At 36.5% G+C, this 72,089-nt stretch overlaps 6 protein-coding genes across 6 annotated transcripts; 4 read left to right on the top strand and 2 right to left on the bottom strand.

Moving 5' to 3' along the window:
- The first annotated feature begins 1,599 nt into the window (after positions 1-1,599).
- Positions 1,600-3,422, top strand: LOC133336704 (epsilon-sarcoglycan). The gene is made up of 5 exons (XM_061544985.1): positions 1,600-2,177; positions 2,243-2,689; positions 2,856-2,969; positions 3,065-3,205; positions 3,281-3,422. The coding sequence occupies exons 1-5, from the start codon at positions 1,600-1,602 to the stop codon at positions 3,387-3,389; spliced, it is 1,389 nt and encodes a 462-aa protein (XP_061400969.1). The 3' UTR covers positions 3,390-3,422.
- A 23,264-nt stretch (positions 3,423-26,686) lies between these two features.
- Positions 26,687-27,825, top strand: LOC133336703 (polyprenol reductase). The gene is made up of 3 exons (XM_061544983.1): positions 26,687-27,254; positions 27,339-27,640; positions 27,733-27,825. Exons 1-3 carry the CDS (start codon positions 26,687-26,689, stop codon positions 27,823-27,825), a joined length of 963 nt encoding a protein of 320 aa, XP_061400967.1.
- Positions 27,826-33,367: 5,542 nt separating this feature from the next.
- On the bottom strand, positions 33,368-34,726 carry LOC133336706 (tumor suppressor candidate 3). The gene is made up of 4 exons (XM_061544987.1): positions 34,609-34,726; positions 33,729-34,455; positions 33,504-33,666; positions 33,368-33,440 (listed from the first exon to the last, which is right to left on the bottom strand). Exons 1-4 carry the CDS (start codon positions 34,696-34,698, stop codon positions 33,425-33,427), a joined length of 996 nt encoding a protein of 331 aa, XP_061400971.1. The 5' UTR covers positions 34,699-34,726; the 3' UTR covers positions 33,368-33,424.
- Positions 34,727-40,333: 5,607 nt separating this feature from the next.
- Positions 40,334-41,714, top strand: LOC133336701 (N6-adenosine-methyltransferase non-catalytic subunit). Its single transcript, XM_061544981.1, has 3 exons — positions 40,334-40,412; positions 40,481-41,042; positions 41,101-41,714. The coding sequence occupies exons 1-3, from the start codon at positions 40,347-40,349 to the stop codon at positions 41,712-41,714; spliced, it is 1,242 nt and encodes a 413-aa protein (XP_061400965.1). The 5' UTR covers positions 40,334-40,346.
- Positions 41,715-42,610: 896 nt separating this feature from the next.
- Positions 42,611-43,100, bottom strand: LOC133336702 (guanine nucleotide exchange factor MSS4 homolog). The gene is made up of 2 exons (XM_061544982.1): positions 42,975-43,100; positions 42,611-42,892 (listed from the first exon to the last, which is right to left on the bottom strand). The coding sequence occupies exons 1-2, from the start codon at positions 43,098-43,100 to the stop codon at positions 42,617-42,619; spliced, it is 402 nt and encodes a 133-aa protein (XP_061400966.1). The 3' UTR covers positions 42,611-42,616.
- Positions 43,101-45,083: 1,983 nt separating this feature from the next.
- Positions 45,084-55,096, top strand: LOC133336699 (hepatocyte growth factor-regulated tyrosine kinase substrate). Its single transcript, XM_061544980.1, has 7 exons — positions 45,084-45,196; positions 45,534-45,618; positions 45,692-45,956; positions 48,799-49,035; positions 49,099-49,224; positions 49,334-49,450; positions 53,408-55,096. Exons 1-7 carry the CDS (start codon positions 45,166-45,168, stop codon positions 55,094-55,096), a joined length of 2,550 nt encoding a protein of 849 aa, XP_061400964.1. The 5' UTR covers positions 45,084-45,165.
- The last annotated feature ends 16,993 nt before the right edge of the window (positions 55,097-72,089 follow it).

Raw genomic sequence — 72,089 nt, 5'->3', positions numbered from 1 at the left:
TTATGGCAGTACCAAGGTACATAAAATCGTTTAATACATCGAAGCTGTAGTCTTAAATTTCCACAGTTGGTCCGAGTCTACTGGTCGTCTTACTCTTCTACATTCGCTCCTCGTATCGATCGAACGTGTAAAACACTAGACGATTGCCGTCCGTCTATCACAACATGATCGATTTGATTTCTCGTTGTTTGATCGGGAGAAATCCAGGTGGCCTTGTGTATATCGAGATGCTTGAATCTGGTGCTGCCAACTACCATGTTTTTTGCTGTCGTGAAGTCAATCATCCTCATGCCGTTTTCGGATTTTATTTCATGGAGACTGAATTTTCTGACGGTTAGGCCAGAGATATTTTCCCTTTCGATTTTACCATTAAAATTTCCTATCAGAATTTTAATGTCATGGGCAGGGCAGCGCTCATATGCTGTTTCTAGGCGCGTGTAAAATATGTCTTTGGTCTGTTTATCTTTGTCTTCGGTGGAGCATGGTCTCAAATGAGACAGATGTAGAAGAACTTCGCTTTTATACGGATTATAACAATTCGCTCGTCTACTGGAGTGTATCCAGAGACGAGGTCTTTTATTCTCCTGTTAACCATAAATCGGCAGCCATATTCATGTCTCGTTTTATGGCAGCTATAATACAGGGTGTAATTTACTTACGCCTGTCCCTTTCCATCGCATTTCCTGTAATGCAATAATATAGGCTTTGTACATTTTGAGTACATCCGCAAATGAGAAATCTGCGCCTGTTCTGTACAACGTGCGCACATTCCAAATGCAGATTCGCTGATCGTGGTTATCTATACGGGGGTCGCTAACATTAGAGGGGTTTGGTTTTCTTTTTCGTAGCTTTTTCTTAGTAAGAAGGGGTTTCCGAGTGTGGAACCCGACGCCTTAACTCATTTTTTATAGTTCTTATGAGTGAACACGCGGAACATATTAGCTTACTATTTCAATGGATGATGAAAATAGTTACTCCAGGTGACACCGCGGGGAGGTCAGTGTCCACAATTGAGATGAGAGGGACCAAGATAAGCCTGGGCTTCGCCATGTTAAAGCCAATCAGAGCCGTTGCATGGTATCTATCTATGGTAGATGGTCGAGACAAAAAACAAAGGTTTTTGTTTTGATACATCACCATTTTTCTTTATTAAATCATCTCCTTCCCGGCTAAGATACATCACCTTATTAACATGATTAAATCTAAATTATTACCGTTATTATATTATCGATTATTACACGTTATCGATTACTGATTTTCCTAAATGTGGCAACGCTCTCTTCCCTGAACTTGTTGTAACCGTTATGAATGTTCTCTGTTTATGTCTCTCAGTTGGCAAATTCGTGTAAACAAACTCTCGTATCCCCACGATTCAGCTCCCAATTTCGGCAGTTTTCGCCTGCCACCCACAAAAAATTAGTTTAGATACACAGCTAACATCATTTTTCGTGCTGTCCGTCAGATTTTAGAATTTTGCAAAAATAATATTTTTTTAATAATAAAGTAAATAAAACAATTAAATTTTTATTAAATTGTTTTAAAAGGATGTCTTCAAATTAATAAAAAATAGAAACTAGAAAAAATATGTGGAAATTAAAAATGTTATTATCGCGTCATCCAACGACGACCTTGCTTTTATCATTATTATGTTGCTTGTATGCGACCTCGAACGGTCAAATTGTGGGTCAAGCATCGGTCGGCGAACTGTATACATTTAAAATTGAACCATCGATGTTCAATTGGACCCATCAGGTGATTAATGAACAATTCCGCTATACACCATCGTTGAAATCATATCCCGATTTACCATCATGGATGCGTTATATGTATAGTCATGAACATCATGCCGGTTTCTTGTACGGGACACCACCAGCCCGTTTGGCTGGTAAGAAAATTACGCTGGAAATTGTGGCATTGAATAAACAAAATTATGAGACAAGAAATGCCCAACTGGACATAGCGATTGCTTCGAAGTTCCATGCTCCCAATGTTGTACAAATGAAAATTGACAACTTGAATTGGGTACATTTAATGGACCCTGGAAGGGTTGAGAATTTACGTAATATTTTCCGTAAAGATCTATGGCCGGAGAGTGAGGCAGATTTGAGTTTGGTTTTCATGGAATCGGCAGTGAATATGGGTGGACGTTTGCCGTTGAGGCCTCAACAGCATGAGGGGTAAAGTGTGGATAACTTTTGATAAAAAATAATTATTTAATAATTCTATTTTCTTTCCTTTTTAGGGTTATTGTCCACCTGGGTAGTTTTGCCAAATTCTCGGAACGCCTAAATCAGTTGCAGGAAGAAGTGAGACCCCTCTATAAACTGCCCTCGTGTACTTATAAACGTACCTCGGTACAGAAAATCTTTGAAAATGTTGGTTTCAAGCTGGATTGGTGTGCCTTTAAAATGGTAGGCACTGATTCGGCACCCGAAGTTCTACATCACAATCATGATTCGGCGGCTGCTAATGGCAATAACAATAATAATAACAACAATAGAGTTATTGGTCACAGTGAAATGTTAAATTTGAAAAGGCGTACAGATCGTTGGCATGGTATGGCTCGTGAGGATGTTCCCATACGAAATTATATTGATGAATTCGCTTTTGCCTTTGCCATACCGACAGTGCTCTTTGGACTGCTATGTGGTATACTAACGGCCACGTTGTGCTTCAGACATCAGAAATTGTGAGTATTGGTACTAACATTATATATATATATATATTTGTTTAAATCCACGCCTCTGTTGTTTAGTTGAAAAAATATTCTTTAAAAAGTCCCTTTTATTTATATTTTTTAATTTAAGCTTTATTATTTTTGTTTTATTTTAATTTTATTGTAATTTTCGTTTTAGACACGATCCAAAATCGGAATTCTTTTTTGATAATATTTTTCATATATGTGAAGAAGAGTGTTTAGAATCGTCACATGGTTCTGATACAGATTCTAAGCAAGAAGATCAAGAAAGGTGAATTTTTTATTTTGTTATCCTTAATTAACAATAATGATATATAGTAAATACATATTAAAATATAATAAAAAAAATTCTCCCTATATTTCCAGCTACAAGGAAACTTATCCCACAACATCATCCACGGTACAAATGGTACAGTATTCCGATACAAATTCTCAACCGGTTACCACTTTGAAAAGTCTTAAGGATCCCAATTGTCTGTTGGATAATACCAGTGTTCGCTCACAAAGGTATGTATGTTATATACAGCTATTCGGACTTTTGAATATTTTTGGGAATACAATTTTAAAATTGATTCTTTTCAGTCCCACCAGTTTCTATCAAACTGAGAGTCCATCTAATACATACCTAAGGCCAAAGCCACCACCATATAAGGGCGGCACTCTAACACGTAGCGGTGGTGTGGATATATGACAACCAACTTCGACTAGTCCACGTATTTTGTACTGTTAAAAGTGGGCAATTTCAAAAAAAAAAACAAAGAAGTCAACAAATAATAAAGAATTATCATAATCACATTTTCTATCAATAATATTTAAAATATATTACAATTATATCCCAGCATATCTACTATATGGATCATATATATACATATTTATTGTAGATGTTAACATGTAGAGATTATTGAGGTTATTATTATACTTATTAATAATTTTATAGATATCAATAATAATAAAAAATTGCTTAAAAAATTAGAAGAGGACTTATTTTATAAAGAATGTTTTTTGCAACTAACCAACAGAGGCTGGGATTTTATAAAGAATATTTTTTTTTGCAACTAACCAACAGAGTCGTGAATTTTATAAATAATATTTTTGTAACTAACCAACAGAGGTGTGATTTTTTTTAATTTCCATTTAAAAGACCTACAATTAGTTCTTTTGATAATGCACTAAAATGAACTAAATATGTTATTTTAGTTTTCTTGGGAAATGTTGTGACATCTGCTTGTTAAAAAAAAACACTGGTATCCTTAGTGAATTCAGGTAATTTCTTACATGCTAGCATACACATACATACATAGAAATCCTATACATACGAATAATGAAAGAAAAAAGGAAACAAAAGAATACTTGGTTTCTCTACCTAAAAGTATTTTTTTTTGTAATCACGGCATGTGGGATTCCTTATCTGTAAGTAGGATTAAGGATTTTCCAATTTTTTACACAGCAACAATAATACACTGAAATACATACACCTAAGTCTGTTTTTACACGGTCTTTTTGTACACGGTTTTGATATAACACGGTTTGAAAATTAAATATTTTTAATTTTTTTAGACGATTTTGTTCCATTCACGATTCAAAATGTTATGTACTTTAATTTTTTTTGTCAAATTTAATTTTTGCGAAGTATGTTCATATCACAAAAAAGTATTTATGAAAGTTTGAAACCATCGATAGTATCGATAGTTTGCGAACACTAGCTTAAAGATTTATGTGAATTCCCCTGTAGCACGTACAAAAAATTTTTACTGGTCTCTTTATGTATAAGATCAATTTCTTTTTTTACACGGCTTGTATCCTCCACGATACTGTGAAGTATGTTTTAATATATTCAATTCAATGAGGATTGATCTATTATAAGTTAATTAAATTATCTTAGCCATGTTCGTCTGTTCAAAACGCGATAGAACTCATAATTGTCATATTAGTTAATCGTCTTTTCGTACATGTATTGATTTTGTTTATATTTTGGTATAATCTCATAGTAAGTTACCGGCGATTTCGAAACTTAGTATTACTTTGTCATAATCACAAAGATTGCCCATGATTGGGTACTTGGCTCCCTATTACGACTATTGAAATGCCTCCTAATTTTTTGGAAATTAAATGAGCACCCGTACAGCATCGTACTGCAAGATTCTACTATTTTTTACTACGATAACAAATGTCCCTTTAAGAAATCGGAAAAATAGTAAATTCTAGCAGTACGAGAAGAGACTAATAATATATAGCAACCTAGATTTGCGTTCCCGAACTTTTCAAATTATTTTGTATTCTGAGAGCGATTTTGGAATATTTCCCTTTTAATAGCTTTACTATTAAAAAAAGTACTGGAACAGACCATTTTACATCATTTACATTCAACAAACCACTTACATTCAATTGAGCTGCATCTCCCCCTTTTTTTAACTCAATAACATAATTATAACGAATAGGGGAAGAATAAAGTATTTTAACCTGCATCCTACTTGTAATAAAAATATGGAGGAAGCGCAGTGAAATATGTTATGAATAAAAACAATTATTATAGATTGAGTCGTTTATTTTGGTTTATTTATTTAAATCCGCTTTTTCTTATTTTGAGAATTTTAAAGATTTGGTTTTAATTTTTAAGTGATATTAATTTTGTATGTAGCATTATGGCCTTAAACGTGATAAAATATATATCGTTTAGTAAACTTTTCTAGAAAGCCAAGATATGTATCAGAATCTAAAATGGGCTTAAACCACTTTCAAAATAAACGACTCGATAAACGATTGATGTTTCCTTTTTCTCGTGGCATAATTATACAAGGAGTGTCCAATTTTTTCATAAATTTGCCTTTGAATATATCTTCCTTCGAAATGTTGGCATAACATGTGTTCAGTGGCATAAATTGTTAAATAATTTATATTTATAACTATAAAAATTATAAATATAAGAGGCAACAACCATGGTCAAATATTGAGAGCAATGTTCAGCTTTAGAAAATATGTTTTGTTTAATTTATTGAAAATATTGAATAAGGTGTGGATGAGAACCACAAGAATATTGTAGTAATCTAATTGTTTTCGATATTCTCCTTAAAAATGTTCACGACTTTTTTGAATACGAAAATAGACCAAGATATTTTTTAAAATATATTTTATTATCGTAGTAATACAACGAATTCTTAAATGATAATTGAAGACCACAATGTACTTAATGGTATTTCAAATCTGATATTTTTATAACCCGCACCTCTAGTTCATTAACATACTAATATTTTTAAGATAATCTCCTCCATTTCCCAAATATCATGCACCCAAATTAAAATACAAATATATTAATTGTTCATATCCGCTAATTGCGGAACTAATATCTACATTTTATTCTAATACATCTTAGACTAAAGAATCGACAAAAGTTTTTGTTTAACATATGAATAAACATATCCAACATATTATTATAACTGCATTTAATCAAATACCTAAATTAGTTAAATCATATTTTCATTGTCTTCCTAAGTTACTCCAAGGTGTTCGTTTTCTTTTCAAGTCGTCTCAGCAAAAGAGGTTATTTTCTTTTCCCTTCACTGGATTGTACTTCGTTTGCACTGATAGGCACCAAATGGTTTAAATCTGAAAGGATTATGAAGAGCAGGGAGAGGGATTCTACATTTTTTTTTATTACTGAAACATTAAATTATAAATTACCTCGTTGAATCTAATAAGTCCTTTGTATTAAATAGAATTGAATTAGTTTTCTTCCAGAGAATTGCCACAGCTTCACACAGTAGAATACAAACACGGAATGTGATGCTGGAAGATGCTATTGCTTGAAACTCAAATTGCTGAAAATGCAGTCAGTGGTTGTACAGCTGATAAATGGCAGGTTACTCAAATACGTAACGTATGTATTAATTAAGTAACGTACATATTGGTATAAGATGTTCGCTTAAATTTTAAATACTGTGTTTACAAGGGACACAACTGAAATGTTATGGGAAGTAATGAATACGGTTTATTATAGTACATTTACATTTTACATTTCGTTAAAATACATTGGGTTTAAATTGCCAATTACATTACATATATAATAAGTACACATAAAGTAGGTTAACCGGATAAAAGTCGATATATACAATACAATAAAAATTTAGGTTAGGTTGAAAAAAGGGGTGGTTTACACTACCACATGTCCAATAGTAGATCATACACTTCTGTCAGTGAAAGGCCTATTGTGTGCTCTAGAATAAGAGGAAATTTAGAAGAAAATCACCTTTGGATTTTGTTATCCCTTAACTTCTATAAATTCGCTGGATTTGGATTCAAAAGCAGGGCTGCGGCATAGGAAATGTTTCACCATTTCTATGTCCCACGGAATTCACATATACATATAGGTCAGCAACGTATGCAGGATTTCATTTCGGGGGTATGAATAGGTGTCCGATTTTAGCCCGTATGTACTTTGTTTTGGTGCGGTCTATTGTGTCCGGTGTCAATCCACACGTTCATAGCTTTAAATCGTTCATAGCATTAAGTCATTGGATGTATATTCTATGTGGTCTCCAAAGTTCTTTTTGGTGTTGTCCAGTAATATAATAAAAAAATAATTTATTAAAAAAATGGCAAAAGGTAAAATTTTCCATAGTCAGCCAGGAAGCCGGTTGATATTCTATGGACATTTTATCAGTCCTCACAGCTTCCCGTAAAAGTATGTTTGTAGAATGTTTGTAGAATGTTCCTTTGAAGTTTTGAATGTTCCTTTGATGTCACGTCTCCCACTTTTCAATCACAGACACCGACGAGTATACATGGCTCTCAATACTTTTCAAAAATCCCCAAGTGGAGTGTTTAACATATATTTGCTAATTCCACCCGTGCTGTGGTAAAGTCTAATGCACCAAAATAATGGATCATATGGTACACAATCGAGTCATATGGTACATAAAAAAGTATGCGCACCCAAAGTAGTATTTATAAGTATTCTGCGAGGAAATAGATGTGGTATATCCAACAAACTGTGTGTTATACAGAGGATTGAGGAAGTCTTCCTCCTTACAGCCTAATTGATCTGTTACACTCGAGATTTCTTGGAATTACAAGTAATAAAAATAAAAAAACATGGACCTACATAAAAAAGCGCCTGCTAATTGATCTTTTATACTCTGAAGAACTGGAAATATCTAAAATGAGGTGAAATTATTACAAAATGTTTTTTGCTTAACCAAAAGTCCAGTAAAAGAGAGTGAATTGAGAGAGCGGATTTGATAGTTGTATTACTGAGTATTTGCAAATTCTTACAAGGAAAAATTTACTCAGTAACAATTTTCTGGTACCATCAGCTGTTATTTAGTCAGCTGTTTGCTGTATATTTTGTAAAGAAATAACAAAATTGTTCTCAAGCAAATTGATTGTTTTGTGTAGCATTAAACATTTTGATTTTTTATCATTAAACATTAAAATGGATAAAGAAAACGCAAGTATTAATATTCAGCATAAATTTTCCGCTTGTTTTCCATTTTTCTAATAAAAATGCTGCTTTTTTCTTTGCGCCAACTTGTTTGTTGTTTTTATCAGCTGTGTCGATACAATCTATTTACTCTATGTTGTTCCTTTGTAATTTCTCACTTGAGAACGAAAAATTCGTATTTACTCTCAGCAAATTCTTACTGAATAAATTATACTGGGAAAAACTAACGAACCTAATTACGTGGAAGCTATGTCAAAACAAGAACCTACATTGAAATTTCCCGGCGAAAAACTTATATATCCACAATAATTGTAAATTACAGATGAAGGCTCTGATCTATATGGACAAATATGTTTTCACACTCCAAGAATATGAAAAGCTAAATAACTGTCTCTTTGGTTGGACAATTATGCTAACATCTTTGAAATACTGAACATTTGTATATTAAATTTTTCATTCCGATTGTAGATGTTATAAAAATGTATCCATAACGCCGACCAACAAATCTTGACCTAGGTGAAGTTTTTGTTGTTTCATGTGAGTATTATCTATAATTTTGTGTGCACTTTGAACGGCATTTGTTTCAAACAAACATATTTTGATAAGGCAAACAAATAGTTTTGCAATTAGTTTGGTAGAAGAACACAACATTTAAGTGGAAAAATTAGTTTTACGAAAAATAGTTCCTCAATATGTTAACGATTAATTTAGAGATTCTTCTAAATTTCATTGAAAAATGGAATATAAATCTATTAACTCTACTTTTTATTGGATTATGTCTACCAATGGTGATATTTGGCGCCTTAATGACTAGCATGGAAAATAAATTACCGGCATGTATTAAACAATTATTACGCTATGGCAAACATGCCTACAGCGGCAAAGGAAAAAATTGGCTGATAACAAAATTGGAAGTACCGAAATCATGGTTTTCACATTTTTATATATTTTCCATGGCGTTATCCTGGTTATGTTTATGGTTTGTGCTCCAATCGAGTATAATTCATAAGGAAATACCACAATTCCTAATGATATTCTTAGATTTAATTGGTGGTGGTCGACAACGTAAAGTGTTAATCGATTCCACGTCATGCCTAATTGTCATGAGTCTGATGTGTCTGCAGTGTACACGACGTTTTTATGAAACAAATTTTGTGCAAATCTTTTCCAAGAAAAATAAAATAAATATGGGACATTATCTGGTGGGTTTGGTGCATTATTTCGGAGCGATCCTAACTATTTTGATAAATGCTGAAGGATTTGTAAGAGGTAAGTTGTTGCGGGCCATGTGAATTAGCACATGCCAACGCCGACAATCCCACATGTGCACATAGGAGGGTGGGGGAGTCACAAATAGAAAGCCTGGTTTCATCCGTAAAATGGAGACCGGCATCCACCACTAGTTCATTCCAGCACTACGTTTGATGTCAGTGAAAGGGGGGAAATGTGTAATGGCAAATCCATTTGCCAATATAGTATTTTTTTATATATTTTTAGGTAAAATTCCCCGAGAGTACGTCTGTGCTGCAGCTGGTGTAGAAAATTTTGTGAGGAAATGAAAAATTAGGGCACGCTAGGTCGAGAAATGACATTGAACAGTTGCTTAAAATAGTACCATCAGTGGTACCAACTCCGACCCGTTTGTCTAAATGAAAGCGTATAGTACGGGCGACGACGTAAGGATAGGGCGTTTACACGGTCGAAAATAAACCTTCTCAAAGGGAAAGTAGATTATAAGAAAAAAATATTGAAGAAATCATATTGTCGTTCGACAAATTGGATGACCGTTACAGATATGAAATGTTGAGCTGTCACCGTATGTTTAGAGAGGGACAGACGGGTATACTATAAAAAAATGAAAACAGTCAAAGAAAATTAAAGAGAAAAATGGAGTTGGCTGGAAAATGAGCATTTGGCGGGGAAAATTAAGGGGTATATAATCCCCAACAAAGAGAAAAGCGCCATTAGCCAACAAACTGTGATCGTTGCGTGACGAAGAATAAAATAGCGATATTAAAATAAACTAATTTTGGTGCGAATTAAATTTATTAAAGATATTGTAAGTGTTGTATACAGTGATGTGGTATGTGTGTATGTTCTAATTGTGTTTTACTTGTTCGGCAGATAATTGTTAATGCACAGCACTGGTTCTCCCTGGTTGAAGTAGGGGACCAGTGCATTTATTTTTGCGAATTTTTGGGAAACCATAAAAGAATATCCTCGACGACAGCGATTGAGGTCCATTGTCCTGGTTTGGAGTGTCCGCCTGAAAAAAAGGATATCTCCTCGCTGAATGCCACCGAAAAGAGTTCGTGGCCTATTGTAATTATACCCATCCCAAGACATTGAGCTGGTTTTGCGCCTTGAGCCACCATCTAAAACAACAAGAAGATAAGAACCAAACGATTAAAAAGAAAGATAATTTTTGAGCCCAGGTAAAGTGTATGTACCTTTGTGTCGTCCTGTGTGCTTTTGGTGATGATTTGTATGTCACGGTCACGAAAAAGAGGTTTGAAGTCCTAAATAAAAGAAACAAAAGAAAGAAAAAAATTAAATAGTAAAAAGGAAACCATAGAATAAGTTTTAGATTAAATCTGATTTATAAAGAGTAATTTTATTAATAGAGATAATTAAATAGCCCCTTTTTGTAAAAGAAATAATACCTAATTCTTTTAACCGGCTAAGGAGGTGCAGTTAGATGAGTATTTAGTCCTTGAATTCCTTATATTTTGTGTCGTGGAAATTTCTAATCCGACAAAAGAAGTAAGATCAATTAAGAGAGCTCTTTTAATAGGATATAGAGTTGAGTTGCGGCGTAAAAAAGTGGCGCCAAAGGAACAAGCGACAGATTCGGTCTATTTGTCCAGCCTTTATGATTGAGCCAAATCCCAATTTTATGGTTGGGTATTATTTTCTTATTTTCATTTGATTTTTTTTTATAAATTTAAATTTTACCCTATTTTAGATTTACTTTAAATAAAATAATAATGTTAATTGTCTTTAATGTTTAGATGAGAGCATAAAATGATGTGTTGTTAATTGTCTGTGAAGGGGGCAATGTGAGGAGGTAAGTGTGTGGTATGGAGTGTGGTGGACGGGGTCCAATGGAAAAGTGTTTAAGAGGACTCATTGGACCATGGTTGGGTGGGCCAGTGCGGGGTCAAATCACCAAGATCCCCATGTGTGAATGTTCCCAGATGTTAGTAATTTTGTAGAGTACAGGAAGCCAAAATATCCCCCTCAATTCAATGTTTGTGTGGTTGGTATGTTTAGCGGGTTGAGATCCCATAGCCCGAAGAGAAGCCCTGAGCTGGCAAGGCGGCTAAATCATACCCCTGGAAAGCACACATGACAGAGATGGCGCCCAATCTAAAAGGAAAAAGAAGTATCTGATAGACATTCGAAAATGGCGTTTAAAATAATGCCAAAGATGAACTGTGATATTAGAGTAAGGTATCTGTGCAGCAACACCGACGCACAAAGCAATAGAATACTAGAGTATAGAAATAGACCAAAAGGAGACATTTTGTAAAACTTTGATAACTGTGATATTTATAGCATCCAAACTAGTCGAAGATTAGTCCTGCAGTGCAATATCTTATCTAAGTAGGTTAAGGTGAATGTCTGCTCCATATTCATTCGGATAGTGCAATATCTCGTTTATTTTTAATCAGTATACGAATGTGTTGTTATGTCCAAAATTTTTTTGTTTGAAATTCACACGAAATATTCCGCTAATCAAAAAACCGTAATTTCGTCAAGTATATATATCATATCCGTTTCATAAAATTCGACTGGAAGTACAGAGTGTGATAATGTTAAGCCAGGAACTTTTCTAGTTTGAAGAAATTCGATTAAATGTCTTGGTCCTTGAAGAAAATTTTATTAGCGATTTTGTTTTTAAATATGACTAGGGAACATCCATATATTCCGTAAAAGAGCACTGCATGTATAATGATAAAAACCACCAAATCCATACACCCCTCTGAAAGGAAAACAGAGCCCCCTCAAAATTTTATGTGTGAGATATTATTGTTTACATTTAAATTTATGTTATCGTATTTTATGTGTTTAGAAATAATTGTTTGTGATTGCGTCATTTATTATATTGCGTAAAACAACTATTCAATTTTTAGAAATTCGCAACAAAAAGGTGTTGAATAGAAGGGGTTTTATTACAAAGAGTCAAAGGTCATGAGTTATAACACTCGGTTGAAGAAAAATAAAAGAAGTCGACCAGAATCTTTCGATAATAACAGATCCGTGTATTTTCCGGGACAAAGGAAACAAAGAAGACTCGGTTTGGAGGAACAGGGTACAGAAATGAATAGCAACATGAATGGGTTTCAATTTATCGACCTAGCAAACTCTATCATTAATCATGGCAATACACCGGCCAGTGATAATCCACAGACTAGTAATGATTCGGAAGAAGCATTACCAGCTGAGGTCAGGGAGTTGGTTCAGGATGAGGCTGCAACTGTCCAAAGGACATTGGCAGAACAAGTCAAAACCATGGTACACCGTGAGGTTTCGGAGGTCAAAAACATGATAGACACCCTAGCTAGAGGTATGAAGGATCTATCAGAAATCGTTCGTAAACAGACGACAGACACGACGAATCAAAGTGCAACGGTTTCAAATACTACACCCAATCCTGAAGTTAGCTTAGATACAGCAACAGAACAAGTGAAGGAAATAGTACAAAATGAAGTAGCTGGGGTCAAAAATATGATAGATGTAATTGCTAAAGAAATGAAGGAATTATCCGAGGTTGTCCGTGCCAAAACCACGGACAATGTAAACAAAAATGCGCCAGTAGCAAGTTCAAATTGTTATATATCCGAAAACAGAAGTGAAAATAGTTCCAATCATCCATTTATGAACGCTCACGCTATCATTCAATACCCAAATTCAAGCCAAACGCCTTCTACCACTCGCATGTCAGCACCTGCGGTTAATAATATTGAGCCATTAAAAATAAGAGTAGATAAATTGGGCCTGAATTTTAGCGGGGATCCAAGGGACCTCAGGATTAATGATTTTATTTACCGGCTAGAATTGATGCGAGAGCAGTACAATATTCCTTGGGCAGAAGTTCTAAGAGATTTTTCATTTTTGGTATCTGGTCAAGCTCGAGAGTGGTATTGGCTATATCGCCGAAGTAGCATAAGCACTGATTGGGAAACTCTGAAACATGCCCTAATCAGCCAATATCAAACCCCTCAATCCAAATTTGATATATTGAGAGAATTGTTAGAAAGAAAACAGAGACATAATGAAGCTGTCAACAATTACTTTCATGAGATGGGAATATTACGTTCGCGCCTGATGCAACCTATACAAGAATTCGAGATGATAAAAATCTTAAAGGGAAATATTCGCGATGATATAAAACGTCATGTTTATCAAATGACCATATCATCGGTGGAAGAATTGCGTATAGAGTGTATCGAGGCAGAGCGAAATTTCCCTAGGCGTGATGTTAGAACTATGGTACCACCCCAAAGACCCATTAGACAGGTAAATGAGGTTTATGAGATAGAATCTGAGTCTACTGATGAAGAGCCGAATAGGAATGTAGAAGGAAATGTGTCAGCTTTCCGTGTCCAAAGACAACAAAAAACCCCAATAATATGTTGGAATTGCCGTCAAAATGGCCATGTCTTTATGGACTGTCCAGAAGAATATAGGAAACTATTTTGCTATAAGTGTGGTAAACTGGACACAATAACCCCAAAATGTCCCATATGTCAACAGGGAAACCAGCGGAGGGGCGTGGAAATGACAGGGGAGACACGTCCTATAGAGAACCCTGCAACCAACAACCAGTAGTAGATAAGATAGTTAAGGTTTTAGTTAGTAGTAATAAGAATAGTAAAATAGAAAATAATAGGTTTGGAGATAATGTGCCAGAAGTTACACCAGAATTAAGACATTATATTTCCCTAGAAAAACGAAAAGAAAATTATGAAAAGGTTAGAGAAAGAATTTTCAATTCCGATACCATTAGCGTTCCCAAAAAAATTATGAAATTGAGACTGACGTCAAAAAAATGGAGACAAGAAAAACGTCATTTGGTGAGCGCTATTTCGAAAGTGTCACAAACCAAAGGTGATCCACGAGTTTTCACAAAGATTGAGATTCATGGAAAAGCTATTGAGGGTCTTTTGGACACAGGGGCATCAGTGAGCCTCCTAGGCAAAGACTGTAGGGAGCTCATTGAGGAATTGGAAATCCCAATCATACCCATGGCGAGTAGGGTTACCACCGCTAGCGGAAACAGATATCAAATTCTGGGGAAAATTAAAGTCGCGGTGAAATTTCAAAACGCAGAAAAAGATATGATTTTATTTTTATGTCCCGACCTGGAACAAAGACTTTATTTAGGCATTGATTTTTGGCGAGAATTTCAATTAGCCCCGGAAGTCGTAGGTGTGGCCGAAATAGATGTAGAGAAAATCACGGCGGAAATGTCCGAGAAGAGCGATAATAACAAACTCAACCCCCACAAGTTGTCACCAGAACAATCCAAACGTTTAAACGAGGTTGTAGAAAAGTTTATAACTTTCGAGAAGAACGGTTTGGGGTGTACAACTCTTGAGAAACACACAATCAAATTGATTGAAGGGGCGGAACCAGTCAAAGATCGTCACTACCCCATGTCCCCGGCGGTACAAGCCATAACTTATCAAGAGGTAGACAATATGTTAGCGCTTAATGTTATAGAGGAGAGCGAAAGTCCTTGGAGCAACCGAACGACTATTGTGCGGAAGCCCGGGAAAAATCGTTTCTGTCTAGACGCACGTAAACTCAATAAGCTCACGGTAAAGGACGCCTACCCACTGCAAAATATAGATGGAATTCTGAGTCGTATAGACGAAACCTACTATATTAGCAGTGTGGACCTTAAATACGCATTTTGGCAAATCGAAATGGACGAAGAAAGCAAATCGTACACCGCCTTTACAGTCCCAGGTCGTCCATTGTATCAATTCCGCGTGATGCCGTTTGGCTTGTGCAATGCCGCACAAAGATTATGCCGTCTGATGGATAAAGTCATTCCCCAAAGACTGAAGGAGAATGTCTTTGTGTACTTGGACGACTTGCTGATCATATCGGGCGATTTCGATGAGCATCTTCGTCTATTGAGTGAAGTAGCCGAGTGTCTAAAGAAAGCAAACTTGACTATAGGTCTTAAAAAGTCGCAATTTTGTTTTCAACAATTAAAATATTTAGGCTACATAATAGGCGAGGGAGTTTTGCGTACAGATCCTGACAAGATTGAAGCGATAAAGAAAATAAAGATTCCAAAAAGTGCGAGAGAAGTCAGAAGTTTTCTCGGGACGGCAGGGTGGTATCGCCGCTTTATAAAAGACTTCGCAACAATATCGGCTCCACTCACCGATACATTAAAGAAAAGTGTCAAATTCACTATTAATGAACCAGCTAAAGAAGCATTCAACAAACTTAAAAATGCCCTAACTTCAGCACCCGTCCTGCGACACGCAGATTTCAGCAAACCTTTTTACATTCAATGCGATGCATCTGAATACGGCATCGGTGCTGTACTTTTCCAGCTAAATAGCGATGGGGATGAGCACCCAATCGCGTTTTATTCGCAAAAGCTCAACAAATGTCAACGAAATTATAGCGTTACGGAAAAGGAGTGCCTTGCCGCAGTTATGGCCATAAAAAAGTTTCGCCCATATGTCGAACTCATGGAGTTCACGGTAATTACCGATCATGCGAGCTTACAATGGCTAATGAGCTTAAAAGACCTTAGTGGTCGATTAGCTCGATGGTCATTGCAGCTCCAAGGGTATAATTTCAAGATTGAGCACCGAAAAGGTAAAGAAAATGTTGTCGCTGACATGTTGTCTCGTCTGCCTACAGCCTGTGAGCTAGATATAGACCAGGTATTTGATTTTGAGACTAGTGAATTTGAGAGCGACCAATATAAGGAGCTCCGGGATGTGGTGGACAAAAACAAAGAAAGATTGCCAGATCTTAAGGTTGTTGGTAACATGATATTTAAAAAGGGGTATGCTTCGTATGACCCAGACACCCAAGAATTTCAATGGAAACTATGGGTTCCGGATTCGCTCACTCATATCCTAATCGAAAAGGCACACGACACAACTACATCTGCCCATGGTGGCATTTCTAAAACCTTATATAGGCTGAGGGAGAAGTATTATTGGCCCCAAATGGCTTCCCAGGTCCGACAATATGTCTCTAAATGTACCGTGTGTAAGGAAACAAAGCCGGCAAATGAAAATACGCAACCGAAAATTGGAAATGAAGTCGTTACCCACCGACCATTTCAAAAATTATATATTGATTTTTTGGGCAAATACCCAAGGTCAAAAAGTGGTAACTCTTTTATATTTATTGTGGTAGACCACTTCAGTAAATTTACATTTTTAAAAGCCATGAAAGAGGCGACTGCGACGAATGTTGTTAAATTCTTAGTAGAAGATATCTTCCGGAAGTTTGGGGTACCCGAGACGATACATAGCGATAACGGGGCACAATTTGTATCCAAAACATTCAAAGAAATGATTGATATCTATGGAATCAATCATATACAAACAGCACCCTATGCCCCGCAATCGAATGCATCTGAACGGGTTAACCAATCTGTCCTGGCAGCAATAAGAGCCTATTTAGATAATGACCATCGTGACTGGGATCTGTATTTAACAGAAATAGAATGTGCCCTCCGCACGTCTGTACATAGTGCAACTGGTGTAACCCCATTCTTTGCCCTTTTCGGTTACAACATGTATTCCCATGGTGCGGATTATAAACTTGCACAGAAATTAAGTTCTATGACAGATCACGAAATACGCCAAATAAAAAGGAATGATAAATTGCAATTAATTCGAGATAAAATTCGGCAAAATATGCACAATGCTTATGAGCAGAGTGCAAAAAGGTATAATGCTCGTGCACGATCAATAACTTTTGCTCCTGGACAAGAAGTGTTCAAAAGAAATTACGTGTTAAGTGATTTCGGGAAAAATTTTAACGCGAAATTTGCGAGAAAATTTATAAAATGTCGAATTTTAAAACCTATAGGCAATAACATGTACGCCTTGGAAGATTTGAAAGGAAAACCAATGGGCACTTGCCATGCCAAAGATCTAAAAAGATAGGTGACATTTACCCAACAAATCGTCCATTCAAACACCCATAAAAATATAATAATTACAAATATTTCTTAATAATTTTAAATTCTAAAGTGTTCCTCAGCGTGTTCCTAACAATTATAAACAAAATCGGGGTGAAAACATATAATATCAATAAAGTTTCGAGTCTGTTAAAATTGGCATGCTCACTATTTTTTTTTAAGAAACACGCACTGTTCCTAGTGGAGATTGATGATGATAGTATTGAAGATTATCCAAGGCTGGTTTCATAATTATTAAATGTTTTTTGTTTATGTATTTGATGTTAAAAGACGACGGATGGCGAGTACCAGTACTCGTGCCGACTTTAGGAGCACTTACCCCACAATTTTTATTATTTTTTTAAGCCCCGAACATGTTAATTTATCATTGAAGAAATACTCACTAAAACGTTTTTTAGTAATGCTGAGCATTCCATATCACACGTATAAACAACACCTTATATATTCATATACCATTCAACAAATTCCCCATACATTTTTTGTTGAGCAACCCACGATGTGTTCAGACGAACACACAAAGAAATTTGTCTCATTGCCAAGAAAATTTATAAGAAATAAAAAAGCACATTTTCAAAAACTGCCAGTTTCATTGGAAAATCTCGTTTATTTGAAACCAAAAGACTTTCGAGCATTCTGTAGGGTTTATAAATTAGCAGATACAAATTGTTCAACTTTTAAAATTTTATTAACCAAAGCATGTCGCAAAGAACAATATCCCATATCCCAAATGTCATATATATGTCGCCGAAATCGAGAATCTTTCATGTTCGTTCCATGGTTCACATAAGTCAAATGGCACTGATAACACATATTAACCACACAAATATAGACAAGAACATTCAGGAACTACACACAAGACTCACCAGTTTCAATTAATTTAGGCAGGTGGGGGAAATAAACCGTAGAACCTGCTCCTCAGAGAGATATTTTCAATTTTTGAATCGCGCCAACATCAGCCATCAAATGGGTCGTCACATTAACAAATAGCTTGGCTGATTTCCAATGAATCGAAAATACCCATAGGATATCCATGGCGTAAACGACAATCCTCTGTTTTGGCATGAGCGATTGGCAACCAATTCGCCACAACTCTTCATAAATGTTCAGAACAAATGATCCAAATTCAACCGCAAGAAATCCATTTCCAAAAAAATGTTGAACGCTGCAAGTATAAAAACGAAATGTGAAACACGAACAAGAAAAAAAAAACATAGCACCTTACCTTAAATCATATAGCCCGGCATGAGACCGTCAGGGTGTGGGAGTTCCCCACGTAACATCATATACCTGGCCACGCACATCGATTTCTCCTTCAGTGAGCTTCGTCGAAAGCGAAGTTTTGTTGCGGGCCATGTGAATTAGCACATGCCAACGCCGACAAGCCCACATGTGCACATAGGAGGGTGGGGGAACCACAAATAGAAAGCCTGGTTTCATCCGTAAAATGGAGACCGGCATCCACCACTAGTTCATTCCAGCACTACGTTTGATGTCAGTGAAAGGGGGGGAAATGTGTAATGGCAAATCCATTTGCCAATATTGTATTTTTTTTATATATTTTTAGGTAAAATTCCCCGAGAGTATGTTTGCGCTGCAGCTGGTGTAGAAAATTTTGTGAGGAAATGAAAAATTAGGGCACGCTAGGTCGAGAAATGACATTGAACAGTTGCTTAAAATAGTACCATCAGTGGTACCAACTCCGACCCGTTTGTCTAAATGAAAGCGTATAGTACGGGCGACGACGTAAGGATAGGGCGTTTACACGGTCGAAAATAAACCTTCTCAAAGGGAAAGTAGATTATAAGAAAAAAATATTGAAGAAATCATATTGTCGTTCGACAAATTGGATGACCGTTACAGATATGAAATGTTGAGCTGTCACCGTATGTTTAGAGAGGGACAGACGGGTATACTATAAAAAAAAAGAAAACTAATGAAAACAGTCAAAGAAAATTAAAGAGAAAAATGGAGTTGGCTGGAAAATGAGCATTTGGCGGGGAAAATTAAGGGGTATATAATCCCCAACAAAGAGAAAAGCGCCATTAGCCAACAAACTGTGATCGTTGCGTGACGAAGAATAAAATAGCGATATTAAAATAAACTAATTTTGGTGCGAATTAAATTTATTAAAAATATTGTAAGTGTTGTATACAGTGATGTGGTATGTGTGTATGTTCTAATTGTGTTTTACTTGTTCGGCAGATAATTGTTAATGCACAGCACTGGTTCTCCCTGGTTGAAGTAGGGGACCAGTGCATTTATTTTTGCGAATTTTTGGGAAACCATAAAAGAATATCCTCGACGACAGCGATTGAGGTCCATTGTCCTGGTTTGGAGTGTCCGCCTGAAAAAAAGGATATCTCCTCGCTGAATGCCACCGAAAAGAGTTCGTGGCCTATTGTAATTATACCCATCCCAAGACATTGAGCTGGTTTTGCGCCTTGAGCCACCATCTAAAACAACAAGAAGATAAGAACCAAACGATTAAAAAGAAAGATAATTTTTGAGCCCAGGTAAAGTGTATGTACCTTTGTGTCGTCCTGTGTGCTTTTGGTGATGATTTGTATGTCACGGTCACAGAAAAGAGGTTTGAAGTCCTAAATAAAAGAAACAGAAAGGAAAAAAAAATTAAATAGTAAAAAGGAAACCATAGAATAAGTTTTAGATTAAATCTGATTTATGAAGAGTAATTTTATTGATAGAGATAATTAAATAGCCCCTTTTTGTAAAAGAAATAATACCTAATTCTTTCAACCGGCTAAGGAGGTGCAGTTAGATGAGTATTTAGTCCTTGAATTCCTTATATTTTGTGTCGTGGAAATTTCTAATCCGACAAAAGAAGTAAGATCAATTAAGAGAGCTCTTTTAATAGGATATAGAGTTGAGTTGCGGCGTAAGAAAGTGGCGCCAAAGGAACAAGCGACAGATTCGGTCTATTTGTCCAGCCTTTATGATTGAGCCAAATCCCAATTTTATGGTTGGGTATTATTTTCTTATTTTCATTGATTTTTTTTTTATAAATTTAAATTTTACCCTATTTTATATTTACTTTAAATAAAATAATAATGTTAATTGTCTTTAATGTTTAGATGAGAGCATAAAATGATGTGTTGTTAATTGTCTGTGAAGGGGGCAATGTGAGGAGGTAAGTGTGTGGTATGGAGTGTGGTGGACGGGGTCCAATGGAAAAGTGTTTAAGAGGACTCATTGGACCATGGTTGGGTGGGCCAGTGCGGGGTCAAATCACCAAGATCCCCATGTGTGAATGTTCCCAGATGTTAGTAATTTTGTAGAGTACAGGAAGCCAAAATATCCCCCTCAATTCAATGTTTGTGTGGTTGGTATGTTTAGCGGGTTGAGATCCCATAGCCCGAAGAGAAGCCCTGAGCTGGCAAGGCGGCTAAATCATACCCCTGGAAAGCACACATAAAGGCCACAGAGAAGCATTTCTACCCAAGGGAGGTTGTGGCTCTACTCTTGGGTTTCATGGGAAAAAGTTTGACATGGTGGCTGATTGTCATATGGGTGTTTAGTAATCAGGTGAATGTTCTTTTTTTTGAATTTGTGGAAATCGAATGAAAAATTTGGTGTGGTCTATGAGCGCTCATTAATACGGCATTTACATTAGAACTTTTTACCGGGTTAACCTACTTTATGAGGATTTATTTGGCATATATTCAAAGGAATTGAAAATTTAAACCCACTGGGTTAACCAAATCCGGTTTAATGTAAACGACCTTTAAGTTCGTTCGTTTGTACAACATTTTAAAAAATAGGTTCGTTTGTTTACTCGATAATTTGTACAAATTATTACAAAATGTTGTTCGTTTACCTAAAAGTCCAGTAAAAATCGTGAATTGAGAGAGCAGATTTGACAGTTTTGTTACTGAGTATTTGCAAATTTTTACAAGGAAAAATTTACTCAGTAAGAATTTTCTTGTACCGTCAGCTGATATTTTTTTCTTATTCTTATTCCACTTTCTATTAGAATAGAAGGTAAAGGACAATACACCATATGTAACGAGATTTTCTTTAGTTCGATAAATAAAACACGTGGCAAGTTAAGCGAAAGGTTAACACCACGTCATTTTATAATTTTTATGCCCGCAGGCGTGATTAACTTTTTAAATACGTCTTTCTTCTTGAGAGCCATCCGAAGACGAACTGCAGCTGATATTTAATCCGCTGTTTTTCTTATGTTTTGTAAACAAACAACAAAATTGTTTTGAAGAAAATTGATTGTTTTGTGAATTTTATATTGATTTTGTATTATTAAAAATTAAATTGGATGAAGAAAACGCAAGTATTTAAAAACAACATAAATTTCCTACTGGTTATCCCTTTTTCTAATAAAAATGCCGCTTTTTGTTTGCGCAAAATTAATTGTTGTTTTAATCAGCTTGTCGATACAATCTTTTTACTGGATATTGTTCTTTTATTTTTTGCCCTTTTTCACTTTTTAGAACGAATAATTCCTATTTACTCTTTGCAACTTTTTACTGAGTAAAAGTTGCTGGGAAAGTAAACGAACGAACCTAATATTTATATGCGAATTAACCTTAATTTTTTTAAAATTGTAATTGGAAATTTGATAATGTTTTTGTTTTTTTAGGTCTACAATGCACTGTGCACTCACAACTGGTATAAACAGACGTTTAAAAATTATCCCAGGAAAAGGAAAGCTATACTACCGCTACTTTTCTAATATGTTCGGCATGCGTGTTGCGCAGCAACATTCTAGAATAATAGTTATAAGTCCTGGAAAGTAAAAGTACTTCAAAAGCGAGTTTAAACTACGAAATCCACTCGAACCCAAATGTCAATTCCATAGCGTATATGTCAAGTAAATCCAATTCTTAAATACAGTGAATTTTATATGTATACCAAATAAATAAAAAATATAAAATAAATACATCCATGGTATAATAATTACAAGGTAGAACATAGCTAACAACTGATTAAAACCTTTATCAAGGTGGCTTGTTCTATAAAATTTAAGTACTTTCCATGCTCGGTATAATGAATAATCAGTTTAACGATTTCAGGTATAACAAATGAGCAAAATGTTGGCATTCTAACCTGACTACTTCAGGATAATGCTAAAATAATTGGGTTGTCTTATAAAAAATATGTAAGCATATTATATTAAATAATACAGTATTTTTCGGTTAATTGAACCTACGGTTAATTGGTTTCCACGCTTAATTGAACCTCATGATGGGTCAAAAATATTTCATTTCATAGTAAGCGGGTTCGGATAATTGGTTCCTCGGTTAATTGAACAAAAATTTGTGCAAATTTTGATGTGCAATTAACCGAAAAATACTGTATATATTTTTTAGAAATCAATTTAAATGCGGATTATCTATTTTTCGCAATAATGTCATATATATTTGACAGAAGCCCTTACCTATAGAGTTTTTTTCATCTAATTCATATTTTCGATAAAATAAAGGAAACTTGTTATCGTACTAAAAATTTGTTCTGGAAAAATAATATTTTTATTACCTTTTATTAAATTATAAAATAAATGGTATAATAGCTTTTCTATTATGTGGATAATTTGTTAAATTTTCCATATACCAAACGTGTGTCTGGATTGCAATATAAATCTGAAAATTATATTAGATTTTAAATATAAAAGAAAGTTATATGACAATGGATAAGTTTACCTGATTGCTTAAAATTGAAATTAACATAAACCAACATGTAACACTTTTGACTAAAAATCCAAAAAGTAATGAAATATATAGACCAATTTCATAGAGCATATGAGGCGATGACACCCATTCAAAATAACCACCTCTTGGGAGCAGATGTTTTTCCGTGACCACTCTGCCCGAGTTGTTATCCTTTCGTAAACGTATCAAAATTAAATTTGATTGATATTGATGCCACCAACAAAATAAGAATACCAAAATTGAAATGACCTGGATTATTGAGAGCGTGGATAAATCAATGGGAGAGGCAATGGAACCTTGAATAGATGAAATTATAAAATTCTGTTATTTTAGAGCCAACAATAGAAAAATTATTATAACTTACCTTTGACGAATCCTTCAGCATTGGCTACCAGCACGTGTATCAACACAAAATAGTATAATAACGACAATAAATAATGTTTAACATCTAAACGACTATTGGTGGAGAATATTTGTATAAAAATTGTCTCATATGCCCGACGTAGACATTGGAGAGCCATCAGTATTGTGACAATTAGACATTCAGTTGAATTTAAAATAATTTTACGATTTTTACCACCAGCAAGTATGCTAATTAATATTTCAATATGTTTTGGTAACTTATTTTGAAAGATGGTCATATCGAGAATTAGCCAAATGTACCACGTTGATACAATTGAACCTAATATATAGGCATGTGAAATCCATGATTTATGTACTGTCAATATTGATGTTTTCGAACTGTATGCTGCATATTTGCCGAACAGGAAAAATGTCTTTACACTTTTAGGTAATTTGATTCGAGTAAAGTGCATTAGAAATGCACCAATTATTACAAATGCACTTATTGCTAAAAATATAATATTTAAAAGATTTATATTCCAAGTTTCTATGAAATAAACAATGGTTTCCAAATCACTCGCGGACATAATGAATTTTGTATTTACCGATGTGCTATTGTCTTTCGAATACGAAGTAACGCAATGACTTTACAACATAATGGGGAGATAATTTTATTATCGGTATATGTAAATTTCATTATGTAAATTAATTGTTTTAATTAAAACAAGTTTATGTTTGAAAATGTAATAATAGATAAAATGTGTGCATTAATTGTTTATACCCTACAATGTAGGGTCCTCCTTAGGTCCTACATCCACTACGAGGACAATATAGAATATTAGACTTTTTTACATTTTGGGTTTTATTAAAAAATATTCCACTTTGGCTTTGGATAATATCGATGTTATGCAATCAGGTAAATACATCAATTAATATTTAACTAACATGTGTACCTAACAAACCTTTATATTTAAAATTTGATATATTTTCCAGTTCTATGTATATTGCAACCCAAACCGAACGAGGTTTCAGACTAGATAACTGTTTGTCGTGTGATATCTTTAACATCCTGCTGAAAAAGGTCATATGAGAGGCAAAGGTGAACAGATATTACACTCTGTACACCAAACAACACATGTTACTCTCCTACGCATACGACCCCGACGTAATGGGTCGAACATTGCGCCACCTTTGGACAAATTGAGAAGGAGTCTGCCAAAGTGGGTCTGGCAGTAAATGGCGAGAAGTTCAAGCTGATGGTATCAACGCGCAAGACGTCCAGTAGACTCGGACCAATTGTGGAACTTGAGAACTACAGCTTCGATGTAGTTAACGATTTTTTATACCTTGGTACCGCCATAAATAAAACTAATGACATTAGTTTTGAAATTCGGGGAAGAATAGTGTTGGCCACCAGATGCTACTATGGTCTAAGTAAGCAGTTTAGAAACAAGGCCACCTCCCGCCAAATCGAAGCATAGGTACTTACGTAAGCAGATGAGGCAGCTTTTGGGGTGTTTGAGAGAAAAATTCTCCTAAAAATCTACGGGGCGATCTGCGTAGACAGTGAATATCGGTATCGAATGAACTACGAGCTTTACAATATATACGCGGACATCGACATAGTCAGTCGTATTGAGCTGAAGCGTCTACGGTGGCTAGGCCATGTTGTGCGAATGAATGAGAATGCCCCAGCTCAAAAGCATATAAAAGCGAGCCTACTGATGGTTCACGCAGAAGGGGAAGACCACGAATTAGATGGAAATACCAAGTAAAAGACACTAATTGGAGGAGTGGCGCACAAGGCCGACGCGCTTGAAAATCTTTTTTAGGCTCGGCTTATGGAACAACCGTTCTGCAAAAAAGCCAGCTAAGTAAGTAATAATAAAAGCAAGTTTAGACTACTAAATCCACTCGATCAAACGTCAATTCCACAGCGCATACGTCTTCTTCACAAATCCAGTGGATTATATAAGGTTGGGGAAAAGAAGTCCATTATTTTTATATAAACTATAGGACTTTATTCTCCGATTTGGACCAAATATGCAACGTTTTGTTGTATGATTTGTTGCCACTTTTAAAGGTAACTTCATAATTCCTCTCTCACAGAAGTCCTGCTCTCTATTTGTAAAAAACTCTAGTAGTCAATTTTCGCAATCCTCTCTAGATACCAATTTTTTATCATTAAAAAAATTTTGCAATCCAAGAAAAAGGTGATAATCGCTTCGTGCCTAATCCGGACTGCATTAAAATTTCCCAACCAAGCTCCCGAGTCACTGTAGATGTGTCTGGCCTAACGTTGTCCCGGTGGAACCCAACACCTCTCCTTTTGGCCAAGTCTGGCCGTTTCTGGTCATTTGTAAATGGTTTAAAATAGTTTTATGATCGAATTTTAGCTCCTGGGCGATATTATGACTGCTAACATGCCGGTCAACTTCAATCATTTCTCCGATATCTGTGCGAGGTGCACCTTTAACATCAAAAATTCCTTAACGGAATCTTCGAAACCGAGATTGCACATAATTGGATGTTAAGGTATCGGAACCATAAACATCATTCACAATTTCAGCCGCTTGGTTTGCATTTTTTGCTTTTGTCAAAGAAAATTTGTAAAATGTGCCGAATTTTCTTTTGTCCACTTTCCTGTAACTCACAACTGAATGCACCAAACAAAAATGCAAAATAATTTTTTTCTGCGAAATGTCATCCTTCCAACGAGCATAAATCTGAAATTGTTTGATAGATACTTTACGAGAAATATATAAATACAGAAATCTGCCGAAAAAAAGGATTTCTTTTTCCCCAAACTAATATAAAAACTGTAAACAAATCCCCTAAATAAACTGTTGTATTATCGCGGTAAAATGGAAGTTTACAATTCATCTCTTATTTTTTCTGTTACGTTTTGGGGCTAATTTAAAATAATTTCATTGAAAATATTATTTGAGCCCTAATTAGTTTGCAAAAAATTTAAAAAACACACTGATTGTGATTTACAGAATACATCTTGGGTGAATTGTTTATGACATATTTGTATATTTGACGAAACTAGACCCTAAATACAGAGTTGTATTATTGTGCTACTTAATAAAACGCCGACACCCTATTCTCTTACAAACGCTAAACGCCGTCGATTGTGTTTCAAAACATCTGCCAAATGTGCGTGAGATACATTTGTTTGTATTTGTTTTCATAATTTTTTTTTTCAGTCAGTCAAAGAGAAAGCGGAAAACAGCTAACAATAAACAAAAAAATTTTTGGCATTCAATTCACGACAACTGAAACGGTTAACACAGATTTAAGCGGATAATATTAACAAAAACATTTACAAAATGTTACTCGAATTAGTAGAAAATTATCTCAACTATTATAAACTGAATTTAGTCAATACAATATTTATTGGATTCACTGTAATAATTGTGATATTTGGTTCGCTCATTACGGCCGTGGAATCCATTCTGCCCGATTTCATTAAACAATCCTTTCGTTACGGCAAACATAAACATAATGGTCCCGAAATAACGATGGTATCCCGTATGGAGGTGCCCAAATCATGGTTTAAACATTTCTATATATTTGCTTTCTCCTGGGCAATGTTGGCTCTATATCTGGTGCTCAAGGGTATAATTATGCATAGTACAGCTCCGGAATATGTCATCGAATTTTTAGACTTTATGGCTGGTGGTTCGGAAAATCGTCAGGTGTTAATTAATTCGAATAGTGCGCTGGTGGCCAGTGTCCTAATGGCGTTGCAGTGTGCCCGTCGTTTCTATGAAACGAATTTCGTACAAATCTTTTCAAAGAAAAGTAAAATGAATTTATCCCATTACATGGTGGGGTATTTACATTATTTCGGAGCCATTCTGGCATTGTTGTTGAACACTGAGGGTTTTGTTAAAGGTATGTTAATTTTTATGATGACCATAAACAAATTTGAATTTTAAATTTAATGTTGGTGTTTTTTTATTGTTTTTTTTTTTACAGATTCCCTCCCCTCTTCATTTAGTTTTACAAAAATCACTTTATTACAATATGTCTGCATATTTGTGTTTCACTTTAGCTGGTCCCAACAATATAAATCGAATATGATTTTGGTTAATTTACGTAAAAATCCCAATACTGGTAAAGTGGAAACTGAGAAACATTTGCTGCCAAGTGGAGGATTTTTCCAAGTGGTATCATCACCCCATATGCTATTCGAAATACTTATGTATGTCTCATTGTTGGGTATTGTGGGCAAGAGTTTCACCTGGAAATTGGTTGTCATATGGGTGTTTAGTAATCAGGTGGGCATTTGAAATATTATAGTTAATTATAAATCATAGGATAGAACTCAGGGTTATCTATTAACAATCTAAATTTTTTTTCTTTCTTACAGGTAATGAATGCCCTGTTGACCCACAAATGGTATAAGGAAAACTTCAAGAATTATCCCAAACAACGCAAGGCTTTAATACCATTTTTACTTTAAGTTTATATTTATTTTATATTCAATTCATTCTGTATAATTTATGTATTGTATTACAGACCAAAGTAAGCATTTTTGTTTTTGGTACGTCCAAACATTCCACACTTCACATACATATCTGTAGTACTTAAGTAGCTAAGATCATATTTTATTATCATTAAAGAGCAAGCTTAATTTTGTTTATAATTAAATGTTTCAACTTTGCTCAAAAGTTCAATATATCAAAGACATAAATAATGAAAAAATAAAGTGTTTTTATTTAACTTATTTCGTTAATGATGTCATATAAAAATAATTATATTTTTTAATTAGAGATCAGGAAAGAATCAAAATGAGACCGAACTCCATTAGTCCGTCTGTCTGTTCATTGTGTATCATTATAATTAGTAATTAAAGTACAAGCCAAAGCTATGTACCAACTGTTACGAAGTGCGATTGGTTATAATCCGTTGATAGGGTAATCAAATGCATTATTATACCCTTCACCACACTGTGGTACAGGGTATTATGTCTTTGTGCAATGTTTGTAACAAGCAAAAGGAATCGAGATAGACCCATGGTTCCTTTTGAGAATATGCTTAGAATCACTTTCTGAGTCGATTTACGCATGACCGTCCATCTATGTATTTTTGTGAACAAAGAACAGGTCGCATTTATGATTCGATTTGAATGAAATTTGGCACAGTTCACTTATTTGGCCTAAGGACGAACTCTATTGAAATTGTAGAAAATCGGTTCAGATTTAGATATAGCTCCCATATATAGTTTCTTCCGATTTTATGTTATGAATATTTCAAGAGATAATCAATTTTTAAAATCATTATTAGATAATCATAGAGATAATTTAAACATTGGTCATTTTAATTGCCAAAGTTTTAAAATCAATCAAAATTCATTTAAAGTTAATGAGATCAGGGATATTTTGGAAGGAAATTATTTAGATTGCGTTGGAGTTAGTGAAACATGGCTAAAACCTTACATTTCTTACAATGTTGTGGATATCCCTGGCTACGTTTGCCACAGAAGTGATAGGCCTGATGGCAGAGGTGGTGGCGTTGCCATTTATATTTCACAGAATATTAAACACAAAATTGTTTTTAAAAGCACAATGTTTGGAGTTATTGAGTGTATTTTTGCTGAATTGATTTTTGGAAGAAAAAAAGTGTTGGTTGGGACACTGTATCTTCCGCATGGAGATTTTATTGATATTGAGGAATATTTATCATATTTACTAATAAGATATGATGATGTTGTTTTAATGGGGGATTTTAATAACAATTTGTTTAACTTACAAAAATCGTTTCAAGTGAGAAATATTTGCAGAAACTTAAATTTATCTGTAGTCCACAATTCAATCCCTACCCATTATGATATTGCGCATAAGTCTACATCGCTTATTGATTTTTTTCTATTATCCTCTATAGATAAACTTCGATTTTCTAACCAATTTCAGTGTCCAGGCATTTCCCACCATTCCTTTATATTTGTGTCATTACGCATATCCAAAGCTACATCCTCATTATTTTATGAGTATGTGAACTATAATGCATTAACTTCTGATGAGGTGGGACAAGCCCTAGCGGCTTGTAATTTTTCCAATATGTATTCAACGAACAATGTCGATATGCAGTTGGATATATTCTATACAAATTTGTTTTCTGTGCAATCTGTTTTTCCAATTCACAGACGTAAAATTAATTTTGAACGGAAAGATACTTGGTTCAATGATCCAGAAATTAAGTATAGATTGTCTCTCAGGAACCTTGCCTGGAACAATTATAAGCTCTATCCTACGCCTTTTAATTGGAGAATTTATTGTAGGTCTAGAAATAAAGCTAAGCGGGTCATAAGATTAATAAAATCACAAGTACATTCACAACTTTTTGAAGGGAAAACATCTGCGGAAATGTGGGGATTATTAAAACAACATGGCTTAGGTAAAGAAAAGGATGTAATTGATGTTGATGTAAATGAACTAAATGAGTCTTTTCAATCATTCCAGAATATCGATGGTGGATGTCTTCAAGCTTACTCTGATCTCGTAGGCACATTTTCGTTTCGGTCTGTAGATATAAATGATATAAGGAATGCCTTTTCTCTTATTAAATCCAAAGCAGTGGGATCAGATGGTCTTGCTTTAAAATTTTTAAAGATTGTTTGGCCTTTTGTTGAATTTCACATCAAACATCTCGTGAACACAATCTTAATGACATCCATGTATCCATCATTATGGAAAATAGGCAGGATTGTACCAATTCGTAAGCATGATGCTACCGACTCTTACAGACCCATTTCTATGATGCCGATTCTCTCCAAAATGCTTGAATACCTTATGAAATCACAAATTCTTGAACACCTCAATTCGTCGCTTCTACTTCATGATTCTCAACTAGGTTTCAGGCGTAATCGAAGTACAACTTCCCTACTTATTGGTCTGACGGATCATATTCGTAGTATTGTTAGCCACCGTGGATGCTGTGTTCTGTTGTCGCTAGATATGGAGAAAGCATTTGACAGAATTGAACACTCGGTCATAGTTAATAAGTTGCATTCAACTTTTCAATTTTCTAAATCGGCCTGTCATCTAATGAACTCATACCTTGCAAATAGATATCAATATGTTGCCTGCAATGGAAATTTTTCTGATCTTTTGCCAGTGTTTAGTGGTGTACCTCAAGGGTCGGTACTTGGACCACTTATTTTTATAATGTTTATAAATGACCTCTTTCCTTTAATTTCCAGCTCAAATTGTTTACCATTTGTATACGCTGATGACATACAGCTCCTACTCAAATCTGATTTGGGTTATTCTGATGTTTTGCAATGTGTCATTGACTCATCTATGTGCATTCTATCCCGTTGGCTACAAGACAATAAATTGACCATTAATACAACAAAAACTAAGGCAATGAAATTTGGATTAAAAAATGGTGAAGAATTATTAATCAAATTTAATTACATTGATATTGAATTTGTTGACAGTATAAAATGTCTGGGTTTAACTATTGACAGGCATCTTAATTTTGAAGATCATATAAACTCTTTAATATCAAAGATTAATTTTGTTCTGAGAAAACTATATAATGTGGAATTGAATTTGCCTCTTAGTATTAGATTGAAGATTGCACATGCGCTTATAATGCCAATTTTAATTTATTGTGTGGAAATATATTCAGGAACCATCGGGACATTTATGAAGAAAATACGCCTTGTTTTTAATAGAGTGATAAGATACATATATGGTTTGAATGTCAGACAACATGTTTCAAATTATGTAATACAATTTTTGGGTTGCAATTTTCGTCAATTTATAAATCTACGAATTATAATTCATTTTTATAAGATTATTAAAATACAGTGTCCACAATTTCTTGTGAATTTTTTTAATTTCTCTAGGTCCACAAGAAATCCCCAACTTATTTTTCAACAATTAACTCCAATATTGGAACGTTCATATTGCACTAGGGTTGCTAGGGTATATAATTCATTACCACTTTTTTTGCGAACGTTCAATTTATCCCAATACTCATATCGCAATAAACTCTTACAATATCTTCAATCTCTTGAATAAAAGGCTACAATTTAGCCTTTTTTTGCTTTTCCCTGGGTTTAGCCATATATTAAATATTAAATATATTAATTAAATTCAATATTGTTTTGATTAATAATAAAAAAAATAATAATAATAATTTCCTTCTAAATTCTATCCTTTATTTTTTGGCCATTTTGAGTTATTTTCATACAATTTAATTTGTTTATTTTGAGTAGTTGAATACTGAAGATAAATTTCTGTAATTACTTAATATTTTACTTTAATGTTTTTGTAAGTCAATTCAGAGTAGTTCTTATTCAAATGATTTTTATCTATTACTTTTAATGAATATTTATGGAGCTTGAACAAATGTAACATGAAAAGAAATACTAGTGTTTTAAATTTATATTTTTAATTTGGTCTAAGTTTATTTTGTAGTATACTGGTCATATAAGGCTTTTTGGCTTGGCTTTGAAATGAATAAATAATAATAAATGATGCATCAAACTCCCAATATTTGTCCGATTGTGACAAAATTTTGCACAGCGCACTGAATCATGCCCATACTTAGTACTGAATTATGTCCAGACTGATGTATGCGAAGTTTTGTTAAAATCGGTTCAGATTTAAATATAGCACCCATCCAAGTCTGTCCGTTTGACATGCAAATTTTCATTGATTTCAAAATGGGATTTTTTCAATTGGTTCAAATATCTATCTAGATAGCACATTTAATTTCGCCCGATTGCATCTCAATGGTCCTCCAAAGATTCTATGTATTTTCTATCTACAGGATATTGCAGATATTAACATATCTTGTATGTTCCGTCCGACTTTTGAGCTTTCCTTACTGGTTTTAGTATGATTTTCTGGTCACTCTAGAGGTCACCTATATGATGCGAACATAACAAAATTTTACACAAAAGTTGACCTTTGGTTGTCCTTAAATTTAATATCAGTTATATTCAGGTAAAAGTTCGGACATAATTTTTAAATGATCGAGACACTTTTTATGCTCTTTCATTGTTTCCAAATATTTTTTAAAACTGCAAAATTTTTTTTATAAAATTCACTCAAAATATTTGAAATTCACTTTTCAAATTTTTTATTTATTTAAATCCAATATTCCAAAAAATGTTTGAATAAGTCCACGCTTCAAAAAAATATTTATAAAATCTGAGCTCTTGGAAAAATTAAAAAAAAATTATTAATTAAAAAGTCAGGTTTTCCAAATATTTTGTAAAAAACTCAACGACCATTTTTTTAACAAATTTACGCTTCAAAATAAAATATTTAATAATTCACGTTTCCAAATTTTTTTTAAATTCACACTTCAAAAGAAATACACACTTCAAAAAATAATTTAAAAAAACCAATCTTCAAAAAATATTTAATTTTCTTTTAATCCGAACTGTTTTGGAATTTTAAAAAATATGTTTTACAACACCTACCGTTTGGAAGTCCTTGAAAATATTTTCTTTAAAAAAATCCCCGCTTTTAGAAGTCCTTGAAAATATACCCTTTTAAAAAATCGCGTTTGTGGAAGTTCTTGGAAATATACCCTTTTAGAAGTCCACGATTGTGGAAGTCTTTAAAAATATACCCTTTTAAAAATTCACAATTGCGGATATCCTTGATAATATTTTATTCAAAAATCCTCGCTTATGGATTTTTTTTATTAAAATATCCACGTTTTTGAAAGTCTCTGAAAAGTTTTTTTCTCGCAAACATCGATGCTTGCGGAAGCCCCTGAAAATATTTTCTATAAAAAATCCACACTTTTGGAAGTCTTTAAAAATATTTACTTAAAAAATCCTTGCTTTTGAAGTCCTTGAAATATGTTTTTTTAAATATCCCACTTGCGGATGTCCTTGAAAATATACCATACCATATCTCCTTTCTCGTTTATTTCTAAGGAAAAAATACTATTTTATTAAATTTGTTTAGACAAAAACAAAACATTATTATTATTTTTTTATTTTCGTACGTAAATTATTGTATGTATAGAAAAACGCATCTATTGAAGTTTACATTAATTTTAGATATTTAAAAACTTAGCCATAAATAATTTCATTTAAATAAAAAGCTGCAATTGAAATAACAGAGTTAATAAATTAAAAGAATTACAATAAAATCAACAAATATTTACCTATAAGGATAACCTTGAGCCTTTGAGCGGAACACCGACAGTAGGAATGAAAAGAATATAGCTAATAATGCTAAACCAACAATGGACATAATGCGTCCCTTGCGTGGATCTGTTTGGCTGCCAGATTCCGTTAGCAGCAGCATGCCAAAGAAGATGAGAGCATCTAAAAGAACAAAAATGGTAGTTTAACAAATGAATTTAAATGTTAGATTAGTAGCTACTCACTTAAACCCAAAACAATATAGGTCTCCACGACCAATTGTCCCTGTGACGAACCATGAATATAGGCCACTCCACCATTCTGTGATTTGTGTACCAATGGTGGTCCACGAATATGATTCCACATTTGACCCGAGATCATGGTGAAACAGAAGAACACAGCAATGGCTCCCCATATCGATTTGTTATACAAAAATTCCAAATTATTACGACGCATATAGAGGAAACCACCAACCAAGGCAGCCAATGTTATCATGGCAACCGTTCCCGAATAATTTGGCGGACGGAAGATACGAATTTGGATGTCAGTACGTTCGGCAATAAATTTACCAATGGCATCAGCTGCAAAACCAACACGATGGATATCCATGGTATCGGCACCCTTGGGTTTACCCTTAGCAGGGAAATGCATAAATACAGGTGCAGTGTTCAAGCGTAGCATTTGGAAAACATCGGAACCCTCATCGAAATCAACCATGGCAAAGAACAGTTTATTCGAATAGACAGGTGAGAAACGATATGATTGGGCAACAATTTGGAATTCATCGTGGGCATGTCTACATATCTGACATTGACGCGATGGAGCCAGAGCCGTCAACATAACAATCATGGAATAGTTTCTCGGGGAATTCTTAACATATTCCTTAAATTTCTGACCATTAAAACGTAACAAAGCCTTCTTGTTGTTCATATCCATAAGGTTTTGTACTTTTTCGGACAGCGATAAGCCACTCTGTAAATGAAAATTGGAGGTGTAAAAAATACATTTCAATTAATGCCACAACCGGCATTTTTTTTCAACAATACAATTTGTTGATTATGCTCTGCTGATAGCAAAATGACGTGGCCTGGCGGCATGTAGATGAAAGCCTAGAGGTGAACATACCTTCTGTTTACTTTGAGCCGTTGTATTCAGTATCAGGAAACCAGCCATAAACACTGCCGTAAACAGCAGAGTTTTATATAAAATTTTCATTTTGTTTTTCTTTTTTAAATACTAATTAAACGGTTTTAAATAAACTTAAAAAATGTCAGAATGTATCGGCAACCACAGAGAGATAACTCTGTTGAAGAAAAAAAACACACAGATACAACTGATGCAAGCTGTCACACAGAGTGTCAAGAAGTGTCAAAGTTGGCTACACTCAGAAAAAACACGATTAATGCTTTAGTTAAACAGCGGCGTATAACGTAAGGCGTAGGGATGTTTTAATGAATATTCTTTTAGGACAACAAAGAGGCGGGAATTTTTTAATAAATATTTTTAGGAAAACAAAGAGGCGTGGATTTTTTAAAGAATATTTTTAGGGACCACATAGAAGCATGGATTTTTAAAAGAATATTTTTCAAGTGGCCACAAAGAGGCGTAAATCTTTAAAGAATATTTTTTCAAGAGAAATGTGGACTTTTCAGGGACCTCAGAGAAACGTGGATTCTTGGGAACATTTTTAGGGACCTCCGAGAGGCGTCAATTTTTTTAACCAATTTTTTTTTTTCAAGGGACCAGTGAAAGTCTTGGATTTTTAATGAATATTGTTTCTTATACCAAAAGAAGCGTGGATTTTTTAAAGACTATTTTTAAGAGACCACAGAGAGGCGTGGATTTTTTAAATACTATTTTTTAAGAGACCACAGAGAGGCGTGGATTTTTTAAAGAATATTTTTCAAAAACCACAGAGAGGCGTGGATTTTTTAAAGAATATTTTTCAAAAACCACAGAGAGGCGTGGATTTTTTAAAGAATATTTTTCAAAAACCACAGAGAGGCGTGGATTTTTTAAAGAATATTTTTCAAAAACCACAGAGAGGCGTGGATTTTTTAAAGAATATTTTTCAAAAACCACAGAGAGGCGTGGATTTTTTAAAGAATATTTTTCAAACGCCAACCACAAGGCGTGGATTTTTTAAAGAATATTTTTCAAAAACCACAGAGAGGCGTGGTTTTTTTAAAGAATATTTTTCAAAAACCACAGAGAGGCGTGGTTTTTTTAAAGAATATTTTTCAAAAACCACAGAGAGGCGTGGATTTTTTAAAGAAATTTTTCAAAAACCACAGATAAGCAAAAATGTATTTTTGCAAAGATATTTTTCAAAAACCACAGAGAGGCGTGGATTTTTTAAAGAATATTTTTCAAAAACCACAGAGAGGCCTGTGGCTTCTGTTTTGTAGCATGGGGCAGTGACATGTTAGAAATTCGATACCAATGCGGCTACATGCCTGGTAAATCCATCATAGTCCAGATTTGCACATAGTCCAAATCCTGGAAAAGGCCGCATTCGACAACCCAATCCGCTAAGAGGTGTTTAAAGTCATGTCTGCGTTTGGCATTCCTGCAAAATGTATACGGCTATGCAGGATAACTTTAAGTGGCACAAGGTCAGCAGTTAAAGTCGGAAAGGACCTCTCGGGACCCTTCAATACCGAACGAGGTTCAGACAAGGTGACAGTTTGTCGTGTGACCTTTTTAACATCCTGCTGGAAAAGGGCATATGAGACGCAAAGGTGAACAGAAATTACACTTATACGACATCGACATAATAGGTCGAACGGTAACAGTCACTTTTGAACAAATTGAGAAGAAGTCTGCCAAAGTGGATCTGGAGTAAATAGCGAGAAGACCAAGCTGATGGTATCAACGCACAAGACGTCTAGTAGACTCGGACCAACTGTGAAACTTGAGAACTACAGCTTCGAGGCAGTCAACGATTTTATATACCTTGGTATCGCCATTAATAAAACTAATGATATCAATTTTTAACCTAAAAGAATCTACTCATTTTACATGTTATGCAACTTTTTACTCGAAAACCGTTCCTCAACCCACAAAACTGGTAGAACATTGACTCAAATTTAAGAGAGCACAAAACAAAATGGCGTTCTCTTTGAAAACTTTTTACTCGAGAAATTTGGTCGAGTAAAAATGGTAAACAGGAATGTTATGTTGATTTTGAAGTATTGTATTATTTTGGCATAATTACTAGATTTGCGTTCCCGAACTTTTCAAATTATTTTGTACTCTGAGAGCAATTTTGAAATGTTTCCCTTTTACTAGATTTACTATTAAAAAAAGTACTGGAAAAGACCAATTAATAAAACTAATGATGTCAATTTTTAAATCCGAAGAAGGACAGTGTTGGCCAACAGACTATGGTCTATGTAAGCAGTTTAGAAACAATGCCACCACCCGCCAGACCAAAGTCACACTATACAAGACGCAGATAGTACCCGTGGTGTTATATGGATCTGAAGCATGGGTACTTGCGCAAGCAGATGAGGCTGCTCTTGGAGTGTTCGAGAGAAAAATTCTCAGAAAGATTTATGGGCTGATCTGCGTTGACGGTGAATCTCGGAACATGGTCTTTCAAACTGGAAGAGATGCGCAAAAGGTTGAATATTCCGAACGATTTAAGGAATTTTGAACACAGACTTCAAGATTGAGGGTTATAAAAAAATTCGACCTGTCATAACAGCCAATTAGAAGTTGGCATTCCTGTTTACCATTTTTACACGAACAAATTTTTCGAGTAAAAAGTTTACAAAAAGAATGTCATTTTGTTTATTGTTCTCTTATATTTGGTTCAATGTTTTAGCAGTTTTGTGGGTTCAGGAACGGTTTTCGAGTATAAAGTTGCAAAACTTGCAAAATTAGTAGATTCTTTTAGGTTCTGGAACGGAACTTATGTTTTACTTGCATTTTATCATAAGCATTACTATTGAAAATATAACTTATTAAGTGGTCTTGAAGCAGACAAACCTAATAGCCGTCGTTACGATTTGAAATTTTCAGACGCCGTCTAAATATTAATCGGCGGACAAGGGATTCTGACTTGTCAGTCGTGCAAAGTCGTGCAGGACCTAATACGTATTGGAAAAAGGGATCAAAGGCTATTTAAATAAATCCAATAAGAAAGGTTAATAATTAAGAGAGTTCGGTAAGATTAACAATATGGATTTTTTCAATAACACCGATACATTTTATAGAAAGCCGTTTAAATAACTGCAGTTCGCCGAACCAAGTATGTGTATCCATCATGTAAATGTGTGCGTGTGTATGTGCATATTGCAAAACTTTGCAAAAAATGCAGTACTATTTTTTATAAATTTTCGGAATTAGGGTTTGTCGATTTTTAATCCGTTCATGTAGCCTGATGCAGACAAATTATATAATTTTATTTAAATTAAATATTGCGGATATGTAGTAAAACCTTACGACTAAGTTGATGTGATACATTTCATGCATGTTTGTGCGTGTGTGCAAATTTATACACTGTTTCCTTAATGTCTGCATGCATTGGCTGCATAGTTGTGGTATCTTAAATAGAGTTTTTTTATATTAAAAAATCGGGTTTTAAGAATTCTTTTCAAGAATTTTTAAATGGACTCGGAAGAGTATATCGGTCGTATATATTTAAAATAATCTAATTTTATTATACAAAAAATCATGGAAATAAATATATGCAATTCCATTATAAAAATTAATAAATTATTTCTATATCTACGAATCATTTAGTTATGGCAGCATATTTACCCGAAGATGATGACTGGCCCAACAACGTTCGGCGACATCGTTCAAATGACCGAGGACACAATCGTCAAATTGAACGTAGACACCGTTCTCGATCCGATGATCGTCGTAGTCGTTCCGAGGAACCGGATCGACCAATTGATTGGCAATATTCCTGTTCGATATGTGAGGAAGATCATGCTCTCAGCTCGTGTCGTCGTTTTCGGGAAATGTCCGCTACGAAGCGCTATAAAATTGCAATGCGTGGAGGATATTGCAAGAATTGCTTGGCAAGGAGTCATTTGGCTCCGGCTTGTCCCTCATTGGATGGCTGTCGGATTTGTAATGCTCGTCATCACACTCATTTGCATGGTGCTGTCCAGCTGGGAGAGCAACGTGGACGTACAACAAAGAAATCCACTTCGCGGCGAAGTAATAATCACCAAATAATAATAAGTAATGGATCGTTGCAGGACCTCCAGGACTCACATGATGACTCTCTGAGCAATGAAATAGTACCACAATTCTTTAGGCCACGTCAGGAGAAAATTCAAACTGTATCCACCACCACACCCACTTTAAAATGGGATTTTGTTTTTGTACCAACGGTCACCATAAAGGTAGCTGAGGACACCTTTGACTCATACATAACGGTGAGGGCTCTGCTGAGTCAATCATCGATTATGTCGAAAATTTCCACAACCACTTTTCGTCGTTTGGGCTTAAGTTCATTTAAATATAAGGATGCGAATTTTACAACATTTAATATAATGTCCAGACATGAACGTAGCAACTGGTTGTTGAGGGTACATGCTCTGATTACGGATGAACTACCACGTAGACTCTATTCTGACCCCATTAATGAAGACCCTGTTCGTGATTTTAGCCGCGACAATATAGCCGATGTTGACCCAACTACTAATACACCGATTGACATTGAATTGGGAGCAGACACATATTCGGCCATACGCAGAGATGGCAGTGCCATATTTAGTGGCATTGGTGATGTTCATGCCTATCAAACGGCATTGGGTTATGTTTTTTCGGGACCCATTCGTAATTTGGCAATATACTAATCAATCGGAGTATTTTATGGATTTTATTATTATTATATATATGGAATATATATTATTTGCTGGCCATATAATTATTCGCCTTATGGAAAGGGATAGCTGGTTTTGAACTACAATTTTATTCCGTTTATTATTTTCTGAAAAAATATGAATTATTCGAAATAAAGATTCGCAATGAATTGGAAACATTTTTATGATTTTTTTTCTCTGATAGACCATTTAAAGTAGTCTTTAAAAAATCCACGCCTCCGATAGACCTTAAAAAATATTCTTAGAAAAATCCACGCCTCTGATAGACCTTGAAAAATGTTCTTTAAAAATCCACGTCTCTGATAGACCTTAAAAAATATTCTTTAAAAAATCCACGTCTCTGTTGGTCATAGAAAAAATATTCTTTAAAAATCCACGTCTCTGTTGGTCATTGAAAAAATATTCTTTAAAAAATCCACGCCTCTGTTGGTCATTGAAACAATATTCTTTATTCTGTTGGTCATTGAAAAAATATTCTTTAAAAAATCCACGCCTCTGTTGGTCATTGAAAAAATGTTCTTTAAAAAACCTGCGCCTCTGTTGGTCATTGAAAAAAATATTCTTTAAAAACTCCACGCCTCTGTGGTCCCTTGAACAAATATTCTTTAAAAAATCCAAGAAACTCATGAAAAATATGTATTTTATAACCCTTTTTTATATCAGTTTATTATGGCTACCCCTAACGTTTTAGGGCCGTTATAACTACAAATATGTACAACCAAGCCACGTAAAGCCGGTTAACGCCGCTAGAACGGTACATTGTGTGTGGCTCTGCATTCGTCGTCTCCATCCCACATTATTCGTAAATTTCGTTTCTCCACTTTGACTTCTTCTTTATCGGGCATTTTGTCTCCTGCTTCCATTCGTTAACAGGTGGAACGTTTTTCAATTTTTCTTTGAATCGGTGAAAAAGGCACGAGAAAAGCATTCACTCGGCATAGTCGGCAAAAGGCAAGTTAAACAAAATTAAAATTAATTTGGGAAATTTTTATTAATATTACAACAACTTATAAAGTCATGAGTGATGTCCTGAAAAGTTCGCAGGAGCGATCACGCAAACGTAAACAATTGTTGGCCCAAACAGTAAGTTCTTGAGTGCACAAAAGGAAACCCCCTTTACTAATTGTTATTCCCCCATGTTTTCCATCCAGTTGGGCCTGTCCAGTGTAGATGAACTGAAAATAGCATTAGGAAATAATGATTCGAATAATGGATCAAATTTAAATTCCAATAGTTTTGGTCCGAATACCAGTTCCGTACACAATAGCCAACGATCTCAAGATGATGAAGAGGCTGATGGTGGCGGTGCTAGTGCATCAAAGAAGACACCAGGAGAAATTATATACCGAGATTCATCGACATTTCTGAAGGGAACACAATCGTCCAATCCCCACAATGATTACTGCCAACATTTTGTAGATACCGGTCAAAGGCCGCAAAATTTTATACGTGATGTAGGTTTAGCAGATCGATTTGAGGAGTATCCAAAGCTAAGGGAATTGATACGGCTAAAGGATAAACTCATCCAGGATACGGCCTCACCACCGATGTATCTGAAAGCCGATTTAAAGACTTTGGATGTGAAAACGTTGGGTACCAAATTTGATGTAATACTCATAGAACCGCCACTGGAGGAATATGCAAGGGCGGCACCATCTGTGGCCACGGTGGGTGGAGCTCCACGGGTATTTTGGAACTGGGATGAAATTTTGAGTAAGGAGACATAAAATATAAACCATGTATTTAATTTTAACCACAATTTCCCCCTTAGATCTTGATGTTGGAGAAATTGCTGCCCATCGTTCGTTTGTGTTCCTGTGGTGTGGCTCATCGGAAGGTTTGGATATGGGCCGTAACTGTCTAAAGAAATGGGGTTTTCGACGGTGTGAAGATATCTGTTGGATTCGTACGAATATCAATAAACCCGGTCATTCCAAGCAACTGGAACCCAAGGCAGTATTTCAACGTACCAAGGAACATTGTTTGATGGGCATAAAGGGCACGGTACGACGTTCAACAGATGGTGATTTTATACATGCCAATGTGGATATTGATTTGATCATTTCCGAAGAAGATGAATTTGGTTCATTTGAAAAGCCCATAGAAATATTCCACATCATTGAACATTTTTGTTTGGGTCGCCGTCGTCTGCATTTATTTGGCAGGGATTCAAGTATACGTCCGGGTTGGTTAACCGTTGGCCCAGAATTGACTAATTCGAATTTTAATGCCGAATTATATCAGACATATTTTGCTGAAGCACCTGCAACGGGTTGTACGACACGCATTGAATCGTTAAGACCCAAAAGTCCACCAGCTAATAGTAAGATTATTAGGGGTCGTGGTGGCAGGGGTTTTCCTCGTGGTCGTGGCAGAGGAAGATAGATGAGCGCATGGAGGAGAAAATATTTTGTATTATCAGACATTTTTGTACGTATCACAAAATCAAACGACTACTTAAATATGGCATAAGAATCGCAACAGTTTTTAAGTTAAAAAGTTTTCCTTTTTTTGAGAAATAACTATTTTTTTTCTAGAAATAAAAAAAAACATGAGGAAAGTAAAAATTGAAATTGTTTTTTTAATCTAGGCCATTTGTTGAAGCCTGATATTTTATTATTATTTTTTTTTATAAATCAGAAATTTCTAAGTCCTTAAAAAATATTGTTTACTTAGATCCCTAAAAAATTTTTTTTTTAAATGAACTTGTCTCCGAGGTCCCAGAAAAAGCCTTTTCTTAAAAAAATCCATGCCTCTCTGAAGTCCATAAAAATATTAAAAAATCCACGACATTCAGAAGTCCCTAAAAAGTATTCGTCTCTGAGGTCCTTACAATTTATTTAATCATCCCCTCACCGAGGTCCATACATTTTTTTACCCAACCCCTCACCGAGGTTAATACATTTTTTTTAATCCAACCCCTCACCGAGGTTAATACATTTAAAAAAATCACCGAGGTTAATACATTAAAAAATAAAATCGCCTCACCGAAACATTCCTTTAAAAATAGACGCCTTGGTTAGACGCTGAAAAAATATTCCTTTAAAAATAGACGCCTTGGTTAGGCATTAAAAAAATAATCTTTAAAAATAGACGCCTTGGTTAGGCATTAAAAAAATAATCTTTAAAAAATCCACGCCTTATGTGGTTCTTTTCAAAATCCATGCCATGGTCAGATCAAAAAAATAGACTTTAAAAATACACCCTTTAATTTTAACTCCCTACACCCGACTGTATAAGCGAAACACTTTATAAATTTCCATCTTGGGTCCATTTTTATTTATTATCTATGAATTATTGGTTACAGCCTTTGCCGCCGGTTCCTTGCCATGATGCACTCGCTTCAATGCCAAATAACATTTTTTCGTATCGATATCATGATAGCCCACCGGACCCATATCACAATCGGCACATATCAGAAATTTCCTCTTATCCACTGTATTCGAGAAGCCGATATTTTCGAATGTAAACATATCGTTAATGATCCAGTAGTCACTTAACGATTCGCATTCTATGGTATTGATATCTTTGGTATTTTTCTGATGCATCAGCGGCAGATCGAACTGGAGAAAAAATATCAAGACGAAAAAAAAAACAATTTATCACGTCATGTCGAAGAAAAGGTGGCAGATTGTATTCACTTACCGGTTTACTTTCATAGCTACCCTCTTGTTCCTTTAGCATTAGAGAATTACAAAATCGGCAACGAACTTCCTGTTTATTTTTCCCATTTGATATTTCATCGGTAATACTGCTGGAATCCTGAGACATTTTTTTGGAATTAGAGTTGGGAGATTTTGGGTTCTTTCGGAGCAAAGTAGTGCAATTGATGGTTTTGTGTAATGAACGATGTGAACTAGTTTCACCTAGTTCACTTCTTTTAGTTTAATTGTTCACTTCGCTTACACAGCGATTTACAGAATCGACCACAACAGTGGTCCTAAATCCATCTGTAATTATAACTACATTTACAGTGTATTCCTATTCAGATTGGTTGTGATCGTCTAGGTGGTAGAGTTGTATCCACCATGTGAAGATTAGGATGCATCTATCTGACCTATATCGCTTAATAAGAGATCAAAAAATACCGACTTTTATGGCAGGCATATTGCATGTCGTGGGAGTAGACCTAACACAACATGGAAAATAGAGCCAAAGAGCTCTACATAGTCGGAGCTTTCATACATGGCATAGGCACATTCTCCTGAAGAGATGAATAAGGAAACCTGGTGACAGATACAGAAGGAAGGATCATTTCGCAAAGTTTCTGGACCCCAGGACCAATAAGAGATGACGGTATATAGTGTATACCACCTCGCCAAGATGAGGTCAGAATAGCAATCAATCGGCTGAAGAATAATAAAGCAGCAGGTGCCGATGAACTATTCAAGGACGGGGGGTCAGACGCTGATCAGGAACATGCACCAGCTGTTTAATACAATTTGGCTAGGAGAATGCAAAAAAAAAAGACAAGACGATAAGTGCCAAATATAGACGAATTAGTCTCCGTCCCATCGCATATCAAGTGTTTTTCAGCGTGCTGTGTGAACGCCTGAGGCCAATGGTCAATTACATTATTGGACCATACCAATGCGGCTTCAGACTTGGCAAATCCACCAAAGACTAGATTTTCGCCAAATCCCACGAAAAATACATCGACACATTCCACTTATTCATCGACTACAAAGCAACATTCGACAGCCCAATCCGATCAGAGGTGTTTAAAGCCATGTTTGCGTTTGGCATTCCTGCAAAATTAAATCGGTTCTGCGGGATAACTTTAACTGGCACTAGATTAGCAGTTAAAGTCGGAAAGGACCTCTCGGAGCCCTTTAATAACGAACGAGGATTCAGACAAGGTGACTGTCGTGTGGCCTTGTTAACATCCTGCTGGAAAACGAGAGGCAAAGGTGAACAGAAATGACACTCTGTACACCAAACAACACATGTTACTCGCCTACGCCAATGCTATAAATATAATGGGTCAAACATTGTGAGCGGTAACAACCACCTTTGAACAAATTTAGATGGTGTCTGCCAAAGTAGGTCTGACAGTAAATTAGGAAAAGACCAAGCTGATGGTATTAACGAGCAAGACGTCCAGTAGATTCGTGTCAACTGGAGAAGGGTAGTGTTTGCCAACAGATGCTACTATGGCCTAAGTAAGCAGCAGATGAGGCAGCTCTTGGAGTGTTTGAGAGAATTTTTTTTTGAAAAATCTATGGGAAAGTTCTGTCACAAGCCAGCTAAGTAAATAATAAGAGGCCAACAAAAAACCTATTTTTTTGGCGGTCATATTACATGACCTGAGAGTAGACCGTATACAACTTGGAAAATAGAGTCAAAGACCACCTCTTCAGTCGCAGCTTTCTCACACGAGCATTTTTTTTAAACATTACTATATTGCGGATCTCATGTAATTTGTTTCATGAGATTACTCTAGTGTGAATCAATACTATGCGTGTTTGTGCTGACTGTTATAGTTTTCGTTATTACTGCCATACCATTATCTTAATAATCTGATATCATTTGTTCCAATTAATTAAATTTTTCCAAAAAATTCCCTTTTTTCATTTAAAAGCGTTCCCCACAATGGCGAATTTGATATATCGCACCATCACCTAATGTCATTCACAATAGTCATCTCCAATTGCAGTTTATCGAATAGACAAATATCGCAACTATAGAACCCTAACATTTGACAAGGAAGAAAAAGCAGGAAAATTTGCAAAGCGACTAGCAGAAAAGAAAAACACAGCAACAAAAAATATAGAAAATACAGTGAAAAACACCACCCATTTTTTGTAATTGCAGACAAATTGCAACGAAATACAAAATGTTTCGTACAAATTTTGATAAAAATCTGGGTAAGTTCGCCGGTGCAAAATTTGTTGGTGTTTTCTCGATTTTGCAAAAAAAAAAAAAAAACAAGAAAAAACAAAACCGTAGTGACTCATCAATTAAAGTGATATGAAGAAAAAAAGAAAACAAATTATCACAAAGATCATCCGTCCGTCCAACGGAAAGGGAGCAGTAATCTTTTCCGTTTTATTTCGTATTAAAACAAAAAATAAAACAACAACAACAACATGAACGACAATTATATGAATTGCAATACAAAGAGAAATACGTTTCATTTGAAAAGAACAGAACATTGATAATATCAACACCCTCCCCCTCTCTCTCCCTATTCGTTTTTTCCAGATGGAGCCACAAGCCACCTATTGTTGGAGCCTGAATGGCCATCGATAATGATGTGCTGTGATGCCATTAATCAAAAGGATATAGCGTAAGTTGGAATTTTGTTATATTAATATTTGATTTTTAAATTTAAATATTTGTTTGTGTGTGTTTTTTTCCAGACCCAAAAATGCCTTTGCAGCCATCAAAAAGAAACTGAACTCCACAAATCCCCACACTGCCTACTATGCTTGTCTGGTATTGGAATCAGTTGTGAAAAATTGTGGTACACCAATGCATGATGAAGTTTTTACCAAAGAAAATTGCACTATGTTGAGTCAATTTTTGGAACAGACCACTCATGATAATGTCCGGGCAAAATTATTGGAGTTGATCCAGACATGGGCATATGCATTTCGCAATTCCGAAAGATATCAAGCTATAAAGGTGAGTGCGAAAGTGATTCTAAAGTGTTATTAAAATAATAGGGAGGAGTAAAGCAATTAGTGAACCAAAATCGGACTTAAAAAATTCAAACGAAATTCTACTAAATCATTTTGAAAACGCATCATCGAACCAATTTTTGGTACCTTCATAAATGCCATGGCTAATTTTCGTATTAGAATTTGATATCCAAGGAGTCCCAAATTAGAGCCAATTAGTTAATAACGTGCCAAAGTACAGGGGACTATCTAAAAAAAGTGCACCAATATTTATAATTTTTTTACGAATATTTGCTACCTTATGAGCATTCAAAACTCCCCAAAATTCCGAATAAAAGGTGGTAACGTTACTATGGAAAACGAGAACACATCCCTCCGGCCGAGTTTGAAACGTTGTATAATCAACTATATGTGTGGACGTCAGTCGTACGTGGATTTCAGGAATAAGAAGTCCAAACCCCGTAGAGTTAAACATGGAGTATCCAGGGTGGAATGATTTCTCCGGAACTGTTTAACGTCTACCTTTCCGGTATTCCACGTCCTCCGGACGGCATAGAAATCGTTACATATGCAGATGATTATACGATCATGGTGTCTGTTCCCATTGTTAAGGACATATGTGTGAGGTTGAACGCCTATCTCATCGAATTAACAGCCTTCTTTAAAGCGAGGAATATGAAAATATCCGCCACGAAGTCGCCAACCCCATTATTACCACATGGAGTGTAGTGATAAAAGCATTTGAGGAGCTTGATATGGGAGCAATTTAATATTTTCCACTCTCATTGAGTAGAAAATCTCCCTACCAAAAATGATCAACATTGGCCCATGGGTCCGCGTAGCCCCCACATATTGAAAACCCCCATTATTCGATATTTTGGACGCTTCTTAAACCAAATTGGCTTGAATTTGTTTTTTTTTAGGTTCTCATTAAGTGTGATAAGTTTCGTGAAAATCGGTTCAGATTTAGATATAGCTCCCATATATATTTTCGTCGGATTTAAGGTAAATGGTGCACCAAAGTCCTTCTATATCTTTCGATTTGTGCGAAATTTGGCATTGTGTACTGAATTGAGTCTAGAATGATGTCTGCTAAGCTTCGTAAAAATCGGTTAAGATTTAGATATAGTTCCAATATTTTTCGTCATATTTTAACTGAACTGCATCTAGAATGATGTGTGAAAATCGGTTCAGATTTAGATATAGCTTCCATTTATATTTTCCTTCGATTTTTTGTAAAGTGTACACTAAAGACCCAAAGTGGTGAAGAGTATCATAGTCGGCCCTGTCCGACATAACTACTTTCCTTACTGGTTATACCCTACACAAATATGTTGTCAGGGTATTATTGCTATGTGCAGCCCCAAGAGTTTGTAACGCCGTGAAATATTGGTCCTAGACCCACCTTCAAGTACACCGGCCATATCTCGACTAGCTGAGTCGATCTAGACATGTGAGTCCGTCCGTCTGTCCATTATAATTTTAAACACGATAAAGGTCACAGTTATGAACCAATCTTCAAAAAATTTTGAGTGTAGGATGGGTTCTGTACAATGAAGACCCCTATTGTTTTTGGGAAAGATCGGTTAATATTTATGGGATTAAATGGACCAAATACTTAATTTTTGCCGGTTTTTCTGGTCGGTCCAGATGCCGCTATTATGGCCCGAACATCGTGAAATTTTACATGGAGTAGGAGATCGGGCCAAAGAATGAGCATGTTTGTTTGGATATAGATCGGTCATTATTTAGAGGGTCAAATGGACCCTGACTTTTGTGCGAAAAATTAAAAAATTGTATTCTATGCCGTATATATCAACTCCGGAAGGGCATAGACCCAAAAAGTTGATAGTATATCCATGAGGAGTGGTTGACCTTTAAATTGATACCAATTATATTGTCGTATGTTCTCATATGTGGAGTTACACTTAAATATTTACAGGTGATAACGTATTCAGATATTATTTAGTAACCCATTACCACACTAGAGGCCGGAAATATAGCTCTGATCTCTTTACAATTTTCCATGAGAATCCATGTATGTTCAAGGACAACGCCTATAATTTTCGGTGATGATCAGATAATAACTTTCGGTTGGACTGATCCGAGAACTTAATTTTTTGTATTATTTCGAGTCGATCTATAGCCCACAATTGAAAGCCGAACATCGCAACACAACTCACGGTGAAGGGAATATGGCCAAGAATTGTATTGAATATTAGTAATATTGGTTGACCTTTAATCGGTCATGAGAGTGTAAATATTGCGAAATATTGCCCAAGCTAAGAATATAGAACTACAGAAAATTAGATTTTCGTGGAAATTGTGTAGTGTATCATATGTCCGACTATACTGCTCCGCTCACTAGTTTTATGTTGATTTTGTTTAAAATTCCCGTATAATAGAGAGGAAAATCGAACGGATGGTAAAACAAAGACCCTACGTATTTCCGAACGATGCGAACGATTTCCTCCTCGGTTTCTTGCTTTCTCTTTTCAATTTTCTCCAACCCCTTTCAAAACCAAAGACAAAAGCATGACTGTTAGACGTTATCATATGATTTGAACTTTTGTTTTGAATGTCAATGGACATCAACAACACAATGAATAATTAAATTAGAATACAGTGTGCGCAGTGCCAACATTGGAGAACCAACCCATACAAAGGCAGCAAACAATTGGCTATAATTGAATAGCAAACTTTTTTCAATTACAATTAATTTTAAATTTTTGAAATGAGTTCGGAAGAAGAATTAGAAGTAGAAGATCTTCAGAAGGAGGTTCATTTATTTGTATTTTTTGTTTTACAAAATATATTAATCTATTTTTTCATTTCACTCCTTACAGGACACAATGACCATACTAAAGACCAAAGGCCATCAATTTCCCGAACTCAAGGAGGCTGATGCCATGTTTGCCATGGATACAGCACCCAATTGGACAGATGGTAAAAAATGTCATCGTTGTCGTGATGATTTTACCTTTACCAATCGTAAACACCATTGTCGCAATTGTGGTCAGGTGTTTTGTGGCCAATGTACAAGTAAATCGTGTCCCCTACCCAAATTTGGTATTGAAAAGGATGTAAGTTAAAATATAATTTTGTTAAAGTCAAAAATATTGAAAATTGTTTATTTTATTTCCTAGGTCCGTGTCTGCGATGGGTGTTATGCCCAGTTGCAACGGCCCACATCGGCTAAGGCCACTGGACGCCCAGGAGAAACCGATTTACCAGCTGAATATTTAAACAGTTCTTTGGCCCAACAAGTTCAGGTGAGTAATGTTGGTATTAATTTTTATTTTTCTTGTTCTTCCTCCTCCCCAATATTTTCCATGTTATCGTATTTGTTTATTTTTTGTTTTGTTTGTTCCTCCCGCACAGACACCACCACGAAAAACCGAACAAGAATTGAAGGAAGAAGAAGAATTGCAATTGGCATTGGCTCTGAGTCAATCGGAGGCAGAAAGTAAAAAGCAACAACAACAGCAGCAACAACAGGTAATTTTAAATATTTGATTTATTAACACTTGTATTTTTTCTTAAATTGTTATCTTATCGCAACGCGTCGGAGAATGGAAGCAATGGGATTTAGTGAAAGTAATGAAAATTATAAACAAAATTGTAGCAACAACTTACCTTTATTCTTGTGACTAGACTGCAGTGGCGAGCAGTTGTTTTGTAAAGCATTCGGAAATAGACACAAATATTATCGATTAAATTATTGTTTGTGTGGTGACACATATCTTTTATGAGCTGAAAGAGAAAGAAAAATGTAATAGTCGCTGAATTAGATTGAAGACTAAAAAATTGATAAAAAGTAAATCAGTGTTCAAGGATTATTAGTTCGCAAATGGGTTAGTAAAAACACTTGCCAGAAAAAAATATTCCATGGACGTCGGCACGAATTGTATAATATTTAACATCGCCAAAGAGCTTCAAAAAAGCGGGTCATGTAAGCTGCTATATTTGCATTCCAATGAAAATCGGATATAAGCTCTGGAACGAGCCGAGTTTATCTCGGACATGAATTGTCAACTTCGACGATATGCGTGGATAATACAGCGCTTCATATATTAAAGAAAATTAGATTCGTCACGTGTTATATGTCGTCAACATTCCTATACGTTTGCGAAACATGGACAATAAAAGCTGCCGACAAAAGAAAATTGAATGGTTTTGAAATATGAAAATATCGGAGAAGTTGGAAAATTCCGTGGACGATAAAGTAAAAAAAACGAGGCAGCAAACCAATCCGTTTGAAAACTATTTAATTGTAATTGTATGATCACATTTATCCGAATGCGGATTGGCAAATAATGAAGAGTATATTTAACACGGACAAAAAGTTCCAAAATGTGACGGCCGTTTAAACAACTACATCCGAGTTCCAACGAAAATCGTATCTGCGCTGATTTCATCCCGCCAAGTGATTGGTTTTCCCAAGTAGAACAAACCGATTTTCTTAGGATCCTATTGATCATAGCTGGTATTGAGCAGAATTCCCATCCCATTTCCACCAAGGCCTCCTTCTGTTTCGAGTATTAAAACGGAAGTCGTTGCTCTGACTTACCCGGTGACCGGAAAAATACCTATGTAACAAACTGTTGTGATACCTTTCGCACAACAAATGCTCAAGTGACATTTTGAGACCACACCATAAGCCATTCTTCAGTTTATAAAAACGTCATCATGTTGAATATGGCATATTTATTATGTAACACGGCCAAGATTGATCTGTAGTCTTCAGAATGTCAATTACACCTTGTCAAGACAACCTGATGCTCAACAAAGCCCTCAGTACATCTTGACACTACTAGGCAACTTCAATGCACAATATGAGTTGTGACATTCCGTCCTAGGTAATGAGCAATGCTGACAGGAAAAAATTATAGTTCATAACATTTTGCACGATGAATCACAGTTCGCCAGATAAAATCCTTTTGTCACCGGTTTAATAAATTACGTTAATAAGCAGCCCGACATGTCCATCAGCAGACTACCCCATTTAATTACTTCGGAACGCTGCACTCCTTAATCATAGGAAAGCCAAAAGACAGGGTTACGAAGAGTTCCCCCGACACTGCTTCAGAGAACTTTCTGATGTTCGGCTAGCAAAGGAAATTCGGAGACATAGTGTAAGTTGCAGATCCTAGTTAAATACTCGAGATGACACACAATTTTCCAGCAGATAGTGTTGGACTGATTAATTGGCAGGATGAGCTCTGTCGTCCATATTCCACATATCTCAAAGTCGGGGATTAGTGGCGTAGCATAAGCGGAAATACTAAAATGTTAAGTCGATCTCGAAATTTGAAAATAAGGATGATAATAACTCTTAACGTGGTAAAGGAAAAGATGTGCAAATATATAAACCGAAAATTTGTCGATCATCTCATATTTCATTGGTAATACCGAAGGATTGTATTGCTACTAAAGGCAGGAAAGAATACCAGATGTAGGCATTACTCCTTCCCTAGCACAAGGGAAAGCTATCCAGTTGCAGATCATGGATTCTGTAAACATCATATGTACAACAGTGTATATTTTATCTTCGCGCTAAACCAGAACAGATTAAACATGTGGTGGTAGCGCTTGACCTATCGCTGCCGTCTATTATCCATCTCTGTTTGACGATATTGAGAATACTAGCCTCCAGCCAAGTTTGAGACGTTGGATAAATAATTATAAGTGTGAATGGCAGTCGTACGTTGTTCTCCGAAAGAGAAAGTCCAAATGATTGATGTCGTCCAAATCGTACTCTAAACATAATGACAACCGAGAAAAGAATGTTACTTAACGTGCAGGTCGAGAAGCTACAATTCCGAACACCAAACAACATTCTCAATATCACAAAAGAACAGTAACAAGTACTAGCAAAACAACTGAAGAGATCAGCAAGAACAGATTAAAGAAAATTGTACAATCTGGCGGAAACAGTCGAGGAAACAGCTAGCCTGAATGAAAATATTCTAACAAACAATGATAAACAAACTCAAAGATGGAGAAAACATTTCTATGAAAACAGTAAATCCGGAAACACCACTGAAAATAACGAAATGTACAAAAGCAGTTCGATAGAAAATACACTGAATATATCGTGCAACCCTCCCAGCTCAAAGGAAATAAAAGAGGTAATAGAACGATTAAAACGTAACAAATCAGCAGGAGAAGATGATTTACCGGCGAAAGTGCTAAAAGCCAACGACAGAGAAAGAGACTACGGCGGCTGGTTCTATGTATCGGATTGAATCGGAGATGAACTCCGACCAGAGGCTACCACCTCAACATATACATGTTGGTGTGCGTCATTTTTGGTTTTGTAGTGTTTCCCGGAACCGCATCCTTCTCGGTGAGATGCAATTGATGTAGATAATGGGTGTCTGTTCGACGTTGCTCTGAACTAATATCCAACATGCAGTAAAAAATTAGAAGATCTGGAAAGATTGGCTAGCAATGTTGGACTTGTGATTAATATCAAGAAAAGTAAGACCATGAAAATTAACAACACCAGTAGGAAAAGCATCATGCTACAAGGTCAAGCAATTGGATACGTTGATTGCTTCTGGTACCTAGGAAGCACTATAACTACAATTGGTGTTGAAGAAATAGACATAATCAATACGAAACCGAAGCGAAAGATCATTCGGTCGATTGCAAGGTTTATGGAGAAACTCAAATATATCTAGGAAAACCAAGCTTAAAATATTCGAAGCCTGTATGATGTAGATTCTGCTATACGGTAGTGAAACCTGGCTTGTGTTAAACACCATCGCGCCAAAGCTACAGGTATTCATAAACAAATGCCTCAGGATCATATGCGGAATATTCTGGCCCTACATTATAAGTAACGTAGAACTGTGAAACCTTATGAACCCATATAAAAGCAGATTGAACGTAGGGAATGGATATGGATTGACCACACTTTATGAAAAAAAAAAATGTCCATAGCATAACTAAAATGGCGCTTGAATAAAATCCCCTAAAATGTAATCAAGGCAGCTCTTGGGGTGCAGTCAAAGAAATTTGGTTGATTATAAAGCGATATGTCGGTCTGTTGCTAATTAGGAGAAAACGAAAATTCTTCCTTACCTCAACATAGCATAATTCTTATGGAGATTTGGAAATATCAAAATAAACAATCGATGAAACAACGAGCATCGATCCCTATCAAACGATGCCACAAAGAGCACGATTATCGAGTTTATATTGGAATTGCTCTTTCAGTTGTTTTTTAGATTGAGATTTCATTGCTTTATTTGAACTTGTTTAGAAACTCGGGTTTTGATTCAATCAGAGAAGACTGACACATCAATAACTAGGCTAGGAGCATAAGTTTTACTAAAATAATATTTAACCTCAGGCATTATTTTATTCGAGTGCCAAAATATGTTACCTTTTTTCCAACACAAATTGTCTATTACGAAAATAACCATTTTAAAATTCCTCCTTTTCCAGACAATTGCTGCCTATCGTTTGCAACAACGTTCACCTAGTCCTGAAGCACCACCGGCACCCAAAGAACCCCAACCCGAAGAAACTAATCCCGATTTGGCCAAATATTTAAATCGCAGCTATTGGGAGCAACGTAAAGTTAGCGATTCACCAATGGCAAGCCCATCGGCACCCAGCCCTATGCCGGCAACACCACAACCCCAAGGGATGATGGGGCCACAGCAACAACAAACGCAATCGCAACAGCAACCATTGACTGCCAATGACTTTCGTCCCAAATCAACTGATGAACAAAAAATCGATGAATTTGCCGCCAATATGCGTGCCCAGGTGGAGATATTTGTTAATCGCATGAAATCGAATTCGAGTAGAGGTCGCAGCATTGCCAACGACAGTTCGGTGCAAACCTTGTTTATGACATTGACCAATTTACATTCGCAACAGTTGTCGTTCATCAAAGAGTTGGACGACAAACGGATGTGGTATGAACAGTTACAGGATAAGTTGGCACAAATCAAGGACTCACGAGCCGCCCTGGATGATCTACGAAATGAACATGCTGAAAATTTGAGACGTATGGCCGAAGAGCAGGAACGTCAACGACAGATACAAATGGCCCAGAAGTTGGAAATAATGCGCAAAAAGAAACAGGAATATCTGCAATATCAACGCCAGCTGGCACTGCATCGTATTCAGGAACAGGAACGGGAAATGCAACTGCGTCAGGAACAACAAATGGCCCAATATCGTATGAATCAGACAGCATTTCCATTTATGCCCGCCATGGCCGGCATGCCGCCACAAGGGTCACCATCTCAGCAGCCGCAACATCTGGCGGGAATTCAACCACCAGGTGTCTATAATCCATACTCTCCTAGTGCCACAACAACAGCTGGAGCAGCCATGGTGGGTGGTATGCCTCCTTATCATACTACCCAGGCTGCGGCGGCTGCTATGACGGGTATGCAATATCCTAGTATGCCACCTCAGGGTTTGCCACAGGCTGGTAATATGATGATGCAACAGCAGCAACCGGGGCCACTAAATCAACCACATGTCATGCAAAATCACATGCCACAAGCTGGCGGCATGATGCCACAACCACAGCAGCAACAACAATCTCAGCCACATCAACCGCAACCAGGACCACCAATGGCAGCAGGAGGAGAACCACAATCACAGCAGCAACAACAACAACAACCTATGCCCACACATAACCATCACGTTCCTCAGGTCAACAATCAAATACCAGTGACAAATAACCAAGCCATGCCGCAAGGACCAGGACCACAATTATCGGCGATGAGAGGAGCACCTGTACCACATCCACCCCACATGGCTCATGTTATGCTGCAGCAACAACAACATCTAATGCATGGCCAATCACCCATACCAAATATAGGAAATTTACCAGGACCCCAAGCCAATCCAATGACCACCATTTCTTCACCACAAATCCAACAACAACAGCAGCAGCAACAGGTTGCTGCATCTCTACCACCGCAGACACCCCAACAAGTTCCAGCCCCACAACCCCAACCACAAATGCAACCACCACCACCACAAATGCAGGCGGCCACACAAATTCAAGCTGTACAATCGGCCCCGGCACCTCCACAACATGAACCCGAACCAGCAGCACCACCAGCACATGAAGAACCGGCCACTGCCGAATTGATTAGTTTCGATTAAATGGTCGCATGACAGGGAATGACGGAATGTAGTGGACAAAAATATTAATAAAGTGTTGAAGAAATAGAATTTAATTTTCGGTCATATGCTTTGCATTCCCTATTATGTCTATATTGTGTATTATTATTACTACTACTCTACAACTATTATTATTATTATTATTATTCTTATAAAAAATATTATTATTATTATTGTATTATTATTTTAAATTATAACGATGGATATCAAAGGAACTATGTAGGTTCAAAAACTAATTATTTTATGAAATAAAAAAAATGAAAACGAACATTTCTAAAATAAATCAATTTGGATATACTCAGATACGGATTTTCAATTCAGAACATGCGAAATGGAACCAAACAAAATAATCAATCCGATTCTTCTCGGCCTGCGGCTGCCAACCCAGTTATATATTTATTGTTTTTCTGTTTTGGGAGCAACATATCCCGGAATGCTTGCTCCGGAATTATTTGGCCCGTGCCGGGATCGAACAAAACCCCGGGCCGTGGTTCTGTTCGGTTTGCCAGAACATCATTCACCACTGGTCAGTGTCGGTGAGATGTAATGGGTGAGTGGGTGAACTTCAGGAATTGTTCCGGGTTGGCCCTATTGCGAGATTACAGCGAAAGGTATTACGTTGCCTCGTGCTGCGACAGCGCAATCCCCAGCAAGTCTTCTACGACGTCATCTTCTTCGTCGGAGTAAGGAACTCCACCGCAGTCTTCTCAACAGCAACCAAATATGCAGCACTTAACACTGCACGTTGCTGTTCCCACCCCACCAGTGGATCGTTTCTGCAATTTAATTGCAACGGTCTTCGAGGAAAAATAGATGAGATAGTGGACTTTATGAATCGGAAGAATATTATGGTCGCGGCGGTGCGGGAAACCAAGCTCAATGAAAATTGTAGCCTACCGCGTTGTGATGGTTACAACGTGCTGAGGAAGAATCCCACCAAAAAGTGGAGGTGGAGGCCTAACATTCCTTATGCACCACTCTGTTCAATACAGGGCTATCTCGTTTGAGCTTGACTCTAGTGACCCATACATGGAATGTATGGGGGTAGCAGTTAAATGTGGTACTGCCGAGGTAGAGGTGCTTAACGTGTACATACCGCCGATTAATAGCTGTGAACCGCGTTATTTGGCCGTCATTAATTGCCCCTACCAGAATAAGGGGAGAGTGTCACAGTTCGCCAGACATAAACATTGTGTCACCAGGTCTGATAAATGACGTCAGCTGGCAGCCCGTCATTTCTCTTGGCTCAGACCACATAATCGTCTCCATTAGCAGACCGCCCGATTTCGTCATCTCTGAACGCCGCACATTCCTTAACCATAGAAAAGCCAACTGGCAAGGATTCATAGAGTTCACCAACTAGCGCTACCAAGAACTTTCCATTCCTTCTGATGTACAGGAAAGGAAATTCCGAGGCATCAATACAGCTGTAGCTGCTAGAATTATACATGGTGGTCGAATACCCGAAATAAGACCTAATTTCCCAGCAGAATCAGTTGGTCTAGCAAACGAGCGTGATGAGCTCCGTCGATCTAACCCAGCAGATCCCAGGGTCAGGGAACTTACGTTGGAGGTCAGCAGATTTGTCGCGGAACACAAGATGAATAAATGGTTGGAGCATCTGAAGAGTTGCAACATTGGTACCGGAGTAAGTAAACTGTGAGCAACGGTTAAGTCGCTCTCGAACCCTGGTAAGAAGGATGATAGGACCTCAGTCACATTTAACGACGAAACTGTGACTGAGCCGAAGGATGCGCAAGTTATTTTAAGTGAGTTTGTCGTATAAGATCTCTTTCAGCCGAGAAGGTACCACCACAGTTTACGATGGGTGATGTTGCATGTGTCATCAGAAACACGAAATCATCCAAGGCGCTTGGTCCAGATGGAATCTCCATGGTGAAGCAGCTTCATGAGCCAGGAGTAGAGTACCTCTACCTCTCTTCCGTGATATCTACGGAACTGTTTAACCTCTACCTCTCTGGAATTCCACGCCCAACGGACGGCATAAAGATCGTAACATATGCAGATGTTTGTATGATTATGGCGTCAGGACCTAAAATTGATGACATTTGCGAGAGGCTGTACCACAATCTAATGGATATTGCAGAGTTTTTTTCGGTCGAGAAATATGGAAATATCCGCCACTAAGTCAACGGCCACACTGTTTACCACATGGACAGCGGAGATGCGGCTATCTTTGAATGTGCAGGTCGAGGGGCATACGATTCCGACCACCAAGTACCCCAAGGTTCTAGGGGCCACATTCGATAGTCTTTAAAAGTCGACAGCGCATGCCACAGCTATTTGCGATAAAATCAGGAGCAGAAACAAGGTTATCAAGTCGCTAGCCGGCAGCACTTGGGGAGCTGACAAAGAAACCTTGTTAACGACACGCACAGCAATAGGCCGGTCTGTCGTAAACTATGGGGCGCCAGTGTGGTCCGCTAACGTCAGTACAACGCAGTGAAAAACCTTCAATCCTACCAGAATGCCGCCTGAGGACCACTTACATGAGGAGACGAAGATCCTTCCTGTGCGTCAACACAACAAGATGTTGTCGATGCAATACCTGCTTGGGTGTTATAGGAGTAGCCTAGACATGTCAGGAAGGATCTTCATGATCTAAAGAGAGGTCCAAACGTACAAAAGAGATCCTCTGGATCAACAGGCCTATCAAGCAGGATTGAATCGTATTCACACGGATGCAGTTGAGGAACCGATTCGAGAATATCGAAGATCCTTTCTGTGCGTCAACACAACAGGATGTTGCCGATGAAATACCTGCTTGGGTGTTATAGGAGTAGCCTAGGCAAGTCAGGAAGCATCTTCATGATGTGGAGAGAGAGAGAGAGGTCCAAAGGTACAAAAGGGAGCCTCTAGATCAACAGGCCTATCAAGCAGGATTGAATCGTATTCACACGGATGCAGTTGAGGAAGCAATTCGAGAATATCGTGTGAATACTATCCTCGGAGATCACCCGCCTACGATAGCTGCAGAAGAGCAGCAGCTACCTCGACAAACCAGAGTGGTCTTAGCACAGTTAAGATCAAGATGGTGTTTTTCATTCATATTGGGCACGAATTAATGGAGAGGTCGATAATATCTGCTCGGCATGTGGTATTATACCACATGACACGCTACACCTATTCAACTGCCTAGCCAAACCCACTCACCTAAACCCATTTTCTCTTTGGACTCAACCGATACAGGTCGCAGCCTTCCTGAACTTGGAGTTAGAAGCAGCACCAGGTTAAGGAAAATAGAAAAAAATCCACGCCTTGTGTAGGTCCCTGAAAAATATTCTTTAAAAAATTCAAGCCTTGTGTAGGTCCCTGAAAAAATATTCTTTAAAAAATCCACGCCTTGTGTAGGTCCCTAAAAAAATATTCTTTAAAAAATCCACGCTTTGTATGGGTCCCTGAAAAAATATTCTTTAAAAAATCCACGCCTTGTATGGGTCCCTGAAAAAATATTCTTTAAAAAATCCACGCCTTGTATGGGTCCCTGAAAAAATGTTCGTTAAAAAATCCACGTCTTGTATGGGTCACTGAAAAAATATTCTTTAAAAAATCCACGCCTTGTGTAGGTCCCTAAAAAAATATTCTTTAAAAAATTCACGCCTTGTGTAGGTCCCTAAAAAAATATTCTTTAAAAAATCCACGCCTTGTGTAGGTCCCTGAAAAAATATTCTTTAAAAAATTCACGCCTTGTGTAGGTCCCTGAAAAAAAAATTCTTTAAAAAATCCACGCCTGTGGATGGTCCTTGAAAAAATATTCTTTAAAAAATCCACGCCTGTGGATGGTTCTTGAAAAAAAAAAATTCTTAAAAAAATTTACGCCTGTGGATGGTACTTGAAAAAATATTCTTAAAAAAATCCACGCCTTGTGTAGGTCCCTGAAAAAATATTCTTTAAAAAACCCACGCCTTGTGTAGGTCCCTGAAAAAATATTATTTAAAAAATCCACGCCTGGGGATGATCCTTGAAAAAATATTCTTTAAAAAATCCAAGCCTTGTGTAGGTCCCTGAAAAAATATTCTTTAAAAATCCACTCCTCTGATGGCTCTGGAGGTCCTTATTATCTATGTATGTCACTTATTGTTTTTTGAACTAGATTTCGAATTTATCTCGCAAGGATATCTTCATTTCCAACCTTCAGCTTCTGCTTCTTCTTTGTTTTTTTTGTTTTTTTTTTGAATACTGAATATTATTTTTGGTAGTTTATTATCTAATCTAAGCCTGTGGAGGATTCCATAAGATTGATGATTAGTTTATGTTTCAACATTTGGAATTTTTGGCGAGGGGACCAGCAGTGAAATGTTTTCGCTCCAAGGCAGATGGAGGTATGCACCACCTAACCAACAATTTCACATTTTGATGAAATGGATGAAACATTGAGTTGGTTGGTTGTTGCTGTTGTTGTTTTGGTCACCAAACAAAGTAGCAATCCTTTGGGGGTATCCAAGTAAACACATTTTGGTTTATGGTTTATCAGCATCTGAAGCAGCAACATCAGAGGCAGCATCGTCAGTATAAGGACCCAAAATTTTACTTTCATTTTTTTGTTTGTTGTTCTTGTTCGGATGTTGGTTGCAGCCCGTAGTGATGCTGGTGTAAATTGCAATATGTGTTCCGATTGGCAGAGATGTGTAGTGTATGTGTGCATGTGTGTGTAGGTCTGTTCCAGAGTGTGTCATGTGTTAACCCAACTGGAAGACATGATTTTTTCCATTTTCTTCTTTTTCTTTTTTTATATATGGAGAGAGTATACCGGGTTCCGCACACCCTCATCTTCAATGGGAATGCATTTCCCGTAAGGAATGTCCACACACACTCATACATCTACATACTAGTATACAAATATACTCCTTTGCTGGGACCAACCGAAAAAAGGAGTAGATCTGTGTGCTGTGTGAATTGTTGTGATGGATGGAGACACAACTGTGTTAATTCCGAACATGGAGAGAAACATGTGTTGCAAATTCCAGAATTTAATATTCCCACACACACACACACACAACCACAAATGTATGCAGAGACACAAACACACACACACAGATTCACATACAAATGTGCTATATGTTTTCTTAGTCAAGACAAAAATAGGATCTTCAAAGATGAAGACGACGATGATGATGATGAGGGTGATGCAGAAGAGGAAAAAAGTAGAAAACAAATCCAGTTAACTGGAATCACAAAGACTACCGAAATGAGAATGTGTCAACATAAATTTATGGACGAACCAAAAAAAGTGTTCACCTTTAAGGATGCAGGCCCAGGAATGAATGGGCCCAAAAATGACTCACAAGGGAATGACAGAGGCGGGGATTTTTTAAAGAATATTTTTTCAAGGACCATCCACAGGCGTGGATTTTTTAAAAAATATTTTTTCAAGGACCATCCACAGGCGTGGATTTTTTAAAGAATATTTTTTCAAGGACCATCCACAGGCGTGGATTTTTTAAAGAATATTTTTTCAAGGACCATCCACAGGCGTGGATTTTTTAAAGAATATTTTTTCAAGGACCATCCACAGGCGTGGATTTTTTAAAGAATATTTTTTCAAGGACCATCCACAGGCGTGGATTTTTTAAAGAATATTTTTTCAAGGACCATCCACAGGCATGGATTTTTTAAAGAATATTTTTCAGGGACCTACACAAGGCGAGGTTTTTTAAAGAATATTTTTTCTGGGACCTACACAAGGCGAGGATTTTTAAAGAATATTTTTTCTGGGACCTACACAAGGCGAGGATTTTTAAAGAATATTTTTTCTGGGACCTACAAAAGGCGAGGATTTTTAAAGAATATTTTTTATGGGACCTACACAAGGCGTGGATTTTTTAAAGAATATTTTTCCAATGACCTACACAAGGAGTGGATTTTTTAAAGAATATTTTTCCAATGACCTACACAAGGCGTGGATTTTTAAAGAATATTTTTCCAATGACCTACATAAGGCGTGGATTTTTTAAAGAATATTTTTCCAATGACCTACACAAGGCGTGGATTTTTTAAATATTTTTTCAGGGACCTACACAAGGCATGGATTTTTTAAATTTTTTTTCAGGAACCTACAAAAGGCGTGGTTTTTTTAAAGAATATTTTTCCAATGACCTACACAAGGCGTGGATTTTTTAAAGAATATTTTTCCAATGACCTACACAAGGCGTGGATTTTTTAAATTTTTTTTCATGAACCTACAAAAGGCGTGGTTTTTTTAAATTTTTTTTCAGGAACCTACAAAAGGCGTGGTTTTGTTTAAGAATATTTTTCCAATGACCTACACAAGGCGTGGATTTTTTTAAGAATATTTTTCCAATGACCTACACAAGGCGTGGATTTTTTAAAGAATATTTCTCCAATGACCTACACAAGGCGTGGATTTTTTAAATATTTTTTCAGGGACCTACACAAGGCATGGATTTTTTAAATTTTTTTTCAGGAACCTACAAAAGGCGTGGTTTTTTTAAAGAATATTTTTCCAATGACCTACACAAGGCGTGGATTTTTTAAATATTTTTTCAGGGACCTACACAAGGCATGGATTTTTTAAATTTTTTTCAGGGACCTACACAAGGCATGGATTTTTTAAATTTTTTTCAGGGACCTACACAAGGCATGGATTTTTTAAATTTTTTTCAGGGACCTACACAAGGCGTTAATTTTTTAAAGATTTTTTTTTTTCAGGAAGGCGAGGATTTTAAAAGAATATTTTTTTATGGACTAAATGTATAGGGGTGAATTTGCTAGGGCCCTACTTCAGGCCTTTTGTCCTCATGTATATCTAACGTACTCACATTTCACATTTACCATTCATAAATACCTCCGTATGAACATTCGGCACGCGTAGTATGCAACAATTTTGAGTTGTGGAAAATTAGGAAAGCCGACAACAAACCAATTTACGTTTACCCCTCCGGCAGATAGTGGGAATATGTACCCTCCGAAAAGGAAAAATAAAATCAGGATGAACTCCTGTTATACTTTTTATGTAAGGAAAATTGTGAGATCTCCGGAAAGAAATGGGGAAATAAGAAAATTCGTTTATAACAGAAATAATTTGCATATGAAATACATCCTGGGAAAAATCGGTACTAATAGAAAAAGAGACTGTAAGAATATGGTACAAATAGTGGAAAATCAGAGGGGGTTTGTTAATGGCGGAAAACTTCAAAAATATTTTATGGGTCTCTGAAAAATATTTTTTAAAAAATCCACGTCTTGGTTAGACCCTGAAAACATATTCTTTAAGACATCCACGCCTTGGTTAGACCCAGAAAAAATATTCTTTAAGACATCCACGCCTTGGTTAGACCCAGAAAAATTTTTCTTTAAGACATCCACGCCTTGGTTAGACCCTGAAAGAATAATCTTTAAGACATCCACACCTTGGTTAGACCCTGAAAAAATATTCTATCAAAAATCCACGCCTCTGAGAGTCCTAGAAAAAAATTCTTTAAAAAATCCAAGGCGTGGATATTCTTTAAAAAATCCACGCCTCTGTTAGACCTAGAAAAACTATTCTTTAAAAAATCCACGCCACTGTTAGACCTAGAAAAACTATTCTTTAAAAAATCCACGCCTCTGTTAGACCTAGAAAAACTATTCTTTAAAAAATCCACGCCACTGTTAGACCTAGAAAAACTATTCTTTAAAAAATCCACGCCTCTGTTAGACCTAGAAAAACTATTCTTTAAAAAATCCACGCCTCTGTTAGACCTAGAAAAACTATTCTTTAAAAAATCCACGCCTCTGTTAGACCTAGAAAAACTATTCTTTAAAAAATCCACGCCTCTGTTAGACCTAGAAAAAATATTCTTTAAAAAATCCACGCCTCTGTTAGACCTAGAAAAACTATTCTTTGAAAAATCCACGCCTCTGTTAGACCTAGAAAAACTATTCTTTAAAAAATCCAAGCCTTGGTTAGACCCTGAAAAAATATTCTTTAAAAAAATCCACTCCCCTTTAAAAAATGCAAGACCTATTGCTACTTGAAAAAAATATTCCCCACCCTCGTATTCCAAAAAAAATCCTCCTACGAATTTAATCTCCGACCCACAACTTGGTCTCCACCCCTTTAAATATGCAGTTCAAAAGAAACTCTTCCACCAGATGTCAACAGCTTATGTCACATGTGTTGTGTTTTTTGATTCACACAAACGTGAAGTGCTGCAGTCACTTCGGAAGAATTCGGAAGCCAGTCCAAATGACCAAAAATAGCATTTTTAGACTATTTGTTTGTTTCTCGGTATGGTTAAATGAAATTCATTTGGTCCGTTGGTTGGTTGTTTGGTTGGTCATTTCGATTGTCTGCCTCATTGTGGCCAAGGCAACAAACTATGCGTTAACCACATATCCTGCTGTCCGGCGAGACAGACACGCATCAGGAAAAAACAAAAAGGAAACCCGGACAGACAATCTAAGCAACCACACAAAAACAAAACAAATATCAGCATCAGCCACTGTGCGTCGTTTACATCACAATGACGACGATGACGATGATCGGTTCACAACTGGACATGGAAAAGGACATTGAGTGATACACTAATTCAAAAAGTGGGAGCCGCATACAAGAGCAACGTACAATTTCCTATTTCATACTGGTTGGTTAGTTGGTTGCTTGGTCGGTCGGTTGAATGTTGTTGTTTGAGGTTAAAATCGGTTTGTTGCAAAGCTCAACAGCGTGACACTCGTTCTGGAACGGAATGGTATTTTAAAAAGGAGGTCGCAGGAGGAATCATTGTTTAATTTTTTTTCTTTTTGTTTGTCGTAACCTCTTTGAAAGTGGAGAACTTGGTATTATCTTCGTTTGTTTAATGCATGAGAACATATTTGGATGATATTAAGGGGAGCTCCTTGTTCTAGTGTCTAGTAGAACTAAATTAACAAATATTTTGTTGGAAATTAAGTCCAGCATCGTCAATATCAGAATACGATACCAGGATAAATAATCTTAAAAAATCGACGCCTCTTATAGACCCCTAAAACTATTCCTAAAACAATCCGCACCTCTTATACTTACCTTACTTAGCTGGCTGAGATGTTGTCTTCTAGATGATCTTTCCATCGGATTCGCGGCCTTCCCCTTCTGCGTGAACCATCACTTGGCTCACTTTTATATGCCTTTTGAGTGGGGAAATCATCATCGATCCGAGAATAGATGGTACAGCTCATGGTTCATTCGACGACGACATTCACCGTCGAGGCAGATCGGCCCATAGATCTTCCGGAGAATTGTTCTCTCAAACACTCCAAGAGCTGCCTCATCTGCTTGGGCAAGTATCCATGCTTGAGATTCATTCAACAGCACGGATAATATCAACGTCTTTTAGGGTGTAAGTTTGGTCTGGCGAGAGGTGGCCTTTTTTTTGAATTGCTTACTTAGACCTTAGTAGCATCTGTTGACCAACACTATTCTCCTCTGAATTTCAGAACTAATGTCATTAGTTGTATTTATGGCGGTACCAAAAGAAGTATAGAAAATCTTTGACTATCTCGAAGCTGTAGATCACAAGACAAACTGTCACCTTGTTTGAATCCTCGTTCGGTATTGAAGGGCTCCGATAGGTCCTTTCCGACTTTAACTGCTAACCTTGTGCCACTTAAAGTTATCCTGCATAGCCATATTAACTTTGCAGGAATGCCGAACGCAGACATGGCTTTAAACACCTCTGAACGGATAGGGCTGTCAAATGCGGCTTTATAGTCGACGAATAGGTGGAATGTGTCGATGAGATTTTCGTGGGTCTTTTCCAGGATTTTGCGCAGAGTGAAAATCTGGAAGTGGAAAATCTTTGTGCACGGGACACAGAATTCTGAGTTTCCAATCATTGGACATGCATTCCACCAGCCAAATTGTACTAATCAACTGGAGCATGCTCCTAACCAGTATCTGGCCACCGGTCTTGAATAGTTCGGCTGGTAATCCAACAACACCTGCTGCTTTATTATTCTTCGGCCGATTAATTGTTACTCCGACATCATCTTGTCTAGGTGGTATACACTCTATACCGACATCTATTATTGGTTCTGGGGTATCCTCTTCACTGCTACTATTTGATATCAGAAGTTTTTCAAAATGTTCCTTCCAGATCATAACCAGGTTTCCTTCTTCATCTCTACAGGAGGATGTGCCTACATCAAAGCCTTCGGTTTGGTGTTTTACTCGTTGGTTAAATTTCCGGACTTTGTTCTGACTTCTTTATATCTCGATTGGCTCACACTCTCGTTTTACTTATTCTTTCTTCGTTTTTCTGGAAATACGTTTCTTCTCCCTCTTTTTCTCCCGATAATTCACCGTCGCATTACACGTAGGTCTGTCTGCATGGTTGCTCTTTACTGTCTGCAGGGTTGCTCTATACGCTGCGTTTTTCACATCAGTATTCAAGCATTACCTTTGCTGCAGTTTATAAGGAGTGGGCAATTCTTTGCCATTGTGCTTCTATATTATTATCGGGAGAAGGAGTGCTTTCGTCAAGCAGTTGGGTAAGTTGAGCGGAGTAGGCTTCTGCTATCTGTTGTGTTTGCAGCTTTTCGACGTCGAGTTTCCGTGTTACATTAGATATCACCTTTGCTGCTACATTAAGACGAGTGCAAACCGAATCGATATTCGCTCCTCGGATCGTCTATCGATCGATCGCCTAAAACACTGAATGAATGCCTTCTGTCTATCACAACATGATCGATTTGATTTTTCGTTGTTCGATCGGCAGAAATCCAGGTGGCCTTGTGAATACCGAGATTCTCGAATCTGGTGCTGCTAACTACCATGTTTTTTGCTGCCGCGAAGTCAATCAACCTTATGCCGTTGTCAGATGTTTCTTCATGAAGGCTGAATTTTCCGACGGTGGGGCCAACGATATTTTCCCTTCCGATTTTTGCATTAATTTGGTTTTCTTTGATTTTTCATAGTAGGTAGGGTTTTCCGAGAGTGGGCGACTAACCCGACGCCCCAGGTGGCACCGCGGGGAGGTCAGTCATACCCTATCATCCCCTACGCCACCTACGTAGTCAATTGGTTCCTCTTGCATTACTTTAGGGTCAAATTAGTAACTTTTACGGTTTATAACTAGTGCTGGGACTAGTTACATACCTCCAATTGGAATTTTCATTGCTACCGGGTAATAATGATCTGATAGTTGTAAAACATATACGTGTATAATTAATTCACCAATTTTTTTCAAGTCGGGTACTTTTTTATCGGGCTCTTATTTGACGTAAGTATACCAACATTTTGTCAATCTAAATATTAAAAAAAAATTGTCATTTAAATCACAATTCGGTGGAGTAAGAACAATTAAAGTGTTATTCAGTTTTCCCCTGATTCGATCATTAATCAAATAGCCATATTTATTTCAAAAGAATATATATATATATATATATATATACGGAATGTTTCAAATACTTTATTGTCAATGCCTAAAAAGTCTCTCTAAGTTATCGTTGATAATTAATTGTGTGGTTTAAGGAATTTTAACTGAAAAATATGCGTTTGCGGTTAATTAGAATTTTAGTTTTCATATTCAAAGGTATGTTTTGTGATTAATTATTGTTGTCGAACCGCAAAGTAATGGTGAATGTAAAAGTTTTTACTTTTAGTTCAGCTTTTTATACCCTACACAACTATGTTGTCAGGGTATTATAGCTTTGTGCAGCCCCAAATGTTTGTAACGCCGCGAAATATTGGTCCTATACCCACCTTTAAGTATACCGATCGTCATATCTCGACTAGCTGAGACATGTGTGTCCGATCTAGACATGTGTGTCCGTCCGTCCGTCTGTCCATTATAATTTGTAAACACGATACAGGCCACAGTTATGGACCAATCTTCACGAAATTTTGCATGTAGGATGGGTTCTGGCCAATGAAGACCCCTATTGTTTTTGGAAAAGATCGGTTAATATTTAGGGGATGAAATGGACCAAATACTAAATTTTTGTCGGTTTTTCTGGTCGCTCCAGAGGCCGCAATTATGGCCAAAACACCGCGAATTTTTGCATGGAGAAGGGGATCGGGCCAGAGAATAAGCATGCATGTTTTGATAAAGATCGGTCAATATTTAGCGGGTCAAATGGACCCTGACTTTTGTGTGAAAAATGACAAAATTTGTATTCTATGGCATATATATTTACTCCTGGAGGATGTAGAACCCAGGAGTTGATAGCATATCCAAGAGGAGTGGTTGGCCTTTAAATTGATACCAAATATAGTGATGTATCTACTCAGATGTGGGAGTTACAGTCAAATATTTACAGGTGCTTACGTATTCAGATATTATTTAGTAACCCATTACCACATTAGAGGGAGAAATATCGCGCTGATGGCTTTGAAATTTTTCATGAAGTTCCAGTTATGGTCAAGAACAACGCCTACAATTTTCCGTGATGATCAGATTAAAATTTTGGGATGAAATGGACCGAAAACATAATTTTTTGTGTGTTTTCGAGTAGAGTATAATCGGAAAATCACAACACAACCCACCGTGAAGGTAATCTGGACAAGTAATTAGAAGGACTGTACTGAATATTCGAAAAAGTAAAGAAGAGGTGTTGTTAACCTCTAATCGGACAAGAGGGGGCAAATATCACGAAATATTACTCAGACTCGGAATAAACATCCTCAGAAAGTTAGAGTTCGTGGTAGTTGTGTAGGGTATCGGATGGTCGGCCCCGTCCGACTATACTGCTCCGCTCACTGGTTTGTTTTGTAGTTTGAAGAAAAGAGTTACAATATTGCCATTGGCCAATTTTATTATTAATGAGCCCGTAACAATGTGGTTTAGTTTTATGTTCACCACAGGCACTTGTATTTTGAAATAAAAGATTTAAAAATTATAGACTTGTATTGGATATCCCCATCCTTTATTTAATTTGAAGTTTCAGTTACCTATAATTGAAAGGAAGCGTGGTAAGACGAAAATTTTTATAGATAAACCTGTATTGAAATTGTTCTCCGAGGATGTTTTTAATCGAAATGTCGAATTAAAGCCTATTAGTTTGGAAAATTAGTATTTAACTATTAACATATTTAAGGTGGAACTGGACCTCCACACAATGGACCTTTTAAGAAATATGGTCAAATTGCGATGAAATGTTTGCAAACTATTCGTAATTAACAATATTGATTACTGGAACTGGCCTCTTTAAAGTGAACATGACGAAGATTTTAAGTTTGACAAGTTTATGGCATTGATCCCCACATAACTGGATTCCCTTTTTGTAACATTCGCAAATTCGATTCGAAAAAAATACCACCGCCATTCACTGTTCGGCGGTGCTTGGCATCGTTATCCGTCTCTCCCCTTACCTGGTCGTTATTATGTTTGCAACCGTTTATTTGCTACATAACTACAAAATTCGCATATGTATTTTCCAAACTATTTCGATATAAATACTAAATACAATACGTAAAACATGTCTTGATATGGCTAACAAGCCCAACCGAATGTTTAACATTGACACAGAACATGAATATGTAAGTAAATAAGAAAAAAAGTGACAGAAAAAAGGAGAAAAAATAAAATTAAAATGGAAAAATTAAAACGACAAATAATTTTTGTGCAACTCGCAAGCTTCAAAATTGCTGATCATTAACACGGATTTCGGAAGCTGCACAATGACAAACTCTTTGTAAATCATTTCATCGCAAAATATGAACGGACTCAACCAATATAGGACCCGTGATATACACTTATGGTGGAGCTTGATTCGTCGGAAACATTTGATACTGTCAATTACACCAAGCTGTTTAAGGACGTCGAAGGAACTATCCTCCAACTATCAAACTCAGAAACAATAAGTCAAATAACCGTAAAGTGGGACAGGGAGTTCCCAAGGTAGAGCGGTATCTCCGGGACTGTTTAATCTATATCGTTTTAGTATTCCGAGCCCACCAGACGGATTTGAAGTAATTACATTTCCAATAGGAAAAAACCTATATCGTTTACATATCCATACTGAGACTATAGAAACACCCGCCACATAGTCAATCTCTAGATATTTACCTATATGAACAGCGGAGATGCGGCTACCATCAAGTGTGTTGGTCGATGAGCCCATTATTGCGACGCCCACGATAAGAACCGCGACTGGAAAAATATTCTCAGGTCACTAGTCGGCAATACTTGAGGACCTGATAAGGAAACCATCTTGACAACTCACAAATATATAGGTCGGTCTTTGGCAGGCTGCATTGTGGCTCGGGACAATGGAAAACATTCAGTCCTGCCAAAAGCCTTCCTGAGAACTGCATTATTACGTTATTAGACCACTCCAAATGACTCCACGTAAGATTAAAAGGTTTTCGTATCAGATGGTATCCTTATAAAAGACCAGATGTTCTTCTTAAAAAAGATCAGAAGATTAACATATAAAATACCAGAAGGTCTTGTCTTCGAAGACCAGAAGAGATTCCTCACAAAAGGCCAGAAGGTACTATATACTTCTTACTGAAGACCAGAAGGACTCCAAAAGGTCCTCTTGGAGAAATCCAAAGGTCTTCTTATAAAGCACCAGAAAGTCCTCTTATAGAAGACAAAATTGACTTATTACTCTTACAGAAGCTAAGGTGATATCCTTATACAAGTAAAGAAGATCTTCTTATAAAAATCTAGTAGAATACAAAAGATCTTCTTATCGAACACCAGAAGATCTTCTTATAGAATACCAGAAGTTCTTCTAATTGAAATTAATTTATATATTAACGGTTACGGTACCTATCATTAAAACACAAATTGGAATGCCTGGTGGCAATGGGCGGAACTATGAAAAACTGTCAGATTGGGATCAGCTGCTGTCATGAGAGAACAACAATATTTGACCAGCCGAAAAAGAGACGCATTTCACAAATTGGGATCAGTCTTATGCTTATGGCTGGTGAGTTAAGTGTGATTGGAAGGAAGAAAAGGCTTGAATTGAGCCTTAGTAAGTCACACAATAAGCCTTGACTATTTTTGGTGACAAGGCTGGGCGCAGGGCCAAGTAAGGGTTGTAGCAATACTCCGTATTCTTCGGACTGCGTTGACGGCGACTGAACACAGGGCCAAGTAAGGGGTTATACCAATACCTCCTATTCTTCGGGCTCGCCCGAACTTCGACGGAACTCTGTGCTTCGTAAAGATTTCTGAACGTGATATTATTGTGTTTAGTGTTTTAAGGAAATACATTTATGACGTTTAAGAAAACCCCATTGTGCTTCTCTCGTTATGTACTAAGAAATGTGACGACTCTGGCCTCCGCTGGTCATATAGACGACATGCAGTTATTTTTATTGAAGACGAGTAGATCCTCTTATAGAAGACCAGTGGACCGTCTTCATATAAAATACCTGTAGTTTTTTTTTTAGAAAAAATAACAAGACAAGAAAGTTTTCTTTCGGAAGGCCGAAAATGTTTTCTTATAGAAGACCAGTGGGTCTTCTGTATATATATATATATATATATATAGGGTATTCTTGTAGAAGACCAGAAGGGATTCTTAAAAAAGCTGAATTATTCTTAAAGAAGGCCATTAAGTCTTCTTATAACAGACCAGTAGATTTCTTATTAAAGTCCAGAGGATTTCTTTATAGAAGGCCCGAAGGCCTACCTATAGAAATCCAGAACGTGTCTCCATATAAAAACCCCTTCATAAACAATGTCCTGCAGCATATTATGTGTTTTCTACAATAAATACTTCCAACTAATCCATTCACCATGCTCGTTTCATAACTCTCGGACATAACATCCGTTTATTATGGGTTATAACAAAAGTCCTTTTTCCTCTCGCGATGGTCTTCATTTAACTACTTTTGTTTTCTATTAAATCGAAGTGAACTTTCATGGCCCTCATTGAAGACTCTTGAGTTTAGGAAGAAAAAGAAGAAGAAGTCCAACGGGTGTTGACAAGACGTTAAGCATTGTTGCTGAAGCTGTTGAAGTTCAACAATTGTGTGGGTGTGTGTATGTGTTAGTTAGTGCTGATGGAGGATGTGTATCTGTTTGTGGCACTCATGACGGCGGCGATGATAGTGCACAAAAACGTCCACACAGTAAAAACACACACACACACAACGAGAGGCGTTAACAGCCACATCAACAGCTCCGTCGACCATCATGGAAAGGCAAACTTTTATTTATAACCCAGTGAGAATGCTGCTGAAGGATTCTTCGTTCCGTTGTTGATGTTGTTCCTGTGTGTGTTTTTGTTTTTCGCCCAACATCCTTTGGCTGTTGTGGAAAATTTTCTTCAAAAATTCACTGGAACGAACTGAACACTGACATGGCCACTACCGATGCAATTGCCACACAAACCCTCACACTCTCACCAGTGCTGTGCAGTGGCAAGATTGGAAGCGATACTCTTGCAACTATCTATGGTCTCGGCGGCGGCGGCCACTGCCGCTTTCATTAAAGTAGTTGTGTTTTTTTTTTTTTTTGACGGTGGGGGATAGGCAGCTGTTTTCATCCTTGATTAATTACTCATTGCTTGCATAGAGAAGTGAAGTGCAGGCTGGTTGGCTGGTAGCCTGGATGCGAAACACAGTGTTGTTAAACAAACAAATAAGGAAACGCTTCTTAGAAGTTTGGAATGCAGGGAGGGACCAGAAAGTATTCTTATAGTAAAGCTGAGGTCTTCCTCTGTAATAGCAGAATGTTTTCTAATAGAAGATCAGAATGACTTCTTACAGAAGTTCTGAAGGTTTTCGTATAGGAGACTAGAAGTTCTCCTATATAGTTTTATAGAAGCTCAGAATCCCTTCTTATAAAATATCAGAGGCAAGGATTTTTAAAGAATATTTTTTCAAGGACCAGCAGAGGCGTGGATTTTTAAAGAATATTTTTTTCAAGGACCATCCATCAAGGCGTGGATTTTTAAAGAATATTTTTGAAAAGGACCATCCATCAAGGCGTGGATTTTTAAAGAATATTTTTGAAAAGGACCATCCATCAAGGCGTGGATTTTTAAAGAATATTTTTTTCAACGACCATCCATC

The sequence above is a fragment of the Musca vetustissima genome, unplaced genomic scaffold (assembly GCF_032173495.1).
Source record: "Musca vetustissima isolate MV318-11 ecotype Yass unplaced genomic scaffold, APGP_CSIRO_Mvet_v1 utg16456, whole genome shotgun sequence".
NCBI lineage: Eukaryota > Metazoa > Arthropoda > Insecta > Diptera > Muscidae > Musca > Musca vetustissima.
The sequence above is the reverse complement of the archived record's forward strand: the minus strand, read 5'-3'. Positions and strand labels throughout refer to the sequence as shown.

Coding starts and splice junctions, on each gene's coding strand:
- LOC133336699 (XM_061544980.1), top strand. CDS start 45,166: ATGTTTCGTACAAATTTTGATAAAAATCTGG. Junction 49,225..49,333: donor CTTTGGCCCAACAAGTTCAG/GTGAGTAATGTT, acceptor CCTCCCGCACAG/ACACCACCACGAAAAACCGA. Junction 49,451..53,407: donor AACAACAGCAGCAACAACAG/GTAATTTTAAAT, acceptor CTCCTTTTCCAG/ACAATTGCTGCCTATCGTTT.
- LOC133336702 (XM_061544982.1), bottom strand. CDS start 43,100: ATGTCTCAGGATTCCAGCAGTATTACCGATGAAATATCAAATGGGAAA. Junction 42,893..42,974: donor GTAGCTATGAAAGTAAACCG/GTAAGTGAATAC, acceptor TTTTTTCTCCAG/TTCGATCTGCCGCTGATGCA.
- LOC133336706 (XM_061544987.1), bottom strand. CDS start 34,698: ATGAAAATTTTATATAAAACTCTGCTGTTTACGGCAGTGTTTATGGCT. Junction 34,456..34,608: donor CGGCTCAAAGTAAACAGAAG/GTATGTTCACCT, acceptor TTTCATTTACAG/AGTGGCTTATCGCTGTCCGA. Junction 33,667..33,728: donor CTATATTGTTTTGGGTTTAA/GTGAGTAGCTAC, acceptor TTGTTCTTTTAG/ATGCTCTCATCTTCTTTGGC.
- LOC133336703 (XM_061544983.1), top strand. CDS start 26,687: ATGTTACTCGAATTAGTAGAAAATTATCTCAACTATTATAAACTGAAT. Junction 27,255..27,338: donor CACTGAGGGTTTTGTTAAAG/GTATGTTAATTT, acceptor TTTTTTTTACAG/ATTCCCTCCCCTCTTCATTT. Junction 27,641..27,732: donor TATGGGTGTTTAGTAATCAG/GTGGGCATTTGA, acceptor TCTTTCTTACAG/GTAATGAATGCCCTGTTGAC.
- LOC133336704 (XM_061544985.1), top strand. CDS start 1,600: ATGTTATTATCGCGTCATCCAACGACGACCTTGCTTTTATCATTATTA. Junction 2,178..2,242: donor AGGCCTCAACAGCATGAGGG/GTAAAGTGTGGA, acceptor TTTCCTTTTTAG/GGTTATTGTCCACCTGGGTA. Junction 2,970..3,064: donor AAGCAAGAAGATCAAGAAAG/GTGAATTTTTTA, acceptor CTATATTTCCAG/CTACAAGGAAACTTATCCCA.
- LOC133336701 (XM_061544981.1), top strand. CDS start 40,347: ATGAGTGATGTCCTGAAAAGTTCGCAGGAGCGATCACGCAAACGTAAA. Junction 40,413..40,480: donor AACAATTGTTGGCCCAAACA/GTAAGTTCTTGA, acceptor TTTTCCATCCAG/TTGGGCCTGTCCAGTGTAGA. Junction 41,043..41,100: donor GAACTGGGATGAAATTTTGA/GTAAGGAGACAT, acceptor TTTCCCCCTTAG/ATCTTGATGTTGGAGAAATT.